This window comes from Papaver somniferum, chromosome 8, assembly GCF_003573695.1.
Source record: "Papaver somniferum cultivar HN1 chromosome 8, ASM357369v1, whole genome shotgun sequence".
Lineage (NCBI taxonomy): Eukaryota > Viridiplantae > Streptophyta > Magnoliopsida > Ranunculales > Papaveraceae > Papaver > Papaver somniferum.
The window spans coordinates 128843536-128915624 of NC_039365.1; positions in this window are offsets into that span (position 1 = coordinate 128843536).

The following is a 72089-nucleotide window of genomic DNA, read 5'->3' on the forward strand; positions in this document are numbered from 1 at the left end:
TCAATCATGATTCAGAGGTATTTTATATTGCTAAGTTGAAAACACCATGATCCCATGAAGTGTGACAGTTGTTGGAATCAGAAAGTGGGGAAGTGGGAAATCATGTCAAAACCAGTTGCTCGGAGACTTGGTTAACTTTCCACCCACTACTTTGCTGACTCTTCCAACTGATTGCACGACTTGTTCACATTCTCGTCGTGCGTATGAACACACGTGTCGTAGACCGCAAGACCAAAACCCTAGTTAATATCCCCCCATGTGACATGATTGATGTCTCGTGATTGTGGAGTCAGTTGCTGACTTTATGGGACGATGAGTCCATGTATTGCCGAGTTGAACATGATTTTCAAATATTTTGAAACTCATGAATTAAATGTCTGCTGAGACGAGGCATTATTATGTTGATAACCTAAGACAAGCAAGTGTTGCTGAATTGTTGAATACTGATAGTTAAACCAATATTCTTTAATCTGAGCAAATGTTGCTGGTTTGTGCAAATATTGCCGGTTTGAGCAAATATTGCTCGTTTGATGAATTGTTGGTAGAATGACCAAATAAAATATTAATTTAAGATACTAACTGCTGGGTCGAGTATAATAAATAAAATTGTTGATCATGGGATCAACATAAAATTATCAATATTTAAATCTGCTCAGAATCACGTTTTTGCAGAGCTCTGGACTCAAAAACCCTAATTTTAATTAAATTGATGATTTATTGAAAATCAACCGCACAGAGCGAAGGGACCGGCTACCTGGGATGATAAGTTCACCATGTAATGCCCAGATGCTCGAATTAGCAAAATACCAAAGTCTCTTGGGGACCAGTTGGTGAAAGAATGATTAAATGCAGGTTTAATCATTTATTGAAATAATGCTCGTGTGAGCGTCAGATAATAAAACCTAGTCATGAAAAGATGAGGGTCCAACCAAGAGGTCATGATACCGGCTCTTGGTGGCCGTGGGACCAATTGATGGTCGTTTGAGCAAACCCTCAATTGTTTGAAAAGAGTTTGAACCTAATATGAGCAATTGAGCAAATTAGGTTAAAATCATCAAAATGTGTGGGTCCGGTTGTTTTAAAGCCTTAAGGCCACCCTTGGTCGGTCAAGGGGATGTGCCCGTGTCACCATAGTGTCTGTGTCTCATTCCTGAGAGTTTCAATATTTTCCGATGCGCGTTTGAGCAACATTTTGAGAAAATATGCAGAATTCAGGGTTTTGCTGAAACTAGGAAAAATACATGAGAATGATGAAAAATAATAAATAAAACAGGGAAATGCAAGGCGTGGGACCGGCCACGGCTAGGGCATGGCCGCCTGACAAGCAGGGTTCCACACATTTTCCCCAGTTTTATGTAATTTTATGTATTTTCTCTGAATTGAGGGACCATGAAACTAGAGAGTTTTATGAAATTAGGGAACTTCCATGAGATGAGAGAAATAAAATAGGTAATGATGGAGTGTGGGACCGGCAATGGCCAAGGGCATGGCCGGCCGGCCAACGGGCACGGTCCCAGGGCACTCTTCCCAATTTTATGTAATTTTCATGATTTTAGGGAATTTTCATAAAATCAAAGAGATTTGTTGAAACCAAGGTATTTTGTTGAAATCATGGAGTTTTCATGGAATGGGGAAAACAAAACAAGTAATAATAATAAAATAAGAGGCTTGTGGGACCGGCTAGAGCCCGGTCCCACGGTTTCCTTAATTTTACAATAATTTTCATGGGTTTAGGGAAAATTCATGATATGGGGGAATTTTCATGGGATGAGGGAAATAATAAAATAATAAGGAACCGTGAGGTGTGGGACCGTCCACGGCCAGGGGATGGCCGGACGGCTAGTGGGCTTGGTCCCGTGACACCTTTCCTAATTTTATTATTTCTTTGACATAAGGAAATATCATGAGATTAGGGAATTTCCTTGAAACTAAGGAGATTTTCTCAAATGAAAGGATTTTCATGAGATCAGAGAAAAATAATAAAATATGATAAAATATAAAATTAGGCGCGGGATTGGTCACGGCATGACTGGCCGGCTGGTGAGCCCAGTCCCCTGGCGTCTTTCCAAATACTTTATTATTATTATTTTTCTTCCTATTTTGCATAGGTTCATCATTCCTTCGTGTTCTGAAATGCTCGTTCGCGCATTCAGATGCTGGTCTATGCATTATTGCTAAACACACTTGCACCATTTTAGTCAGGGATTATTCAGTGCTCAGATTCCTGTACGTTGGATATCTATTACTAACCCATGGAATTCTGCTGGGAAAACCATAAATTGAAGTAACGAAACATTCGAAGAATCGTAGAATATAGTTGAATATTCAACTACGATTAGAGATAATTAATTGATGGCTCTATACTAGCAGGGCTTCCTATCTAGGAGCATTAATTATCTGAGAGTTGAGTAATTTGGACTTGCTGGAGTGTCATATTTCTCCTGCATAGTCAGGTAAAACCTGGTTGCATCCTGAAGACGTTGTTGCTCTATACTAGAAGGCATGCTTTCTAGGAGCCGTCCAATCTTTCGATTATATACAGAAATAATTACTAAAATTGCTTAGTATTCATGAGATGTGTTGTGGCCTCAGCTGGGAGACTACACATCTACATATACTCTGAGAGACAGCCTTCTCAGTCAGAGGTTTTATGGCATGAGCTTTCATGCTTTATTGAGAGACATGAGTCTCAATACTCATCCGATTGCCGGATCCGGAGTATGTATAATTATGGTTTTACGATTTTTCCCTTGTCAAAAATCCACCATCTGCATTAAGTCCCCTGCTTAGTGAGGTACAGTCATGTTCCTCAGTCAGCATTGAATGGTGATTTTCCAGGTACTGATAAAAATAAGTAATTGAACTTAAAAGATAAGATATTACCGGATTTCGACTGAATGAGCAAACCATGGTTTGAGAAAAACCCCAGTGGCATAATAGAGCGTCATCCAGAGAGCATAAATTGGTATAGAACCACTGATTTGATGACGGGTCCTTGGTCGTTTTAGGATTCACGGGTCCGGGCCCAAGAAAAGAAATCCTTGTTTTAGGAACAGACGCTCGTTCGTTTGTTACTTTAAGGAACAAACAAAATAGACCTCAGTCTTATGATATAAAATTTTGTCTATGAGCTTTCACGAAAACCAAAATTTTATTTTTTAAAATATGTGAGATTTCACAAGTGGAATAAACTCTCGTTTCAAAGGTGGATGCTCGTACGAGAGAAAAGTTTTTTTTTTTTTTAATAGATGTGCGTCTGTTAGTAATAAAATTTTGTTTATGAGCTTTCATGAAATTTTTTTATCTTCGAGCTTTCAGAAATCTTTGAAAATATACTCTCGCTTCAAAGACAGATGCTCGTGCGAGGGAGAAAAATATATAGATATATTTTTCAAATTTACCTGAGTTTCACGTTAAATATTTATATATTTTGTAAAATCATGTTTTGATTTTGAACAATTGTTGAAAGTATACCATGATGCATGGTGAAATAATGTCTGTATGTGAGTTTTCACAATTGTATAATGGACGTCTGTCTAGTTTTTGAAAAACCAGTGGATGTTAAAATTCACGTGGGTTGTTCACGGTTTTATGAAAATCAAGTCATGATTTTGAATAATGAATTTTGCTCGTATTTGCAGGTTTGAGGGAAAGAGCAAGTTTTCGAAATTCTGACGTTATATTCACTACAACTAGTGAAATTGTAAATAGGTAAGAGTTGGAGTGTTACCATTTTGTTACGCGTTTGTTATTGGTATATCCATGACTCCATGTCTTTCGCCTAAGATCGTGGTGACTTCTGGTTAGAACCACTCTTCTGCCCCTTCCGGGAACGCTTCGTAAATATCAAGTCAAATATGAATACTTCTGCAGATGTTCATGCCGAAGTGAATCAACTTTTCAGAGACGCTGGAAAGCTGGTACTTTGTATGTCTCTCGATCATCTGGGAGTCGTCCTTTATCAGTAGAAGCACCACCGACTTCAGCAAATGAGACTATCGGCTGGAGATGAAGTCAGGATTTGCGTTGATGGTGTAGATCTTGATTCAGATGTGGATGAACGATGAAATTTCGTCATAATTCGTCATCAGAAAATTCAGAAGTCGGTCTTTCAGTAAAAACGCTGTAGAATCTTCGTTTGATGTCGGATTTCCACGGTCTACCCATGTTTTTTCATCCTCAAAAGATTTCCAAGCTTTATCAAAGACTAATTTCGAGTTTTGAGCATGTTTAGGGCCTGAAAAAGGCGAAACAGTAAACTTCCAGGAGACTTTTAGAACTTTTTCAGACTGTACGTTGCCCAATATTTCGGCCACATCTCCTTGATCTTTTCTTAAATTTCTGTAAATTTTGGATATGTTGTAGAGGATATCAATACGAAGAGAATGGTATATGACCCATACCTAGATTCTTCACCAATTGCTCCCAGCTTGTCGGTTTGTACAGGACAATGTAAAATCATCTCAGACGAGTTTGTTGTAAAACACCCCTGTTGTGTATTTAGACCATTTGATTATGTCTTGAACACTTGATGAAGGATTTAAATACCATTTATTGATTTGAAATCTTAACCCCTTGGTTGATACATGAGCATGGTGCTTGCAGTGCCATCATGCTTCTATCAGTCGTAGAAACATCACTTCTGAAACCCTGGTCACGAGACCATAGCTGAGGTTGATATCGAGAGGGGATGATGTAATGACCATGGTTTCATGTCCCGGTGGTAGCATTACTTTTATGATGAATGATTAGCACATGAGATTCTGGTGCCACGGGTCTTGGACTGTGAAACTGATCGTCATGATCAGCGGACCGTCAGTCCCCAGTATATTGTTGAATCTCTCCTTTTCATTTTCTCTTCTTCTGGCAAGACTTGGATAGAGGACCCAAGTAGAAAAATTTATGTAAAGACCAAGGTGGTCGAAGTTGGAGGTACCTTGATGAAGTACTTGGTGGAAAGGCCTGGTGGACACCGATCGACTATGGAAGTTATGAATCCCGTCTAAGAATTGTTGCTTGCATGTAGAAACCTCATACGATGTCGGAGTTCGAAGTTTGACCCCAACATTTGAAGCTAAGAGGCTGAGTTATCACATGAGGAAAGAATCACTAAATTTGGAGTTGTAGAGGTCAGCCAACGAAGGATGCACATTTGTAATCCCGTACAAATTTTTCAGATTTCGTAGACCTGACGGTATAGGCCATATATTTCAGCTCGTATGTACGATTAATGCGCCCTTTTGGTATGTTGTATCAGAGACATAGAGGAACATCTTTTGTTAAGGAAGTATTGCCCCATTCCCCATCCATTGGTACGTTTTGTAAACCCATGGGCTGAAGTATGTTGTATCTCATTTGTAGAGGTGATGAGATCATCTTGTAGAAGACTTTGGATTGTTCCCGTCCGTCGTGCAATCTTTGGAAATACTTTCATCTGAACATGTTTTCATGTCTACATATTGATATGAATAATTAGTGCTTGGAGAAGCCCGCTTCATTGAGTAACACTTCAGAGAATGGTTAGTTGACGAAGCCCTGTCATGAGGATGTTGCTCCTGAGACCATTGTTGATGCTCAGATCACTATTGATCTTTCTCCAGACATTCTTGTTGATGCTGATACCATGGATGGAGTTCCTACAGATATCCTTGTTGATGAAGATACTATGGTCGGAGTTTCTCCAGAGACCAAAAAGGCTAGAACCATGATTGTCGACATAGTCTTGCTCCTCCATCCAGTGAGCCACTAAGTGGCTTGGTCAGGGAATTGATGTTGTTGCGGTAGATAGAAGCAGCGTTCTTCATTCATTAAGATCAATTCCCCAGTGTGTTGAAGGAGTTTGTTCCATCCATGGATAAATGATGTTGCATCTGCTTTAGAAGCCTTATCATGGGATAATGAAGACTTATCGATTGTAGTTCAGTTACACTTTGATAGTGATGGTGTTGAATCAGTGTATCATCTTCGAGATATTTGTGCTGAATCTAGAGGCGCCATTATAGAATGTGTACTCTTTGATTGGGAGTACAATTTGAAGACTTATTAGATACTTGAGCGTTGAAGCGTCATATCCCTTAAGCATCGAATGTCTTAGGTTTGATCTTCTTGGCCCTGAGTATATGGACACTCCTGCAAGGCTATGGAGAATCGCCCAAAATATTTTTGACATGCTTGGACATCGTCTCAGTGAGATGTTTGATTCAGAGAGTCGCAATATTTAACCACTTGGTAAGATATTAATGTGGTGAAGCTATCCACTCATAACGTCTTGCAGAGTTGCTAGCAGAATTGACTCCCCATGCTAGGATATCATGTGAGGAAGTAAACGACATAAAATGTAAGGAATGAGACTTGCCTGAGTGCGTAACCTCTTGATAAATATCTATGCATCTTTTGAAGGTTCTTGCTTCAACCCCGTCAAAGTTCGAAATTTATCCAAGTGCTCTGATGATGGAATGTCCGTCAAGTCTTCTGGATCAGAATTTTCTTCGTTGGAGAGATATGCAACCAAAGACGCTTTGTCAGCATCCATCTTTTCAGCATGGATCCACGCTCGTCTAAAGAACATGTCATATGCTGGATCTTCCTGATTATGTGAAACTTGGTTTCTGTCTAGGTTGAACTTATGTTCCTTTGAGAGTGATGTAGCCATCAGTGTTTCTGAGCATTCCTTCAAGGTCTCTGATAGAGATAGGATCACGAGTAACTTCTTGTCGAATGATGCATGTGGCTCTGAGAGTTTTCAGTGGAATGATGTTGATGCTGGCGTCAACATCGATCAACATTCTTCCGAATTCATTTCCTTTGAGATGGACTGTGGTAAGCAGTTCCCGGTCGTGCATCTCCTTGTCTATGGATGAAGGTTCAAGGAGTATTTTTGGAATGGAAAAACTTTGACATAATGTAATTCGGTGCTGTGAGAATGTCTTTCCTTTGTGCCTTAGACAGATAGAGCAATTTCACAGACATGCTCGATCAACGATTGAACTGCTTCTTTGACTGGTTGTTCGGAGATGAAGGAAGTCCTGAATGGAAGAGGGTTCCTTTGTACTCATTCAGTCCCCAAGTTAAGTTCCCCTGATTCGACCTTTTAGTTGAATATGCGCTTCAAGACCCTGCAGTCGCTGGTGGGATGATTGACGATCCTATGGAAACGGCAGTAGCGAAAGTTCTCCATTTCCTCTTCAGTTGGTTCTTTTCTGACATATGGCAGCTTGATTGCACCGTCTTAGATCCAAGCATCCATCAATTCAATGACCTCTTCAATGGAGAGAGGGAAGTCAGGTTCAGCTGGATCTGCATTTTGAGTTGGAGCTTGTGCATCCTGGGTTTGATTACCCTTTCTTGGTGCCTTTGGGGGAGCTGAAGATGCAGGCTTGCGATGCTGTTCGGATTTCCGTTTGCTCACTTCTGCAACAATATTTGTGGAAGGCTGGATGTTGTACTTCTTGTTGGTCAGACACCTGCTACCTCGAGTCTCTCACGGTTCCCCAGCTTCGTAGCTTTTGTTCTTTCCAATAAAGCGGGTGAAGTAGTTGCCGATATCTTCGCCGCTTCATGAAGTTCTGAGAAGGTATGGAAACGAAGATTATCCAATAAATCTCTGTAGACCTGGATCATGCCGTTGATACACAGATCTACCAGTTGTTGCTCTGTGACGTTTGGGTCATGACAGTCCAGGGCCTGGACTCTGAATCTTTTCACGTAGTCATTGGGATGTTCATTGCTCCTCTGAAACATTCTTCCAAGATCAGAAATAGTGATTTTCTCTGACACAAATAAGTACTTTCTGTAGAAAGCGTTAATCATTTCTCTCCAATTGTTGAAAGTTCCTGGTGTGATGTTGTTGTACCAGGTTGTAGATGGGAAAAAAACGGTTTGCTGGTTTTCTAGGAAAGTGGAGAGTCGAGCGTGCTGTCGAGACTCCTCAACCGAGCGAACTGATGAACCTCACACAGATGCACCGCTGCAAAGGGGGTGCTTAGATTCGGGAAATCAATCTGTATGACTCCTGCCTAAACCAAAAAAATGGCGTTCCAAAGTCAATTCGGTCGCAAAGTGGGAGATTGGTTGATCTGTAGGAGGGAAGCTAGGAGTTGTATGGGATCAGTGATGATCAAGGATTGTGGGTGTGTTGAAGGTTTCTGCAATATTGCTGAACTGCTGAAGTTGAGTTATGTGAATAAGTTTATATCGAGTTATTGATGGATAATGATGATAATCGATGATTGATGATATCCTGATATCCTCGATTTAAACTTACGTTTTTGCAAGAATGATGTACCACTGATCACTGTAAGTGTGATGGTTTCTTGAGTGAAATAGTGGGAAAGTGGGAGATCGTGGTAAAGTCAGTTCCATGTCGTGCAGAGACTTGACTGATCGTGCACCCACTACTTTGCTAACTCCTTCAACCGTTTACACGACTTACGCACATTTCTCGTTGTGGATGAATCCACGTGTCGTAGACCGAAAGACCAAAACCCTAAGTGATATCCCCCCATCTGTGACGTGATTGATATTTCACGAATCGTGGAGTCTGTAAGGAAGACATGTATTAGTTAGTCAGTTGTTGACTGATTTAGACTGTGAGTCTAGTTTTGTTGAATCGAGCATAAGTGGTGAATGCTCAGTGATTCATGGATTGAACATGTAGTTCTCTGAGATGTCAATGAATTGCTGACTAGAGCGAATGAGCAAGTATTGCTCAATTCGACGAATTTGATAATTTTGGCATGCATCTGAGCAAGTGTTGCTCAATTCAACAAACTACTGATGAATTACTGAACATTGATGGTTGGATCAATATTCGAGCAACTGAGCAAGTATTGCTCAATTCAACGAATTATTTACTGGTGTCGTGACCCAATAAAATATTAATCAAAAATATTGGTGAATTACCGAATATTATTACTTTGGATGTTGATTGCTGAATCAACATTATTTTGTGTTTGAACTTGCTAGGAATGGTGATTCGTAGAGTGTTTGTTCGAAACCCTAATTTTTATCAATCCTTCATCAATTGGTGAATTGCTGAAAATTTGTCATGAGTGAGGAGGGACCGACCACATGGGATGATGAGCGTCCATGGGTTCCCAGTGCTCGAGCGAGCACGCACCAGGGTTCTCAGTTTGAGAGTTGGTGAAAGAACGATGATTAAATGCAGGTTTCATCATTTATTGAAATATTGCTGGATTCAACATTAGGTGATAAAACCTAGGTATGAGAGATGAGGACCGACCAAGAGAGCATGGGACCGAATCTTGTGGTCACGGGACCAGTTGTTGGTCATTTGGAGAATCCCCAGTTGGTTGGAGAGAGTTCGGGCCCAGTATGAGCAATTGAGCAAATTAGGTCAGAATTATGAAAACCTGTGAGACCGGCTTTGTGCAAGACCTAAGAATGACTCTGGTCGGTCATGAAGGCATGCACATGTTGCCGTGGTGTCCGAGTTTCCATACTGAGAGTTTCAGTATTTTCTGATGCGCGTTCGAGCAACATAGTGAATTTTCAGAAGAGTTTCATCTTGACTGAGAATTCTCGATTTTTGTTGGAATGAGCATGTATGCTCAATTCATCAATATTTTGAGAATATTAAAATAAAAGTGTTTTAATATTTAAAATTATCGTGAGAGGCTAGCCAGTCGTATGACTATGTTGGCTTTTGGTTTTTCGTGATTTGAGCAATATTCGAGAAAATATGGAGAAATCATGAATTTTTCTCAAACCCCAGGAGTTTCATGAATTAAGGAAAATAATAATTGTGAAAGATTAGGGATTGCAAGGTGTGGGACCGTCCATGGCTAAGGCATGGACGGCCGGCTAGGTTACCCGGTCCTGGACACCTTTCCTTATTTTATTATTTTTCATGAATCCGTAAAGTTATGGAGAATCCTTGAATTTATGGAGAATCCACGAGTTTTTGTTGAAACGGAGGAGTTTCGTGAGATTAGGGAATAATAATTATAAAAATCTAAGGATTGTGAGGTGTGGGACCGGCCACGGCTTAGGTATGGCCGGCCGGTTAGGTTGCTCGGTCCCGCACACCTCTCCTTATTTTATAATAATATTATTTCGTGAATCCACCAAGTTATGGAGAATTCACGAGTTTTGCAAAAACAAGGAAAGTTGCTAAAACCAAGGAGTTTTTGTGAGTTCACGAAATAACAAAAATAAGGAAAATAATGGGAGAGGCATGGACCGACCATGGCTAGGGCACGGCCGGCTGGTGGGCCCGGCCCTGGGCGTCTCTTATTATTTTATTAATATTTATTGTTTCTCCTGTTTTGCGAAGGATTCCTCGTTATTTCATATTTTTGGACACTCGTTCGTGCATCCGGGTGCTCAGTCGTGCATTATTGTTGAGTACACTCGCACCATTTTTGTGGGCTTACTCAGTGATGGTCCAGATGCCCGATTGCTGAGTATCTATTACTAATATATGAATTCAGTGGAGAATAATCCATGAAACTGAGTAATAAAATGAATATTTATTCATTATTAATTCGCAGGATCAGCTATGGATTCGACTACGAATTCAGAATACTAAAACAAGCATTACCATCCTATGGGATCGTGGATTCGACCATAGAATCGGATTAATTAAGATTATCTATTACCATTTCATGAGATCAGTGGATTCGATCATGAAATCGGAGTAATGACATAGCACAGTTGTTTTATTGCCATTCCATGGGATCAAGCCGTGGATTCGACCATGGAATATGAGCAATTGTTATTGCCATTCCATGGGATCAGGCCGTGGATTCGAGCATGGAATATGAGCAATTATTATTGCCATTCCATGGGATCATGCCGTGGATTCGACCATGGAATAGGAGCAATAATATATTATTCTGGGAATTCAGTAGTGAATGTCACGGCAGGATTAATCTATTGCAGAAAAGATATTAGCCAGTTAAAGCGGCACATCTATTCTGAATGGTGCATAGTCAGGGAGCCATGATGTTGTTTACGACCTGAAGGCGTGAGTTCTCTCAATCTACGGAGAACCGCCTGAATCTATGCATAGTCTCTCCACATAATCAGGGAACGGTGAGTGTCATCGACGTCCTGAAAGCATCCACCGCCCAACTATTCTTCTATGTGGAGGTCGGTCTCTCTCATGCAGTCAGGGAACAGTGATTATCACCGACGTCCTGAAGGCGTTAAGCTCTCAATCTACGGAGAACCGCCCAAATACTTTATTCTGCATAGAAGTCACGACGAAATTCCAGGGATCGAACGCTCAGCTGGTGGAGGCTTTTCGAAAACATATTCATCATGGCTTCGTAAAATATGAATCGTTGCATGCCTGAAAGCCGTGTCAAAAACATGCCTCATGATTTTACGGTTTTTTCCCTTTGTTGAAAATCCACTATCTACACAGGTATATGCTCTGCCTTTCAAGAATTTTGAAAATTATTTGAGGTGAACAACATGGTTATATTCATGTTCACCCAAGGCTTCCAGGAACCGAGAAACATGCTCCCCAGCATTTTCCTGTTCCGTCATACAAAGTGAAGGTTGGAGAGATATAACCTTTTGGAAGAGGAATCCTTTGTGTAGCAGCAGGGTATGGAGGCTGGTGACGATGGACATGTGATGTCTTGTCTTTTCCATGGTTCTCCAAAAGGCGTTCCAAATCTTCCCGAGTAATGAAATTTGATGATTCCTTCGTTGATGGATCGTCTACAGCTTTGCGGACTTCGCTGTCATCTACTGTATGAATTGGAACTACTTCTGGATCAGCATCTAAGGATGTTTCCTTTTCTTTTCCTTTTCCTTGAGTCTTCTCTGACATCTTGTCAGTGACAATCTTGAGATAATTGAATAAATATTTTTGTGTTACATCCATGTCAGTTTGATTCTTTGCAAGAGTCTCTTGCACCTTGATGAGATCAGCCATGGTAGGTGGTGGATTCCTCCTGACTTCTTCAAGGTGTCGGCCGAACAAGGGATGACCTTCCATGTTAGCGTGAGGAGGAATAACATTACCACCATCAGTAATAGAGGCCGGAATGGTTTCCGGGATATCCTCATTGTTATTGTTGCTAGTGCTAGCATCATTTATGTTGGAACCTGTAACTAACCCAGACCTAAGACCAGCCATCTTTGTGAGAATGTGAGATTGCAACCGAGAGATTAATCTCCCACTGTGGTCGCCAATCTGTAGATGGGGAAAAAAACGATTTGTTGGTTTTTAAGAATTGAGGAGACGTCCGTGTGGAGACTCCTTGAACCGAGCGAAATGTTGAACCTCACACAGATGCACTGCAAGAAGGGAGTGCTTTAAGTTCGAGAGATCAATCTGTAGGACTCCGGCCTAAACCAAGAACAATGACCGTTTCAGAGTCAATTCGGTCACAACAGAGGATGGGTTGATCTATAGGAGGGAAGCTGAGAATATGTGAGATCAATGGTGATCTGATATTGTAGGTGTGTTGTGAATTCAGCGTAAGTATGCTCTGAATGATTGAATTTTACTCAGTTGAGAGTGATTGCTCAGACGATGAGTTCGTGTATACGAAAGATTGTCTGTATGAACTTGCCGAGAAATTCCTTGTCCTTTTCAATCATGATTCAGAGGTATTTTATATTGCTAAGTTGAAAAGACCATGATCCCATGAAGTGTAACAGTTGCTGGAATCAGAGAGTGGGGAAGTGGGAAATCATGTCAAAACCAGTTGCTCATCATGCGGAGACTTGGTTAACTTTCCACCTATACTTTGCTGACTCTTCCAACTGATTGCACGACTTGCTCACATTCTCGTCGTGTGTATGAACACACGTGTCGTAGACCGCCAGACCAAAACCCTAGTTAATATCCCCCCATGTGACATGATTGATGTCTCGTGATTGTGGAGTTAGTTGCTGATTTTATGGGACGATGAGTCCATGTATTGCCGAGTTGAACATGATTTGCAAATGTTCTGAAACTCATGAATTAAATGTCTGCTGAGACGAGGCATTATTATGTTGATAACCTAAGACGATCAAGTGTTGCTGAATTTTTGAATATTGTTGAACCAATATTCTTTAATCTGAGCAAATATTTCTAGTCCGAGCAAATATTTCCGGTTTGAGCAAATATTGCTCGTTTGATGAATTGCTGGTAGCAGAACCAAATAAAATATTAATTTAAGATACTGATTGATGGGTCGAGTATAATAAATAAAAGTGTTGATCATGGGATGAACATAAAATTATCAGTATTTAAATCTGCTCAGAATCACGATTTTGCAGAGCTCTGGATTCAAAAACCCTAATTTTAATTAAATTGATGATTTATTGAAAATCAACCGCACAGAGCGAAGGGACCGGCTACCTGGGATGATAAGTCCACCATGTAACGCCAGATGCTCGAATGAGCAAAATACCAAAGTCTCTTGGGGACCAGTTGGTGAAAGAATGATTAAATGCAGGTTTAATCATTTATTGAAATAATGCTCGTGTGAGCGTCCGATAATAAAACCTAGTCATAAAAAGATGAGGGACCGACCAAGAGGTCATGAGACCGGCTCTTGGTGTCTGTGGGACCAATTGATGGTCGTTTGAGCAAACCCTCAATTGTTTGAAAAGAGTTTGAACCTTACATGAGCAATTGAGCAAATTAGGTTAAAATCATTAAAACGTGTGGGACCGGCTGTTTTCAATCCTTAAGGCCACCCTTGGTCGGTCAAGGGGATGTGCTTGTGTCACCATACTGTCCATGTATCATTCCTGAGAGTTTCAATATTTTCCGATGCGCGTTTGAGCAACATTTTGAGAAAATATGCAGAATTCAGGGTTTTGCTGAAACTAGGAAAAATACATGAGATGATGAAAAATAATAAATATAACATGGAATTGCAAGGCGTGGGACCGGCCATGGCTAGGGCATGGCCGGATGACAAGCACAATCCCACACATTTTTCCCAGTTTTATGTAATTTTATGTATTTTCTCTGAATTGAGGGAAATTCCATGAAACTAGAGAGTTTTATGAAATTAGGGAACTTCCATGAGATGAGAGAAATAAAATAATAATAATAAAATAGGGAATGATGGAGTGTGGGATCGGCAATGGCCAAGGGCATGGCCGGCCGGCAGGGCACTCTTCCCAATTTTATGTAATTTTCATGAATTTAGGGAATTTTCATAAAATCAAAGAGATTTGTTGAAACCAAGGTATTTTGTTGAAATCAGAGAGTTTTCATGGAATGAGGAAAACAAAACAAGTAATAATAATAAAATAAGGGGCGTGTGGGACCGGCTAGGGCATGACCGGCCGGCTAGATCTCGTTCCCACGGTTTCCCTAATTTTACAATAATTTTCATGGGTTTAGGAAAAATTCATGAAATTAGGGAATTTTCATGAGATGAGGGAAATAATAAAATAATAAGGAACCGTGAGGTGTGGGACCGGCCACGGCCAGGGCATAGCCGGACGGCTAGTGGTCTTGGTCCCGCGACACCTTTCCTAATTTTATTATTTCTTTGACATAAGAAAATATCATGAGATTAGGGAATTTCCTTGAAACGAAGGATATTTGCTCAAATAAAATGATTTTCATGAGATCACAGAAAAATAATAAAATATGATAAAACATAAAATTGGGCGCGTGACTGGTCACGGCATGTCTGGCCGGCTGGTGAGCCCAGTCCCCTGGCGTCTTTCCAAATATTTTATTATTATTATTTTTCTTCCTATTTTGCATAGGTTCATCATTCCTTCGTGTTCTGAAATGCTCGTTCGTGCATTCAGATGCTGGTCTGTGCATTATTGCTAAACACACTTGCACCATTTTAGTCAGGGCTTATTCGATGATCAGATGCCTGTATGTTGAATATCTATTACTAACCCATGGAATTCTGCTGGGAAAACCATAAATTGAAGTAACGAAACATTCGAAGAATCGTAGAATATAGTTGAATATTCAGCTACGATTAGAGATAATTAATTGATGGCTATATACTAGAAGGGCTTCCTATCTCGGAGCATTAATTATCTGAGAGTTGAGTAATATGAACTTGCTGGAGTGTCATATTTCTCCTGCATAGTCAGGGAAAACCTGGTTGCATCCTGAAGACGTTGTTGCTCTATACTAGCAGGCATGCTTTCTAGGAGCCGTCCAATCTTTCGCTTCTTTACAGAAATAATTACTGATATTGTTCAGTATTCATGAGATGTGACGTGGCCTCAGCTTGGAGACTACACATCTACATATACTCTGAGAGACAGCCTTCTCAGTCGGAGGTTTTATGGCATGAGCTTTCATGCTTTATTGAGAAACATGAGTCTCAATACTCATCCAATTGCCGGATCCGGAGTATGTATAATTATGATTTTACGATTTTTTCCTTGTCGAAAATCCACTATCTACATAGATAATACAGTTATGCTTTTCCTGCTACATACTCTTGACTGTTATTTAATTAAAATAAAATAATACTGAAAAAGCAGCACACTGAGACATTTGATATTTAAATTTTTAAACCAAATGGTGTAAACATGTATTCCCTGGTGATAAGGTGCCAATATACACATATGAGATATAGCTCATGAGAGCCGATGCGTGGCAAGATTGGTTAAATTGGCAAGATGAAAAATCTATATGTGTGACTAGATGAGTCACGCTTTCTAAATGTTTTACTGGGCATAAGAGTTTCTACTTAAAGCTAACCTATTCATCTGTCAATTCCGGAGAGACAGAACATCCATGAAAGGGAATCATAAAGACCATATTGTATAGGGATGCATTGCAGCAATGAAAGATAGCATGCCAAAGCTAAGCAGTGAAAGATAGCATGCTATATGTTTTAATGAACTAGCTATATGAGGTGCTCCGCGTATGTTCCATGGTATACATGGTCATGCTTCATGGTGGGATCGTAATCAGGGGTCCGGCAGGCAATAATCATGTTATAATATTAAGATCCTAGTTAGCAATTCGGGATTCGGCAAACGTACGGAACGGCAAACGTACGAGTATTATACGGTTTTGTAAAATCCAGATTCGGTCCAAAATTCGGTCAACGGGACGTGATTCGTCAGTAATTCGGAACGGCATACGTACGTGTATAATTCGATTTATAAATGTGAGTTCGGCTCTGAAAATTCGGTATCTATATATAACAAATAATTTGTATTTATAAGGTCATAGACCAATTTTTATGCATATATGTGAGTTATTTAAAGAAAAAATAAACTTAATATGATGATATTAATAATATATACAACATTAGTTATCCAAGAGGACGTCGTATGGTGGTTTAGATGCTTGGTTAGTGAGTTTGAGATCTCTCTCACCTTCACCTTCAAATCTCTTCAGTCGTTTTTGTTTCATAAAAATTACAACACGTCTAATATTCGGTCGTATATGCTCGGAAGGCAGTAAAGCCCAAAAAGTGGAGTCTTTGAAAAGTAAAAGCTAAAGAATTTATGGCGAATTAAGCGGACGTATCATTCGGAATACGTAAAATTCGTGAACGGTTCGCGAATAATCCGGGAATGCCACATAATACGCGACTTGGGTTCGGAGTTGCAAACGTACGCGAATAAGACGGTAAAATTCGTGATACGGAAAAATTCGCGAATAATTCGCGAATCATTCGCGAACTTACTAACTAGGATTAAGATACATTAAAGACAAGGCGGGGAGTTGTCACGTGATAAATAAGATCATGAATTACGAGTGGTGGAGAAAGAAATTTAGCAGATACGAAAGACCTGTACTAGGAGAGAAAAACAAAAAATCCTGGAATTTGGATTCCGAGGATTCCCTAAAGCAATTTATTGAGCAAAGCTAATACAAACCCAAGTTATGCCAGATTGAAGCTATATTTTGATAGAGAGATAAAGGGGGTACCGTTTCTATGACATTTGACGAGAAGATTACGAGAACAAGAGACGAGTTGTAGCAGCCGCTTATGGAAGAGCTGGTGAAGCGCTTTCTTCTCTTGGAGCCAGACAACAGTGGAGGGATAGCACTTGGTGCGGTCGAGCGATGCAATGGCTTTTCATTCCACTTCTTGTATCTTGAGGATTGTAGACCGAAAAGGTAGAATTATCTGCCTCAAGACTTCGCACCATGATACTCGCAAAGATTATGAAATTCACACATACATATCAAAGAAATTTCATGTGTTCTCAGTCATAGATAACTTAATTAACAGGATGGGTTGGAGATACAGATAAAGATCAAGTAATGCTTATCCTTCAAACAGTCTAGGTGCCTCAGCTCGTGTTCACATTCCGGATTGAGATGAGGTGGTGATTGACAGTCGAACTTTTTGATGAAAATTTGTTTCCGGCGCTTGCGTTTGGCTGATTACAAGGGATTTTCGAGGCTACCCTGAGCTAAGTAAGCGCCAGTCCTATCAAAAATGCTCTGGTATACATATTCAGTCTTTGCAGAGAGCTGGTAAAGTTCTTTTCTTCTTCTCGGAGCAGAGATATCCCTCGATATTGGCTTTCTTCTCTCAAAGCCAAACTGGTGGTATGGTAGACATGAGAAGCGTTGATTATGTCATCACTGGTTGGGCTGGTAGCAGCTATGAACAAAGGGCACAGTTGTTTCTGTCATTAGTGGAGCAATCGGCGGCACAACCATACATTAAGGGTCTGAAAGAGGAAGAGATGTAGCCCTGGTACAGTTGAGCGGTGCTAATGATGTCAGGTTGTAAAATTTTACGCATGGAGCCATGAAGATGCCTTGACCGAAAGGTGCAAAATCATCTTCCTTAAGCCTCTGCGTCGTGATACCCACATGGACTATGAAATTCACATATATACATATCAAAGAAATTTCATGTGTTTTTAGTGACAGATGGTTTTATGTAAAATGCATTTATCAATCAGAATTTATAGATAGAGAGACAAGTAGAGATCAAATAATACTTATCTTTCGAATACTCCAGCTCGTGTTCATATTGAATATGGTCATGAACTTATGGCGGAAGCTCCAATGATTATGTACCCAGAGAATAAGAGATTAACACCCAGTAGCGCTGATGTAGCCGAGCGTCATTTAGACAGTCAAGTAGTGCAGTTAGACAAAGACGCGGGCGGACAAGAGGGGGGAGACGTTCGTACTGTGAGATGGAAACAGAAACCGAAGAGCCCATGAAAATGCTTTTTGGATTGGTTATGTTGGCGAGCGCTTTGGAAGTGTGGTTTGAGAATGGCTTCTAATTTCAAGACCCCGTCAAGGGAAGCGGATGAGACTTCGAAGCAATGAGTAGTAAGCGACTGTTAGGTTTGCTGATGCAGGGAGCTAGCCCGCGAACTCCGTTTGGAAATGCTTAAGCATCTCGGACAAGTATCACCCATCATTCCCGTTCTTGAGGAATCCCTTTCCAGTGACAGTGCTGGTGTAGTTGGTTATAATCGGCAGTCACACAAGCTTTTCAATGAACACTGGATTCTGCCGCTTGTGTGGTTGGTTACAGGTAAACCTCGCTCGAGACTGAATTCCTGGTATCTCTAGCACTTTTGTGAGATAAGGCAGGTGCCTTGAGAGCTCTGTTCTAGTGTTTCATGCTGGAGGTATGCTACGTTAAGATTTGAGAAAGGAAGAGAGGCGACGGTGGTGGAGTCAATGTTGATAGGAGGTGCGCATTTCAAAATTCTTAGAGATAATCTGAAGTAATTTAATGTAGTTAAAAGAAAAATGAATTAATTTTTTTCTGGATTCTCTCAAGCTCAATTAATCAATAATTACAATCATGGTTAAGAAAAGGAGGAACTTATCTTTATAATTTTCTTTCACCCGGGAGAAACGAGGTCTCGATCGTCTTTCTGTGTGTTGATTCTCGATCGGGGAAGGTGCACTTATGTTCTTTGGGGTAGTCGGAGAACCAGGATGGAACAGAGCTGGCATAGTGAAGCGCTTGTAATCGATTTCATCTCCGGAGATGTTGGTGTAGATTGATGTAATCGGAGGAGGATGAAGCGTTTGCTAGTGCGACTCGGCGTAGGTGAGCGGAAAGAATAAAGCTTCTCGGAGGATTAGAAGATAAGACGCGGAAGTAAGCGCTGATTTGATGAAGCGGCACTGCTCATGGGTTAAGCGAATAGAGAATTGTACAAACAGCTGGTGTTTGAACACTGAAAGCTCTTTTCCGTGGAATTTGTACAAAAACTTTGTGTGCAGACATCAATTCCTCACTGCTCCGGCTCTTCTATGCTAAATTGAGACTAAATGCTCTGAATTTGTCTTCGATGAAAGATCACCCAGGTTGATCTTGGTGTAGATTCTCCGTATTCAAGGCGGTAATGGTTGCAACTTCTCTTGTGGATTCTTCGGATGATGAGTGGTGATGACATGTTGCTAAGATTTGGTCGTTGTGGCGGAGCTGTGAAAAATTTTGTGAATTGCTTAGATGCGGATGAGAAGTCGGAGAAGAATGGAAACTCCGGATAGAGTCTGAAGTTGAGCTGATGAAATTTTTTTGTGAATTGCTTAGCTCCGGATAGCGTCCGAAGTTTAGCTGCGGATGATGGACACGCGTGCCATTGTCATCTGTCGAGAGGGATGACGCAGCTTGTCATTGTGATAGCGCCTAATGATGATAGACGCGGAGAGCAAAGAAAGACACAGGATGAGAGAGATTAAAAAGTCGTTGAGAGGATAAAGGGTTGTAAACGGATAATGAAAATGAGAGGTGAGATATTGTGATATCTTGGGCGGACGGGTCTTGCTGGGAGAGAGACTAAACTTTTCCCACTGTGGTCGCAATGTTGATAGGATAAAAGTGGGGAAGAGAAGCAAGTCCATCCCCCTTAGAGATGAAGAGAGAGAATGGGTCAGTTCAGAATGAATTCCTAAATATCCTTTCTCCCCTTTTATAATAATCCCTCCTCCTCCTCTTATGGATAAGCACCCATAAGATCAATATATTACGAAACTACCACCTCATTTCCTTTAAGTTATTAGTAAACCCTAAGAGGCTTTCTTTCTTCCTTGGACCAAAGCCCAACTAGACTAACATGCTCTTTTATGGGCAAGAGCTATCCCAACCTTGTGGGTTAGGTCTAATCCCCAAGTCTCTCTATCCTAGAAGGAATCCCTAATAGGTTAAGGGGACTCCTTTTCTAATGATAATTATTTTCATGTATCAACAGAGTGCTTACCACAGTCCATCTCAGAGGAAATGAATACGGAAGAATGTTGATCGATGCTGACACCGCCATCAACATCGTTCCACTAAAAACCCTCGGAGCTACAAGCATCACTTGACAAGAAGATACTCATGATCCCATCTAAATCAGAGACCTTGAAGGAACGCTCGGAAATACTTATGGCTACATCACTCTCAAAATGAACATAAGTTCAACCTGAACAGAAACCAAGTTTCACATAATCAGGAAGATCCAGAATATGACATGTTCTTCAGACGAGCGTGGATCCATGCTGAAAAGATGGGTACTGACAAAGCGCCCTTGGTTGCACATCTCTCCAACAAAGAAAGTTCTGATCCAGAAGATTTGACGGACATTTCAGCATCAGAGCACTTGGAGGAATTTCGAATTTTGACGAGGTTAAAGCAAGAACCTGCAAAAGATGCATGTACATTCATCAAAAGGTACCGCACTCAGGCAAGTATCATTCCTTCCATGTCTATGTCATTCATTTCCTCACATGCCATCCTAGCACGGTGACTCAATTCTGCTAGCAATTCTGCTAGCAATTCTACTATTGCAAGACATTATGAATGGTAGCTTCATCGTATTATTATTTTACTAAGTGGTTGAATCTGACACCTCTCTGGATCGAGCATCTCACCGAGACATTCATTACTGAGAGGATGTACGAAGCATGGAAAAAAACACTTTGGGAATTTCTCCATAGCCTTGCAGGAGTGTCCATGTGTGCCACAAAATTAGAAATCTCTGATTTCTGCACAAGTGTTGAATCCCATTACCGCAACGAAATGAATGTTGAATCGACTCAAGATACTCATGGCTGAGACGATCAAACCTAAGACATTTGATGCTTAAGGTATATCATGCTTCAATGCTCAAGCATTTAAGAAGCCTTCAAATTGTACTCCAAATCAAAGAGTACAACTTCGATAATGAGGAATCTTGCTTCATCACAAATATCTCGACGATGACATACTGATTCCACACCAGCACGATCAAATTGTAACTGAACTACAATCGATAAGTCTTCATTATCCCATGATAAGTCTTCTGAAGCAGATGCAACATCATTTATCCATGGATGGCACAAACTCCTTCAACACACTGGGGAATTGATATTATTGGAGAAATCGATTCTATTTCAATAAATGTTATCCACGTAAAAATTTATTGTAACCTGATGTGATTCCATGAAGTTTATCAACGGGATCTATCTACATAACAAGCCATTCACGACTGAGGAACTTCCTCTCTTCACCAATCACATCCAGAATGAAGACTGTTGCTACTATCTACCGCAACAACATCGATTCACTAACGAAGCCAGTTCACAGTAAAGTCATACTCTTCAGAAGAATTTGGGTTGAACTCCCAGTAAACCTTCATCTTAGGGATGCTCAACCCACCAACTAGTTCATCAATGTAAAGGCTCACTGGATGGAGGAGCAAAGACTATGTCGATAATCATGGTTCTGTCCTTTTCGGTCTCTGGAGCAACTCTGACCATAGTATTAGCATTAACGAGGATATTTGGAGGAACTCTGTCCATGGTCTCAACATCAACAAGAATGTCAGGAGAAAATTCAATCGTGATCTCAGCATCAACAACGGTCTCAGGAGCAACATCCTCATGACATGGCTTCATCAACTAACCATTCTCTGAAGCATTGCTCGATGAATCGTACTTAGCCAAGCATTAGTGATTCGTATCAAGATGTGTAGACATGAAAATATGTTCACATGAAAGTCTTCACAAAGCTTGCATGACTGGTGGGCACAAGCCAAAGACTTCTACAAGATGTTCTCATCACCTCTACAAATGAGATACAACACACTTCAGTCCATGGGTTTAAAAAGAACGTACCAATGAGCGAGGAATGGGACAATGCTTCCTCAAATAAAGATGTTCGTCTATGTCTCTTCTACAACATACCAAAAGAGCGCATCACTCGGACATACGATCTGGAAGATATGGCCTTTACCGTCAGGTCTATGAAATCTGAAAATTTTGTACGGGATTACAAATTACAAATGTGCATGCTTCGTTGGATGACCTCGATGACTTCAAATTGTGTGATTATTTTCTCATGTGATAACTCAGTATCTTAGATTCAAAATTTGGGGTCAAGCATCAAATTCCGACGCCGTATGAGGTTCCTACAGCTTCCATAGCATACAACATGCAAGTAGCAATTCTTAGACGGGATTCATAACTTCCACAGTCGATCGGTGTCCACCAGGTCTTTCCACTAAGTCCTTCATCAAGGTACCTACAACTTCGACCACCTAGGTCTTTACATCAATTTTTCTATCTGGGTCCTCTATCTAGGTCTTACCAGAAGAAGGGAAAACGAAAAGGCGAAATTTAACAAAATACTGGGGACTGACGGTCCACTGATCATGGCGATCAGTTTCACAGTCCAAGACCCGTGGCACCAGACTCTCATGTGCTGATCATTCATCATAAAATGAATGCTACCACCGGGACATGAAACCATGGTCATTACATCAACCCATCTTAAGATCAACCTCAGTTATGGTCCCGTGACTAGGGTTTCAGAAGTGATGTTTCTACGAATAACATAAACAATATAGCACTGCAAGAACCATGCTCGTGTATCAATCAAGAAGGGGTCCTGATCTAAAATGAATCAATGAATTTAAAATCCTTCACCAATCGTTCAAGACACAAGCGAATGGTCTAAGACACAACATGAGTGTTTTACAACAAGCTCGTCTGAGATGATTTTACACTTCCCTGTATAATACGATGAACTGAGAGCAACTGGTAAGGAATCCAAGGTTGATTCATATACCATTCTCTTCGTATGGATGGTATCTACAACATATCAAAATTTCATAACAATTGGATAAACGAGTAAAGAGATGTGGCGAAAACATTGGACTACATGCCAGCTGAAAAATTTCTGGAAGTCTCCTGGAAGTTTACTATTTCGCCTATTTCGGCCCCTACACATGCTCAAAACTCAAAAAGCTTCTTTAAAAATCTTGGAAATTTCCTGAACATGAAAAAACATGGGTAGATCGCGAAAATCCAACATCGGACGGAGATTCTACATCATTTTTACTGAAGGACTGAAGTCTGGATTTTTCTGGTGACGTATTTCGGCAAAATTTCTCATATATTCGTATGGATTCTCATTAATTCATTCACACGTCACCAATTTCATACTTCTATGAAGAAATTACAGAAGGAATACTTACTTGAGGGGTCTCTAAGTCGTTCGAAGGATTAATGTTGCTGAAGTCACCATTAATAGCATTATTACCTCTATTCGGTTCTGGGTTTTGAAGATTCTGCATCTCCTCATTTCTCAAGGAAGAATGTTCTTCATCAATATTTTGTTTATCCATGGTAATCTCCTCACGGATGCATCAACAACAATTATTATTATTTCATTTAAGGGGATGCCACGGTCGCCTGCACGAAAGAGATACTGACTTCTTCATTGGTGTTGGATTCCTGGATTGTTTTCCCGGAAACAAGTTGAAGACCGTCAATGATCGATGGAGCAAAAATTCTGAAATTAACAAATATTTGTTTGAGATCCTAATTGCACGGACAAGAAAAGTCATGGTACAGGGAACGCTAACAACTCACCAAAGAAACAGCCGGGGACTTTACAGTGTTCGGATATTTCAATCTCGGTCGAGCGGAGACCATCTCAACAGTAGAAGGTTCTTTTGAGGGAGTCCGAGCATCTATTACAAAGTCATAAAGGCACCCGGAGTTTCATACGTGGCTCGGTTAGAGCAAGGAAACATATATTCACGACCATTCAGGTACGCGTAATCCAAATGAGCCTAAAGTTGTTCAACTGATGGTTTATTCCTTCGAATGTCCAAAACACATTGGTCAAAGCCCATCTGCCATGCTGCTCTGTCAATGTTATACTCTTCCACGAAGAACTCTCCATGTATTACTCATACTAAGTAACCAAGAGTACAACTCAGTATGAAGGATCTCTCACCATCACTCAGAGGTCCCAGAAGTACCATTTCTTGAAGTTTCATCCATAGAGATGTCATCTCTGGAAACATCATCTCTGTAAGTGTCATCATGGGAGTAAGTCATTCTTGCAAAGTGGTTGTGACAGATGCATAACATTTCTACTTTAGCATATCGTTCTTGCAAAGTAGGATTCAACAAAACAACGAATCATAGAATAAAGATGCTCACAACAGCATCTACAAAAATGGTAACTTTCAACTCTTACATGTTTACGATTCCACTAACATTAGTGATTGTGATACAAGAGTTAATGCTTCAAAATTTGCTTGTCTCCTCGAACCTGCAAAGACGAGCAAAATTTTTATTCAAAAACCAAGACTTGATTTTTCATTGCGTGAACATTCACTACAATTATGAAAACTCAAATACAAACATTATTTCACCATGAATAATTGCCTACTTTCAACAGTTGTTCAAAATCAAAACATTGATTTAAAAAAAATATATTTTAACGTGAAACTCACATGAATTTGAAATATATATTTGCTCCCTCGCGCGAGCATACGTCTTTGAAATAAGAGTATATTTTCAAAATTCATGAAAGCTTATAGACAAAAATTCTATTACTAACAGACGCACGTCTATTCAAAAAAAAAAAAAATTCTCTCGTACGAGCATCCATCTTTGAAACGAGAGTTTATTCTATTTTGTTAAATCTCACATATTTAAAATAAATAATAAAAAATTTGGTTTTCGTGAAATCTCATAGACAAAATTTTTATCATTAGACTCAGGTCTATTTTTGTTTGTTTCTTAAACTAACGAATGAACAAAGGAACGTCTGTGTCTAAAACAATGATTTTTTTTTTAGACTCGGGCCCGTAAACGCTAAACCGACCAAAAGTGGACGTCTGACCGTCCAAATTAACAGTGCTTCATCTCTCCGTGATCACGGGATGACACTCTATCATATTATCAGGGTACTCACCTGAGCATTTGCTCGTACATGACACCATTAGAGCAAATCGACGATTCTGAAATTACCTTTGTACGACCGAGTTTAACTGCTTATCTCTTCGACTAGAAAATCACCATTTAATGCTTACTGCGGAACATGACTGTCCCTCACCAAGCAGGGGACTTAATGTTGATGGTGGATTTTCGATAAAGGTCAAAATCGTAAAATCATGATACCGCGTGTTTCTGACCCGCCTTCAAGAACGCATGCGATGATTCATATTTTGCGATCCGTGAAACGTTTCACGATCTCTGACTGAGTGAGCGTTCCTCTCAGAGCCATGATGAACATGTTTCTCGAAAGGCCTCCCCGGCTGAGCGTATGATGTTGCACATTTCATCATGCCCTCTATGTAGAATAACATGATTTGGCGGTCATATGTACATAATTGTTTGTCAGAGGCCTTAACGCCTTCAGGACGTCGACGATACTTGTTGTTCCCTGAATACATAGAGAGACCCACCTCTACATAGAATAATGATTGGGTGGTTCTCTAGACATAATTGTTTGTTAGAAGGCTTAACGCCTTCAGGACGTCGGCGATACTCGTTGTTCCCTGACTATGTAGAAAGACCATGTATAGATTCGGGCGGCTCTCTAGACACAATTGTTTGCTGGAGGGCTAAACGCCTTCAGGATATCGACGTTGCACGTTTTTTCCTGACTATGCACTCTTCAGAACGAGTATGATGCTTCAACTATCTCATATCTCTTCTGCAATAGATTAATTTTACTGTGATATTCACCGACTGAAATTCCTAGAAAATAATCTATTTTATCTCATTACTCTGTTCCATGGCTATTCCCGGCTGATTCCATGGATTAGTAATAGATAACCATTTTATGTCATTACTCCGTTTCCTGAATCCTCCGACTGGATTCATGGATTATTAATAGATACTCAATTCATTGTATTACTCCGTTTCATGAATCATTCTTTGCTGAATTTCATGAATTAGTAATAATTACTCAACAATCGAGCATCTGGACTGTCACTAGTAAGCCCAAAGAAAATGGTGCAAGTGTACTCAACAATAATGCATGAACGAGCACCCAAATGCACGAACGAGCATTTGAAAGTATGGACAAACGAGGAATCCTACACAAAATAGGAGAGAGAAAATAAAATAAAATAAATATAAAAAAGGCGCCTAGGGACCGGGCCCACCGGCCGGTCCCCCATGCCTCTTCCTTTATTCTTTCTTATTTTGTTATTTCATGAACTCATGAAGACTCCTTCATTCGAGCAACTTTCCTTGTTTGAGCAAAACTCACGCTTTCTCCATATTTTCACGGTTTCATGAAAAATAATAAAAATAGGGAAGGTGTCGTGGGATCGGGCTACCTAGCCGGCCTGTCATACCCTAGTTGTGTCCGGTCCCACACCTTGCAATCCCTTGTTATCATAATTATTATTTCCCTCATTTAATGAAACTCCTCTGTTTGAGCGAAAATCATGGTTTCTTCATATTTTCTCAAATATTGCTCAAACCATGAAAAAGCCAAAAAATCAAATTGACACATGACGACTAGGCTATTCACGAAAATATTAAAATATTATTATTATTTTAATATTCTCAAAATACTGATCAAACGAGCAAGGTTTTACTTGCTCATTCGAGCAAAATCAGGAATTTCAGTCAAAGATCAAACTCTTCTGAAAATCCAAAAAATTGCTCAAACGCACACCAGAAAATACCAAAACTCTCAGGACTGAGAGACAGATATTATGGTGACACGGGAATTCCTCCTTGACCGACCAAGGCAGGCCCTAAGGCTTGCAAGGATCTGGTCCCACACATCTTTATAATTCTAACCTAATTTGCTCAATTGCTCATATTGGATCCAAACTCTTTCCAACCAACTTGGAATTTTCTCAATCGACCTTCAACTGGTCCCACACCACCAAGGTCCGGTTCTATGCTCCCTTGACCGGTCCCTCACTTTTCTATAATTAGGTTTTATCACCTAATGCTCAGACGAACACTATTCTAATAAGTGATTAAACCAGCATTTAATCATCCTTTCACCAACCAGTCAACAAAGGACTCTGGTGCACGCTCATTCGAGCACTTGGGAACCACATGGTCGTCCATCATTCCATGTGGTCGGTCCCTCCTTCACTCAGTGACCTATTTTCAGCAATTCATCAATTACGAACAATTGATAAAAAATTAGGGTTTCGAACAAACGCTCCACAAATCATAATTCTGAGCAAGTTCAAACACTAATAACTTTTTTGTTGATCCAGCAATCAACATCTAGATTAATTATCAATATTCGGTCCACCTACCAATATTTTAATTAATATTTTATTTGGTTATGCTACCAATAATTCATCGAATGAGCAATACTTGCTTAGTTGCTCGAATATTGATCCAACTATCAATATTCAGTAATTTGTGAGAAATACTTGCTCAATTGCTCGAATATTGATCCAACTATCAATATTCAGTAATTCATTAAATTGAGCAATAGTTGCTCAGTTGTTCGAATATTGATCCAACTATCAATATTCAGTAATGCATCGAATTGAGCAATACTTGCTCAGTTGATCGAATATTGATCCAACTATAAATATTCCGCCAATATTGATTCACTCAATATTCAACAATTCATCGAATTTATAATATTTGCTCAGACGAGCAATATCAACACAAGAACTATACATCTGACATGTTCAATCCACGAATCACTGAGCATTCGTCACTCATGCTCAATTCAACAAAACTTAGACTCACTGTCTAATCAAGTTAACTACTGACTAATCAAATACACGTCTGCTTTGCAGACTCCACGTTCGTGAGACATCAATCACATCACATGGGGGATATTAATTAGGGTTCTGGTCTGGCAGCCTACGGCACGTGTGTTCATTCACGATGTGATATGTGAGTAAGTCGTGCAAACGGTTGAAGGAGTTAGCAAAGTAGTGGGTGGATGATTGATCAAGTCTCCACACAACATTGAACTGACTTTACCACGATCTCCCACTTCTCTATTTCTTTCACTCAAGAAACCGTCATACTTACTGGGATCAATGTGCTTACTATTCTGACAATATAAACAAGTTCTAGAATCAATGACTAAGAACGACATCTGTCTACAGAACAATATCTCAATCGAAACTTATTCACAGAACTCAGCACTCACCACTCAGCAGTTCATCAATTTGCAGAAACCCACAACACATCCATAATCCTGGATCATCATTGATCCCACACAATTCTCAGCTTCCCTCCTACAGATCAACCCATCCCCCTCTTTGTGACCGAATTGACTCTGGAACGACCATTGACTTGGTTTAGGCCGGAGTCCTACATATTGATCTCTCGAACTCAAAGAACTCACGTGCAGTGCATCTGTTTGAGGTTAAGCAGTTTGCTCGGTTGAGGAGTCTCGTCTGCACGGTCGTCTCTTCACTTTCCTGAAAAACCAGCAAATCATTTTTTCCCATCTAAAAAACCAAATAAATCAACTTGCATAATTATTTACCTCAACCGGAAGTAGTTGAAACAAACATAAACATTATAGTACCGCAATTGCACTGAAATTTCGTAAGCCTAAACAATTGATACCAAACCATAAAGAAAGATAACAATAGTTTTTATTAACCGGAAACAATTGAATCACACACACATCCATACACAAATAATGGAATAAACATCAATTGTGCCGAAATTTTGTTAAGAAAAAGCAATAAATATATGCAATAAAATCAGGCTTTTCTTAAATAGGAAAACGATTAACTAACAAATTCGTTGCCTCAAGTTCCGCATCCTCTTCACCCTTTCTTTGCATCTTTCCGGGGAGGAATATCACTGTGTTGTCATCCTCTTGCAGGACAAAAGAACAACAACAAAGACCAACCTTCACCAGAGAAAGGTTAAAAATCGGTTTTAACTAATGTGATGCAAAAGTTGAAACCCCAAAACACATATGCTTTTATGCTAAACCAAACGATTCAACATATTGTGAACTTTTCACGTATTAGTTTCAATCGGAACCCCTTATGATCCTTTGATAAATCCTACCAACATGGGCTAGAATTTAATCCTGCTAAACCAAAAAGTCACCCAAACCATAAGGGTTCACACCATATGAGATCGAATATTAAGGTTATGAAAACCAAAATCAAACATCCCATATACATATAGCAATAAAATAAAGCATTCAAGCACAGGCTATGCAGTCGAAAACTATCACAAGAACAATTATAAAATAATAATTTTATTCATAATAATAGATAGTTTTATTCATAATAGAACTTATACAATTATTGAAACAAATCAAAAATGTCTATTTTCCTTGACTAATCCTTCATCTCAATGCTAGAGGAAGGTAGATTATTACTTTCAGTCTTCATCTTGTGAAATTCTTCAAGTAGATAACCTTGTTGTTTGACCAGAATTTCTTGCAGTTGAGAAATTTTCGTGAAGGATTCTGCAAAAACATGTGATTCGGTCTTTGATTGAACATAGAAGTGTGTCAATGCTTCAATACACTGATATTTCTTAAGCGTATTATCTCTTTCCTTCTTGCTAAGCCAATCTCTCTTTTTGATTTTTCTCTTTGATTTCTCTATATCAAGAGAAGATGCAGACTTATTCTTAGAGTGATCTTTCTGATCTAGCATCTATTCAAGAGAAGACATTGGATCCAGACCCATAGTCGGAAAAGGAATGACCAAAGAAGGAGAAGGATCTTTTTATAATTTTCATACTTCTGAAAATATAATATTCCTATAAATACGAATATCTCAAATATTTTCAATTACTAGATTTTATTCTCATAATCTACATATAAGTGCCTTGATCTTTCTTCTTCCTCACTAAATTTGGCACACTAGGTGAGGAAAGAATGCTAATACCGATAGGTGGTATTAGTATGAGATTTTCTCTCATTATGGAATTTTGAAAAACCAGAGTGTCCTTGATCTAGTATCGTATGAGAAAGTCTTTTTTTTTTTTTACCTCCAACTAGAGAAGTATCTTGAGATTGACTTGGGTTTCCTATGCAACTTTTAGCAATTCTGTTTTTGAGACAGTTTTTGCACCTTGTCTTATTTTTTCCTTTACCATTAGATGATTTAATAACATCGGAAGACATGTCCATTTTTAAAATGGGTAAATCACTAATAGAGAAGGAAGGAATAAGATTGACAACTAATGCAATATTAGTTGTTTCCTCTTCTTCAGAATCATATGAATCAGAGGTCTCATCTAGAGTTACAGCCAGAGCCTTGCTTCCAGTGTATTTCTTAAGATTGGGACAGTCTTTACCAATATGAACAAATCCTTTACACTTAAAGTAGTGAGGCTGATATTCATCATATTCTTCCTGATCCTTTTTGACAGCAACTCGATCATGTGGACGAGAAGATCGATGAGTATCCTTTATGAATCTCTTATTTCTTTTCTTTAAGATATCTCGAAACTGTCTAGTAATCAATGATAATGATTTTTCAATTTCATCATCAGAATTTTCTGCAATCTGTTCATCTGAATCATCCATCTGTCTATTTCTCCCCATTGGAGCTTTTGGAATTTTTGCATCTTTAAAAGCAATTCTTTTAGTTTGAATAGACTGTGATTCATGATCAAAGATCTTTAACTTTCCAATGAGTATTCTTCGTGAGAGTGTTGAAACATAATTTGCTTCTACGATTGCATGCTTCTTAGAATCGTATCTATATGGCAACGATCTGAGAATTTTGCACACTATATATTTTTCAGAAATAGTCTTTACAAGAGATAAAGAATCATTAATTATCTCAGAGAGTTTAATATGAAACTCTTCAAAAGTGTTGTTGCCATCCAATCGAAGGTTTTCCCAATTGGACATAAGTGTTTGAAGTCTAGCTTCTTTCTCTGATGTGTTTCCTTCGAATACGATCTGAAGATTATCCCAGCTTCTTTCGAAGTTTGACATGTTGATACATGATGTTGTAGATCACGACTTACAGCATGTATAATAGAATTCAAACCATATGAATTCTTCTTAGCAAAATCCTTTTCTTCGATTGAAAAATCCACTAAGCGTTTAGACTCACGTTCCGAATTTTCTACAAAGTGATATGAGTTTGAAAAAAGGCTCTTCTGTTTATCCCAATAAACTCCTTTGTCAGGTTCTTAGATCAATCTATTCGACAGCTACCAAAGCAATTGTCTAGACTATGCAATCAATACTATTAATCACAAAGAAATTAATTGATGCCGATCTACTCAACTAATCAATCAAGGTTATCACAAAGATAAACGATTATAGTTGGATCCCCAGCCGATCAAGTTTTGTGCACACCAAAGATTATTAACTCAAATAAGAAATCTTCTTTGTCTTCAAATCTTCTTAGATCTTCAATAAACACCTGCACACAAACAACTTGAATCTCTTGTGATCAATCACACACATAACGGAGTTTGTTAATGATGGATTATCACAAGATGTCTTTAGATCTACAAATAGTTCTAAAGATCCTCGTCGATACTTCGATCTAGTTTGAGTGAATCTTATATCAGAAGAGAAGATTCTCAAGCATAAACAAACTAGGTGCAATCAAAGTTCAACAACTGTTAGTCAATCAAATCAATCGAAAACTAATAATAAACTACAATTATCTAGTTTCCCACCAACGGTACTTGTAGAGATTCCCAATCCCAAAGAAGTCTTTAAAACGAGCGGTCGTATGAGATTTTGCCTAATTAGGGTACTTTCATCTCCGAATAGACGACTCCACCAGTAATAACACAACTAGGTATTTTTGCTGGCTCTGAGGATTAGTTTGATCGAAATGCAAACTTCAATATTTATAGACCATGGAAGTTTGGACACCAAGGAATTTCCAAAACTGAATATTCTCAAAGATATGCAATAAAGCCAAAAATGATTTTCATAATTCCTGAAAATGCACTGTCCAAATATTGACCGAAATCTCAGTAGAAAATATCCAATTAGTAAATGCACATTACCAATTTTTATTTTCTAAAGATATGCATTTAATTGCTGGAAATTAAAGGCATATAAAAACGAAAAACCTTAATTAAAAGATTCTCAATTTATTTCGATCTGGGATTCTCCTTTAGTTATTAAGGAATATCTTTGAATAATAAAATATAAGAATTACTGCACATGTTCAAAGTATGTTGACATCTTTACTTTGTAAATCCAATCTTGGAACCGATTTGCTACACTTCCAAACGAGTTTAGAATTGGTTCATCTGACTTCCAAGAACTATGTGATTGATTATCCTATCAAATCACCATTAATGGGTTTCACGGTTTTACCAAAACACAAAGCTTCGGTTCTACCTCCATGTGGGTACTAGGATCGGTCACACTAGCTTCCAAAAATTGGTTGACTAGGTACTAGGATCTGTTACCACATAATTATGGTATTTTACTTGTGATCGGTTGCACAAGTCATAGGATCGGTTAGCAATTACTTAGACTTGTTATACCTCTTACAAGGATCGATTCCACATACTTGTGATCGGTTACACCTATTACTAGGATCGGTTCCCCAATGTCTAGAGTTGGTCATACCAATTACAATACATCGATCATACCATCTCAGGTGATTACTTAAGATCGGTTTCACTAATAAAAGTCATACCAATACAAAAGTCAGGAATTGTGAATAGTTTTACCAAGATACATAAACAAGTTGTGAGAGGTTATACTAAATACACATATTGGTAATCCAAAGATTTGCAATGAATAACAATACCAATAAGCCTAGCGATTTCTCTTTCGATTCACAAAACAAGTTTATGAATTATACTTACTTTAAAAGAATGTAAAACATTGTTTCCTAGGACGAATTCTTCACCCATACCCATACATAATCACAATAGCATTCATACAATTATGTCGATGTCTTATATACGAAGTTCAAAAAATAGACGTTATACTTCGTATTGTAATTCCTTAATACTATGTCTAACTAGAGTATAACCATTCACAACTTTGCATTTATGTTTTCAATATGCACGACTTGAAAGATATATTAGGAATGAAACAGTTCAAGTCAAATATTACTAACCTCAAGAGGAAGGATGATGTCGTCGATGTTGAAAATACGGGGGTCTAACAACCGTACCCAACAATTCGTTTGGCAATATGAGAGGACTTACTCCAATACACTTTCTAGAGAATCAACTAGACAGACAGACTCAATATAGAATAAAGTATATAAATGGGGTTAATATCTCTAACTCTTAATTCAATCCGCAATCAATAAAGAGAAATCTGCGAGCCCGATTGAATATAAGAGGAGTTACTTGAACGGTGCCAAAGACCAATGTTCAAGTGTCAATCAATGTAAATCAACAACCAAAGGTTGGATGTTCAATTATATAACAAAATATAATGCGGAAAAGAAATAACACAGACACCAGAATTTTTTTAACAAGGAAACCGCAAATGCAGAAAAACCTCGGGACCTTGTCCAGATTGAACACCACAATGTATTAAGGCGCTACAGACTCTAGCCTGCTACCAACTAACTTCGGACTGGACTGTAGTTGAACCATAATCAATATCACACTGATTCAAGGTACAGTTGCGCTCCTTACGTCTCTGATCCCAGAAGGATACTACGCACTTGATTTCCTTAGTTGATCTCACCCACAACTAAGAGTTGCTACGACCCAAAGTCTAAGACTTGATAGACAAATCTGTCTCATACAGAAAAGTGTATAGGATTGAATAAATCTGTCTCCCACAGAAATACCAAAGAGTTTTTGTTTCGTATTTTGATAAATCAAGGTGAACAGGAACCAATTGATAAACCGGACTTATATTCCCGAAGAACAGCCTAGTATTATCAATCACCTCACAATAATCTTAATCGACTAGCGAAACAAGATATTGTGGAATCACAAACAATGAGACGAGGGTGTTTGTAACTACTTTTCTATCTTTCCTACCGGAGATAAAAATCTCAAGCCAATCTTACGTGAAAGGGCGGGGGTACCAAAATATACCTCAATCTAAAACTTTTCCTACCTATAAGTCCTTTCTCCGAAAGTGATTGTCTATGGACTGAGTCGAGACAATACAACTAATCGTTTCACACTTCGTGTGATCGTCTATGGATACGAGATCGAGACAATACAACAACGAAGTATGTTTACTTGATACAAAGGTTCGGACTTAACCAAACACAATAGGATTTCTTATCAAGTAAATAGGAATTAACGTTTGTGTAATTTACTTTAATTATAATAAAACAATTATAATGCGGAAAATAAAAGTAAATGACATAGCAAGATTTTGCTGACGAGGAAAACCTGCAAATGCAGAAAAACCCTGGGACCTAGTCCATAATTGAATACTCTCAGGATTAAGCCGCTACACAAAATTACACTAACTTCGTATAGTTGAGACCAAGTAACTAACCCTATAGTTCACCTAGTTCCGTCTGTATTCCCACGCCTCCAACTTATAAATAAGTCACGTACTTGGATCAATACCTTTGGTTCGTATTCCAAACAGTAAAGGAACAAGAAATCTGTTTGGTATCAACTCTATTCAACCAAATGATATGAGTCGGACAAAGGTTCTTCCGTTTATTTCAACATAAACTCCTTCGCCAGGTCTAGCTCTATCTTATGTTCAATCACCCAAAGGTAATTGATTAAGATTAAGCCAACAACACCTTTAATCCGAAGAACAGTGTTGATGCCGATCTACTCAATTAATCAATCCAATCTACCACAAGGATAAACCGATTATTAATTGGATCCTCTTTTACCGAAACAAGTATTGTGCACACCAAAGATTGTAAAACCCAAGTCAGATCTTCAATATCTTCTTTGTCTTCAAATCTTCTTAAATATTCAATAAAAACCTGCACACAATCACGTGAATCTCTTGTGATCAATTCACGCACAGAACGAAGTATGTTAACAATGTATTATCACAAGATCGTCTTTAGAACTAACAACAGTATAAAGATCCCTGTCGAAACTCTGAACTAGTTTGAGTGAATCTTATATCAGAAGAGAAGATTCTCAAGAATAAACAAACTAGGTGCAATCATATTTCAACCACCGTTAGTCAATCAAATCAATCGAAAACAAAGATAAACCACAATTATCTAGTTTCCCACCAACGGGTCGCGCTAAAGCTTCTCAATCCCAAAGAAGACTTTAAACTGAGCGGCCGTAAGAGATTTCACCTAATTAGATTACTCACCTCTCGGATAGGAGGTTACAACAGTAAAAACAACAAAAGAGTAAATCTGTTGTTACGAAGGATTAGTTTGCTAGAAAGGAAAACTTCGTCTATTTATAGACAAGGAAGTTTGGGCACCAAGGAATTTCCAAAACCGAAAATATTCTCAAGATATTCATTAAAGCACAAATTTGGTTTCCATAATTCCTGGAAATGCTCTGTCCAAAAATAACGATCGAAATCTCTCGGAAAATCTAATTAGTAAATGCGCATTACTAATTCTGTAATTTTCCTAAAAAATGAAATTAATAACCTTAATTAAAAGATTCTTAACTTAGTTATGTTTCGATCCTGGGATTCTCTTCCCTTAGCCGTTAAGGAATATCTTTGAACAATTATAGAAATAAACATTCACAGCACGTGTTCAAAGTTTGTCGACATCTTTACTTTGTAAGTTCTCTTTCACACTTACAACCTTGAAACCGATTTTCCACACTTCCAAACAAGTTTAGAATTGGTTCATCTGACTTTCAAGAACTATGTGATTGATTAAACCAACATTCAATCACAATCATGGGTTTAACAGTTTTACCAAAATAAGTTTCGGTTCTACCTCCATGTGAGTACTACGGATAGTCACACTAGCTTCCCAAAGATTCGGTTGACTAGGTACTAGGATCGGTTCCCCACATATATATGGTATCTAACTTATATGTGTTGCACATGTCCATAGGATCGTTTCCTCTTTCTGCTATAAACCTTGCTGCACCCCATACAAGGATCGGTTCCCCTTGATGTACTGCACCCCTTACAAGGATCGGTTCCCTTTCCCTTACTAGGATCGGTTCCCTTTCCCCAATATCAGACATAATCCGATCATACCACAGGTGATTACTTAAGATTGGTTTTACTAATAAAAGTTATACCAATACATAAGTCAGGACTTTGTGAATAGTTCAACCAAGAACACAACAAGTTGTGAGCGGTTATACTCTGTCACACATATTGGTTGTTCATAAGATATGAAATGAGTAACAAAACCAATAACTCTTGGAAATTTCCTTTTCGGTTCACAAACAAGTTTATGAACTTACTTCCTTAGAACACATGTAAACATTGTTCCCTATGATGAAATCCTCACTTCATATTCGTACATAATCACAATAGCATTCAAATGATTATGGAGATGTATTATCTACAAAGTTTAATGGTTAAGAAATAAACCTCGTATTGTATTCCTTAATACCATGTCTATATAGATTTCATATATGCTTCGCAGTTATGTTTTCAATATGCACGACTTGAAAGATACGTTAGGGAATGAAACAGTTAAAGTCAAATATCACTAACCTCAAGTGGAAGGATGATTGTGTCGTTGTAGCTCCTTGCTTCTTCACATCTTCAATACTTCGCAATACTTGTAATGTCGCATATCCTGATACTTTCAAGCTAACCTATACGAAGTTTAACTCTAGTACATGATCAAGCGACTCTTAACATGAGTTTTGATTTACTAAAATATGAAAACCAAACTTGACATACCAACTCTTGGTGGGTTCAACAGAGCAATGCTCTAACAATCTCCCCCTTTGTTAATGTTAGTGACAAAACTCTTACATCATATGGATAAACAAATTACAAGAATTCATTACACTCCGCTTGATTCCCGATTCAACAACACAGTAAAACTGCTTACATTCAATCCTTGAAAATGCCGATGTTGACATTATAATAACAAAGCAAATACTCCCCCTAAGGAAGATAGGTAGATATTATATCTACACGTCTTTGTTATACCAATCTATATGACATGTTACTCCCCCTTAGTCTGTGCTTTCACTCTTTCGTTAGATAAAACATTCAAGTACCAATGTTCTTTTCCCTAGCAATGCCAATCAATATAAAATCAATACCAGCACCAACTGTTTATTCCATATATTTCTCCCCCTTTTTGTCACAAAAATGACAAAGAAACGAAAAAATAAAGGACAACACAAAAAGAATCTTACAAATCTCAGAATAGACTTGCAAACCTGTAGAGTTATGCACGAGGGTTCCACACATCATGTTCTGATAACCACTATCAAAACTGAAACTACAAGTAGTCTTATTTTGATATGTTACCAAGGAAACAATTTCCCGAAACAATTTTCCCATTTATTTTAGCAAACCAAAAACAACTAATCACATTAGTCTCTTTGCTAAACCGATTGTTCAAAAACAACCGCTTAATTCGATAAGACCAAAAGAAAGATAAACTTCATTTTTCTCATCAGGTTCTAATTATCCATAAACTTAGAGCTTTCAATTTTAAACAAGCCAAACACTAGGTTAGTTAACTAGCATTTCCTTGTGTAGGCATTTGATTAGACTTGAATAACCGAAACCTCACTTTGATAAGATAAACTAAGATCAGAATTAACTTAGTTTCTTATCCGGAATCGAAATGGACTAAACAACTAATCACGTACACATATTATTTCGTTAAGCCATAAATAATTTATACAAACCAAAATAAATCAACTTGCATAATTATTCACCTTAAACGGAAGCAATTGAAACAACATAGAAATTAAAAGCACCGCAATTGCACCGTAATTTTGTAAGCCTAAACAATTGATACCATACAAAAGCAAGATAACAATAGTTTTTCTTAACCAGAACCAATTGAATCACATACACATCAATTGTAACGAAATTTTGTAAGCCTAAACGATTGATACCACACAATAAAGCAAGATAACAATAATTTTCTTAACAGGAAACAATTGAAACACACATCCACACACACATCATGGAATAAATATCAATTGAACCTAAATTTTGTTAAGCAAAAGCAACAAATATATATAATTGTTTATGGGTGAAAACTATTTCTGCTGGTTTTGGTAATTTTGGGTGTGTGTGAATGAGAAATGAATCTAAACCCTAAACAAATTCACTGCACGGGAGTGCTTTCTGATTGAGAAATCAATCTATAAAATTCTGGCATAAACCAAGAAATGGTCGTTCCAGACTTGCTTCTGTCACAAAGTGAAGGAGATGGGGTTTATCTTAGGGAGGGAAGCGAAGAATGTGTTGAGATTGTGAAGGTGTTGGATGTTTATGACTTGTATCAGAATGTTGAACTGGCTTTCACAATGAAATCTATCAGTTTTGGGTGTTTTCTGGATACTGTGACAACACTTGGTTTCTCCGTGTTATTTGGAAATAGGTGAAGGACCTATTTATACAAGTCATTGAGCGCAACCCTCATCCCATAGGAATTGGAGGAGGTGAAGTGATGGAGTAGTGGGGTCGTGTATGAGTGGTGATTGTCACACGATCACATCTTTGCCCACTTCCCTCATCATCTTAACCGTCCATGCCTCCTGACACGTTCTAGTAAATTGACGTATTGCACACCGCACGCTGTAAACCGCCAGAACAATACCCAAGTAAGTATCCCCCAGTTTGTGACATGTTTGATGTCTCGAGTGAGTGGGTCTAGTCGTGGGACCCGCCGCGGGAAATAGCATGATGCATGCAATGCATTGAAAACAATCAATATGTATGAAGAATCGCTGTTTTAAAGCTTAATGGAGTAAGTCGCGGATTAAGCGTCTTAAAATAGCAGCATGTTCAAACATCTTCAAGGGATCGTTCGAAGGCCGCATGCACGGGCCATCCCTTGGCCGATCACTCCCTATGGTAGAGTGACAGACGGTGATCACCAAGGTGCCTCATTGGCTTTTTAACTCATAGCCTAGGCTGTCTGACCAAGCTGGCAAAGTTGGACGTACGAGATGATCTACGGCACATATTTGCGACCGTTGATGGATTTTTAGGGTTTTTAAAGAAGTGCGCAAACATCACTCTTTAGCTTGACCGAAATCAAGCATGGACAACGTTTTTGGTGGGACCGACCGGGCATGCATGTATACGGCCTGCCAGTGTGCATGTCTGTACCACTTTGTCTCATAAAGTGCGATATCGGCCACTCAATTTGACCGGAAAAGATGAGTGGCCGTGATCGGTTTACGATAGAAATCCATTGCCACAAAGGATTTGGAAGACGCGTGACATGCCACCTTTGGGCTCGCGTTTCGAGGCGCTCAGCCATGGTTGGCCCAGACCGGTCGGTCACACGCATAGGTGGGATCACGGTGATCAAGTCTACATCCTTGGGATCTTTTGAGTCTACATCTACACCCCGTTTAGGCAGGCGAAGATGGATGAACGAGATCGAACTATGACAGATATGTATTGTCGCAAACCCTAATTAGGGTTTTTAATAGTCACGCACACATGACTTTGGCCAAACGGTTTGGCAGGCTATGCTCCTCCTTTGGAGAGGTCGATCTTGTGGGTCCCACGTTGGGTTGATGGTGAACATATGTGCACCTCCCTGATGGTCCTAGGTGCGCTCTAATCCATCCAAATATGTCGGCGAAGTTGGATGGTTGTGATAGATCCACGACCCTTTAAGCATCACGCCAGCCTCACTTCGAGCAAGCGTTTTCTGCTCTATTGCTAGGTCGTGAGAGATTCGATCGGGTAGGTGAGGAGTGGGCCCGTCAAATTACATATTAGCACTTCACCGATCAATTACGGAACGATCCAAGCCGTCCAACTAGGCTGGCGAAGTTGGACGGTCGCGATGTTTTTTGAAACTATCTTTGCTAATGCGAGCCACTCCAAGGCAAAACGAACCAGCTCAACCACCCTACTTCAGAGATGGCATTCGATGGGTGTTTGGGAGTACATCATGTGTTCGACTGGCCAGGGAAAAAATGGGCCCGCTGGTGGTCACTACGGTGATCGCCTGCTCCTGCTAGGGTTCGTCTAGGATGGTTAAATCATGTGGTCAACTTGCGTGGCCGTGATCGTTTCTGAGACTGATACGGACAGTCAAGATTTCTTTAGGGAATTGAACATGCTCAATAGGGCTAATATAAGCACGCCAATGCGAGATTCTCTTTGTTAAATAATGGTGTAGCCTGTACGGGTATTTCATGCATGTCTCGAAATTGGCACTTGGAGATTCATGCTACTCTGCTGAGAGTGAACACTCAGTCGTCATGTCATGCTAATAATGAGAGTTCGGCGAGGAACAACATAGGAAATACTAGGCAAATCATGCATTAATTAATAATGCTAAAATTCACAGAATATTTGGGATTGTTGCTACATGCACTATTTTGGGTGAATTTTGTGTATTTATCGAATTGCTTCAAATAAATAAAGCAAGAGGATTTCTGCGCTCATCGCTTATCAAATGACTTTATCCTTTGCAGGATGTCAGTATATTAAAATTGTTTGTACAATTCTAGCCCTGAACTAAAATCTGCCATCAACATTAAGTCCCCTGCATAGCACACAATGGTTGCATTATTGTGGGTTAGGCATGAGATGGTGACAAATAAAGATAAAACTTATGAGACAAAGTTAGATGTTACCAGGAGAGATGGGTCATCCTGTCCTTGGATCATGTCACGTTCAAGAGGCGTCCAGGTAAGTGTTCCCCTAGCATGATGTCGGTTTATGTCATAATCCCTGAGTCTGATGCGGACGAGCCCTATCATGGGGAATATCCTTAAAAGGATGCTTTTCTGAAAAGATGTTGAAGCATCTCCCAAATACAACGTTGATGTAGCTTCCGGAAGGCGAAGCGGCTGCTGGAGGGAGCGTTGAAGCGTTTCTGCTGGAGCTTCTTCTAGAGAGAGCGTTGAAGCAGCTTCTTCTTCAGTTTAATTTTCCCTTGCGAATAACATGCTCCTTGATTGGATATCTCTCTTGTGTTGAAGAAGTCCTTGACTGACGTCGAAGGAATTTCATGCTGAGCCTCAGTCCCCAAGCGTAGTCTATGTGGCTCTATCTTGTATGCCCGACGGGTTTACCATAATAAAGGTATCACCATCCATCCTTCGTACTAGTAATCTTATTACTTATCCATGGGTAAAAATATATGCAGAAGTTTAGATTACCTTTGTACGTAGTGGTTGTTGATATGGTGAAGCTCTGGATGGTATCGATCAACGAGCAACAACGGTTCTTGGCAGCAGATGTGATCAGAAGAGACTGGCAGGGGATGCGTGGTGGCAACTTGCACGAACTTGGAACTCTTCATAAAATGGTAAATATAGTCTCGTTATTAGAGGGAGAAGCTGGAACCGATGGCTTTCTTGATGTTTCTTCATGGAATAGAGAAGATGGAGACAGTTCCCTGCCCACGAGTATCCACTGAGCTTTCAACTTGATAGATGTTGTCACGCTAGGTTCATGAGGCCGTATTTACGTCTGCTCTCTTGAGTATACCCTCGTCTTTGGAAATCTTGGAATCATAATGATAGCGTTCTTGCATATCTCTAAATTCACCATCTTTGAGATGGGAGTGCTAAGCAGTGCCCAGTCATACTCCTTTGCAATTATCATCATTGGAGCGTGTCTTTGAGGATTAGGGAAGTTACTTCATGCGAATGACTTAACTAATATGTTCTGCAAGTATGATGAAGCTCTTGACATGGAGAAACTGTATGTACCTCTTAAGTCCCAAGTGCAATCTCCTTTGGTAACGCAACTACTTCTTCTACGGGAGACGAAATTCTGAAAGTGTCTTTCATTGATGTAGTTACCGTCGATCCAGATATGGAATATCTTGGACGTTGTTTCATCATTGTGGAAGTCATGCATATGGTACTGGAGTTGGAGTTGACGATTTTGGACACGCAGGATGTTTTATCTGGGTGGTTTTCCTCTTACTGCTTCAGCGAAACTGCTTACAGAAGGCTGAAGGTTGTATTGCATGTTGGTGAGATGTATGCTTCCACGAACATCGTGAGGCTCTTCATTACTGGCAGGCTTGCTGTTTCTAGCAGGGAAGAAACTGTAGCATTTAGCAGCTTCACGGAGTTCATAGGATGTCTGAAAGCGCAGGTTTTTCAACAAAGCACGATTGACAGGTACCGCCTTATTGATGCACAATTACACCACTTGTTGTTCGGTCACATTTGGATCGTGACCCTCCAGTGCCTGAATTCGGGACTTCTTGACATAATCATTTGGATGTTCGCTGAAGCATTCCTCTTAATTATGACAGAGTGATTCGTCCAAGCTGCGGATTCTTTCTCGGCATGATGATGCGGACATCGCTATCTTCTTGGGGATGCTTCCTTAAGGTGTCGGTTCCAGTAGATCTGAAGGTGTCCCGGACCCGCTCTCGTCCGGGCTGACATGATAGGAGAACCCTTTATGATGATTTAGAGACGACAATATTCGTTGAACCTTCCGAAACACTTCCTGTTGTAGTGCGGTCCAGACGAAACTTGCTCCTTCTTCAGCAAGGGGGTGAATGAAGCAACGAGCTGGGCTAAACCAGGTATAAAACGTCGAATATATTTCACCTTACCCATGAAGATTTGTATATACTTCACCATTCGTGGAGGCGGCATCGTGAGGATAGCTTGGGTCTTGGATGGGTCCACCTTGATCCCCTCAGCAGTCACCTGGAATCCCATAAATTTGCCTGAGGAAACACCGAAAGCGCACCTCAAAGGGTTCATCTTCAATTTGGCACCTTTCGAACACTTACCGTAGGACTCCTCTGTGGGCCGCACGAGCTTTTGATTTGACTACTATATCATCCACGTAGTCTTCAACTTGCTTATGCATCATGTCGTGGAAGATTACCGTCATAGCGCGTTGATATCGTTGCACCACATTATTTAAACAATATGGCATTACAGTATAATAAAAATTTCCGAGAGGAGTTCGAAAAGCTGTCTTACTCGCGTCATGCTCATACATCCTTATCTGATTGTACCCGCTATATCCGTGCATGAAGGAGAACATGTCGTGTCCGCTGGTGGCATCTACCGACATGTCAATGTTAGGTAGGGGAAAATCGTCTTTGGGGCAGCATCTGTTCAAGTCTCTGAAATCCACACAGTACCTAATTTGTCCGTTCATCTTTTTTACCGGAACCACATTAGCCAACCAGGTCGGATGATGGATGGGTTTAATGAAGCCAACAACTAGCAACTTATGTATCTCAGTCTTTATTTGCTCTTCCACCTCGTTCCTGAATTTCCTCGGGGACTGTTTGATCGGCTTGGATCCAGGTATGACATGTAGATGATGGGTGACAAATTTTTTATCTAAACCGTGCATTTCTTCATACGTCCAAGCGAATATGTCCTGGTATTCTTTGAGAAGTTGCACGATCTTCGTGCGTTCATCCGTGGATAAAGTTAAGTTGATGGAGATAGGCCTGGGAGATTCTTCATTCCCGATATTAACGATTTCGAGTTCATCAGTCGTGAAGTTGGTGCCGTCTTGCAACTATCGTGGAGCATCTAGCACCTCTTCCTGTGGCTTGTCGTTGTTGCAGCATTCCACTAGGCGGAGAGACTGGGAAACATCCCCCCTTATTAATTTCTAACAAGGGCGTCGATATACAGTTTTCCATTTCTGATCACAGCTCGCCATAAAAGTTCGCTCCCTCTTAGTTTAAACGTGGGTCGTGGCTTCACCACATGAAGAAGAACGCCTTGTCAGCAAAGATGTATCGTGGGGCTTAGCCCTCAATGATGCAAGTCGGTCCTCCTCTTGGATTGACGCCCACGTGGGGAGTGGTATGCAATGAACTTTGTCTGCTTCTTCCCGCGGAGATTCTCTTGGTTCAAATAATTCCACTCCACATATCGGTGCGTAAGGAGACAACGATACATGAATACGAACGACTTCTTTATTCAGCATAGTCTTCAGGCACTGGTGATACGTTGAAGGGACAATCCTATTGTCATGAAGCCACGGTCTCCCGAGTATCATATGGTAGTATGGCTCCTTTTCTATGACTTCGAATTTCACCTTTGACTGAACGGGCCCTACAGATAAATTCAGATTGACATACCCGTACGTGTCGGTTTGGTTTCCTTCAAAGTCTGTCATCGTGGTAGGCCGCCGTACGATCTTTCCTTGGCGAACCTTGGCCGTCCTGAGAGTCTTGAGAGTAATCACATTTGAAGACACTCCCGTATCGATGAGAGCCATCTTGAACTCCAAGTCCTTGATGCGTGCAGTAACATGTTGGGGCCGGTTGTGACATTCCTCCACCACCATGTCTTCTTCTGTAAACGTAACATTATTCACAGACATATCTGATGTTTTTGAAGCTTCTGGGCGCAAAGGAGTTAAATGCACGTCCATGGCTATCTGGTTGATTGAAGCAAATGTCTCCGCCCGCTGGTTCTTCGAAAGATGAAAAAGTTCGCATAAACTTTCCACTAGATAAGACGCTTCCTGATCCACCGGCCTCTGGTTCATAGTGAAGTTATTGAATTGAGGGGGATTGTTGCAAGGATCAGTCCCCAGTGTAGAAATATCTGTGACAGGAGAACCGCTCATATCTGATGTCATCTTGATGAGGAAATCGAGTATGACATTTATCGCTTCTTTGATCAGGTCCATGTTCTTCGTATGAACCTCCTGCACCTGTGCTAATTCGATCAATGTCAGGATTCTTCCGGTTACACCATCAGATACATTGTTGGGTGTAGATGGTGGATTTTCAACAAAGGTCAAAACCGTAAAATCATGATACTGCATGTTTCTGACACGGCTTCAGAGATCCATGTGACGATTCGTTTTTTACGAAGTATGATGCATATGTCGCTCGAAAGGCCTCTCCGGAGTGTTCGACACCGGGTAGTTCATCATAGCCTCTATGTAGAATAACGTAATTTGGAGATTCTCCGTAAGATTGAGAGCTTAACGCCTTCAGGATACCGGTGACACTCACTGTTCCCTGACTACATAGAGGAATTTTCCTCTACATAGAAGAACAATTGGGAGGTTCTCCGTAAGATTGATAACAATAACGTCTTCAGGATGGTGATACTCACTGTTCCTGACTATGTAGAGAGACCCGTGTATAGACGCGGGAGGTTCTCCATACATGAAATGTTGAGAGGGATAAACGTATTCGGGACATTAACAACACTCGATGATTTACTGACTATACGCAAGAGATTAAATTCTAGGTCATATTCACCAATGAATTCCTAGAAGATAATCCATCTTATCTCATTTCTCTTATTTCATGATTGAAATGGTAATAGATAAATGTATTACTCTGATTTCATGATCGAATCCACGGCTGATCTCATGAAATGGTAATAGATGTTACTCCGATTTCATGGTCGAATACACGGCTGATCTCATGAAATGATAATATCACCACTTATTTTATTACTCTGATTTCATGGTCAAATCTGCGATTCCATGAGATGGTGATGAAATTATCATTTTATTATTCTGAATCCATAGTCAGTTCCGCTGCTGATTTTATGGATTGATGATAAAATAACTACTCATCTTATTACTCAGTTTCATGAATTATTCTCCACTGAATTTCATAAATCAGTAATAAATACCCAACAACCGGCATCTGGACCATCACTGAGTAAGCCCCACAAAAATGGTGCGAGTGTACTCGACAATGATGCACGACTGAGCACCCAGATGCACGAACGAGTGTCCAAAAAATATGAAATAATGAGGAAACCTTCGCAAAACAGGAAAAAATAATGAATATTAATAAAATAATAAGTGGCGCCCAAGGCCAGACCCGCCCGCCAGCCGGCCGGCCGTCCGTGCCCTAGACATGGTCGGCCCGTGCCTCTCCATTATTTTCCTTATTTTTTTGTTATTTCGTGAACTCACGAAAACTCCTTGGTTTTTGCAAGTTTCCTTGTTTTTGCAAAACTCGTGAATTCTCCATAACTTGGTGGATTCACGAAATAATATTATTATAAAATAAGGAGAGGTGTGCGGGACCGGGCAACCTAACCGGCCGGCCGTGCCTAAGCCGTGGCCGGTCCGACACCTCACAATCCTTAGCCTTTTATAATTATTATTCCCTAATCTCACGAAACTCCTCCGTTTCAACAAAAACTCGTGGATTCTCTATAACTTCAAGGATTCTCCATAACATCAAGGATTCATGAAAAATAATAAAATAGGGAAAGGTATGCGGGACCGGGAAACCTAGCCGGCAAGCCATGCCCTAGCCATGGTCGGTCCCACACCTTGCAATCCCTAATCTTGCATAATTATTATTTTCCTCAATTCATGAAACTCCTAGGTTTGAGCAAAATTCATGATTTCTCCATATTTTCTCAAATATTGCTCAAATCACGAAAAACCAAAAGCCAACATAGTCGCACGACTGGCTAGCCTCTCACGGCAATTTTAAATATTAAAACACTTTTATTTTAATATTTTCAAAATATTGATGAATTGAGCATACATGCTCATTCCAACAAAAATCGAGAATTCTCAGTCAAGATGAAACTCTTCTAAAAATTCACTATGTTGCTCGAACGCGCATCAGAAAATACTAAAACTCTCAGTGTGGAAACACGGACACCACGGAAACACGTGCATGCCTCTATGACCGACCATAGTCATTCCTAGGGATTGCACAAAGCCGGTCCCACATGTTTTCATAATTCTGACCTAATTTGTTCAATTGCTCATATTGTGCCCGAATTCTCTCCAACCAACTGTAGAATCCTTCAAATGACCAACAATTGGTCTCGTAACCACTAAGATCATGCCTAGGTTTGTCACCTAGTGCTGAATCTAGCAATATTTCAATAAATGATGAAACCTGCATTTAATCATCGTTCTTTCAACAACTCTTAAAATAAGAACCCTAGTGCGTGCTCACTCGAGCACTGGGCATCACATGGACGCTCATCATCCCATGTGGTCGGTCCCTCTTCACTCATGACCAATTTTCATCAATTCACCAATTGTTGAAGGATTGATCAAAAAATTAGGGTTTCGATCAAACGCTCCACGAATCACCATTCTGAGCAAGTTCAAACACAAAATTATGTTGATTCAGCAATCAACATACAAATTAATAATATTCGGTAATTCACCAATATTTTTGATTAATATTTTATTGGGTCACGACAGCAGTAAATAATTCTTTGAATTGAGCAATACTTGCTCAGTTGCTCGAATATTGATCCAACCATCAATATTCGGTAATTCATCAGTAGTTTGTCGAATTGAGCAACACTTGCTCAATTGTACGTCAAATTATCAATATTCAGTGTTTTGGTGAATTGAGCAAAACTTGCTCAGTTGCACACCAAAATTATCAAATTCGTCGAATTGAGCAATACTTGCTCAGTTGCTCGACAAACTCTCAATATTCGGCAATTTGTCGAGTTAAGCAATACGTGCTCAGTCTCTAGTCAGTAATTCATTGACATCTCAGAGAACTACATGTTCAATCCATGAATCGCCGAGCATTCACCACTTATGCTCGATTCAACAAAATTAGACTCACAGTCTAAATCAGTCAACAACTGACCAACTAATACACGTCTTCCTTGCAGACTCTACGATTCGTAAAATCTCAATCACGTCACAAATGGGGGATATCACTCAGGGTTTTGGTCTGACGGTCTACGACACGTGGATTCATCCACAATGAGAAATGTGTGTAAGTCGTGTAAACGGTGGAAGGAGTTAGCAAAGTAGTGGGTGCAAGATCAGTCAAGTCTCCGCACGACATGGAACTGACTTTACCACGATCTCCTACTTTCCCACTCTTTCACTCAAGAAACCGTCACACTTACAGGGATCAGTGGTACATCATTCTTGCAATATAAATAAGTCTAAATCGAGGACATCAGGGAGGATCAATCGAATATCATCAATCATCCATTATCATCATTATCCGTCAACAACCCGATATAAACTTATTCACAGAACTCAACTTCAGTAGTTCATCAATATTGAAGAAACCTTCAACACACCCACAATCCTTGATCATCACTGATCCCACACAACTCTCAGCTTCCCTCCTACAGATCAACCTATCTCCCTCTTTGCGACCGAATTGACTCTGGAACTGCCATTGTTTTGGTTTAGGCCGGAGTCATACAGATTGATTTCCCGAATCTAAGAACCCCTTTTGCAGCGATGTATCTGTGTGAGGATTAACATTTTGCCCGGCTGAGGAGTCTCGACAGCACGCTCGACTCTTAACTTTCCCAAAAACCGGCGGATCGCTTTTCCCCATCTATAGATTGGCGACCAACGTGGGAGATTAATCTCTCGGTTGAAATTTCACATTTTCACAAAATGGTTTATCTTAGGTCAGGTTCAGTTACAAATCCTAACGCAAACATCGCTAGCACTAGCAACAACGGTGGTATTCCAGAAACCATTCATGCTTCCAACAATGGTGGTGACATTACTCCTCCTCGAACCAACGTGGAAAACCATCTTCTCTTCGGTCGGTCTCCCGAGAAAATCAGAAAAAATCCGCCCACCATAGGTGATCTTATGAAGGTGCAAGAGACTCTTTCCAAAAATCAGATTGACATGGCTGCAACACAGAAATAGCTATGCAATTATCTCAAAACTCTCATTGACAAGATATCATACAAACCTCAGGAGAAAGGAAAAGACAAGGAAACGTCTCCAACTGTTGATCCCGAAATTAATCCAGTCCCTGAGAATGATGAAACCCGCAAAGCTGCAGAACCTGAACCTGCCAGTTTCATCACCCGTGAAGACTTGGAACGTTTTATGGAGAATCGAGAAAAAGGACATGCACCGTTCGTGCACCGTCACCAACCTCCATATCCCGTTGCTACACAAAAAATTCCTCTGCCAAAAGGTTATACTTCTCCAACGTTCACACTCTACAACGGAACGGGGAATGCCCGAGAACACGTCTCTAGATTCTTGGAAGCATTAGGAGAGCATGAACACAACCATGTTGTCCGCTTGAAAGAGTTTTCAAAATCCCTGACGGGTCGAGCGTATACTTGGTATAACAACATTACACCAGGGAGCATATTTGATTGAGGAGAAATGATCAATGCTTTCTACCGGAAGTACTTCTTTGTCTCTGAGAAAATTACTCTTTCGGACTTGGGAAGGATGGCTCAGAAAGCTGCCGAAAATCCGAGTGATTATGTGAAGAAGTTCAGGATTCAATCTTTGGACTGTCATGATCCAAACGTTACTGAAAAACAACTGGTGGACTTGTGCATCAATGGAATGATCCCAGTTTACATGGCTTTGCTGGAGAATCTTCGCTTTCATACCTTTTCAGAACTTCATGAAGCAGCCAAGCGATTAGCGACTACTGCTCTCGCCTTGCTAGAAAGAACTAAAACTTTCAAAGCAGAGGAATCGAAAGACAATCGAAGCAGCAATTCCCGGCGTCCATAAATGTTGTTGAAAGTAGCAAGAGAAAATTCGAGGCACAACAACATAAGAATGCTTCTTCAACGTCTCACCTTCCGAAAGCTCCAAGGAAGGAAAACCAGACTAGAAATGCACGACCACCGAATCAACAGGATGATCAGGAAGTACCTGACTTCTCTTTTCCCATTGAAGAAGTGATCGAACTACTAGAAGTATGGGTCCAAGATGGTGCAACCAAACTACCTCATGTCAAGAAGGAACCAACTTCGGAACAAATGGAAAACGCACGTTACTACCATTTCCATAGGTACGTCAGTCATCCAACAAATGATTGTAGAAATTTGAAACGCATATTCAAAGAGAAGGTCGACTCAAGAAAACTGAGGACTGAAGGAGTGCACAGAAATCCTCTCCCAATCAGAACATTCGCACCCTCTGAGCAGCCGGTCAAGGAAGCGGTTCAATCCTTAATTGTGCACGTATGCGAGTTGTTGTACCTGTCAAAGGCCGATAGAGATGATATGTTTGCTGCGCTGAACCATATTGTGTCTGGAAAGCGGCTAGCAATCCAGCAGACGCTCCCTGGACCTCCAGTAATAGACAACGAGATATACGACTGGGGACTTCTCACCATGGTGCATCTCAAGGAAAATGAGTTCAAATGAGCATTAGTTGACGTTGGCACTTCTGTTAACATCATCCCTTTGAAAACCCTCAGAGCTGCTGGCATCACTCGACAAGAAGCGACTCATGCTCCTATTTCAGTCAGAGACCACGAAGGAATCTCCAGGGAGGCTTACGGTTACATCATTCTCAACATAAGAAACGATTCAACCTGGACAGAAACTAAATTCTTCATAATTAAGGAGGATCCGGGATATGACATGATTCTTGGGCGAGCATGGATTCATGATGAAAGAATTGATGCGGTATCTTCATCCTCAGTTGCACAATTCTCCATCGAAGAAAGTTCTGACTCGGAAGATGATCAACCTTTCGAGCATTAGGAGAAGGTCCAAACCTTAACATGACTCACACAAAAGCCCGTGGAAAGCACACATGAATTTATCAGGAGATTCCGCACGCAGGCAAGTTTTATTCCCCCTCATAATTCCATATTAGCAACTTTAAAATATGCTACCTTTATCCGGGGACTCAATCATACTCATGACCAAGACATCATCAAATGCTATGAGTGGGTAGTCTCGCCTCAGCAGTACTACACTAAATGGTTGGAATCTCTATGAACTGAGGACCCCATTGTAAGGTTCATCGCTGAAGATCTGGCTCAGTTCCACAAGCATTATCCAACATACTCTCCTCTACGTGAATGTCCACATGTGCCGTAAAATTGGAAAGCTCCACCAACGTGGAATCCATGAGGAATTCCAAACCATCAAAAGATATTCAAAGCACGTACAACCAAGCATAACAAATTTCATTAAGGAGATTTATTTCTCAAAGCAGTCAAACTCAAAGAGCGTTTAAGGAGGAAGCCTAACTGGGAAGGTCCTTTCATGATCACCAAATCCGTGGTCAGCGGGTACTACAAGTTGATCGACATGGATGATAAAGCCATTGTACCAGTAATTCGTGAGAAATGGATCAAAGCTTTTGAAGCCTAAGACATTGACATTTGAGGTATTGGAGTTCAAGACGTGAACGTCCAAAACATATGGATTTGGCATTTAGGATTTTCTTTCATTGTATTTTCAATCCCTCTAAAACGTTTGCAATACTTGCATTCAGTATTTGAATTCAGCAATTTATCAAAGTTCTTTTACTTTAAAAAAAAATCCCTATCAAGTCCAAAAGAAAATCGTCAATCATTTACCTATCCAAAACCAATCAAAAACCAAAACCGAAATCTAGAAGCCTCACATCTCTCGGAAGTTCAATGTTCATGAGATTATGAAAAGGAAATTACAGGAAGCCATCGAAATATGATTTCTGCTTCTCAGCATTCTCCAAGACTTGCAAAGCCGCTCTCTCCAACTCCAGCTTTTTGGTCAGCACAACAATCTTGGTCATTTTCTGCATTACAGCATTACTAGTAAAAGGGATGTTCTTCACTACTGCATCCTTGATAATGTTGATCTTCTGACGAAGCCACTTCAAGTTAAAGCCAAGTCTCTCAGAATTCTCCAAGTTGTACTCCCAATCAAAGAGTACATCTCGAGTAACAGTACTTTTGGCCCTGGTTCGTATGTCATCTATAACATAGAATATGTTTCCCAATTGCATTGTCAATAAGTAGCTACGATCAGGATCCCTGGCAACAACAATATGACCATGCATTTTCCACAACTTCTCATACATGTTGGCATACCCAGTAGGAACGCTGAATCCACCAACATACACATGATACGGGAGTTGAGAACCAAATGGAGGCTCACAAACAATCCCTGCATTGGGATATTCGTGTATTACTACACGATTCTCAACTATTGGAGCATCCTCCATTGTCATTACAACATCTTCTTCTGGGACAGTCTCTTCTGTTCTTTGCTCGGTTTCAATAGCAACTGGAGTCTCAGTTTCCTCTACGGATTCAACAATGATATTCTCATAACCTGGAGGTGGAGAGTTGGTGATGTTACTGCTTTGATTCACCACATTGCTTGAATCTTCAACATTGGTTCCGTTATTCTCAACTTCGGTATTTGGTACCTAATACGAAGATTACATGAGATTAGAGCAGGAAAATCAAAGGCAACCATAAAATTCAGAATGTAAATGAACTAACATCATCTAAGTTCCTTATTTCGCACCCAAAACATGAGCAAATGGTCTAGAATCCATGAAACGCGTTTTCAAACAAGCTCATCTGAAGAGATTCTACACTTTCCTGTATTAAACGACGAACTGGGATCAAGTGGTAAATAATTTGAGGTTGGGTCATATACCATTCTCTTCGTATGTAAGTTCTCTACAACGTGTCAAAATTTCATAATGATCGGATGAACTAGCAAGGAGATGTGGCCAAAACATTGAACGACATGCAATCTGGAAAAGTTCCGAAAATCTCCTGGAAGTTTACGGTTTCGCCCTTTTCGGGCCCTAAACATGCTCAAAAATCGAAAAGCTTCAATGTTTAAGCTCGGAAATTTCCTGGGATTGAAGATACATATTCAGACATCGAAAATCCGACTCCAAACGAGGATTCTACGGTGTTTTTACTAAAAGCTGAAGTCTGAAATTTCCTAGTGGCGTATTTCGGCAAAATTACTCGTATACTCGCATGTACTTTCACTCATTCATTCATAAATCATAAATATCATATATCTATGAAGAGGTCACAGGAGGTATACTTACTAGGGGAGTCTCTAAACCATTTGAAGGCTTGGCAGTGTTGGAATCTCCGTTGGCAACTCCGTTATCTTCATTCGGTTCGAGATTTCGGGAACTCTCCATATCTCCATGACTCAAAGAAGAGTGTGCTTCATCAACATGAGTCTCATCTACAATGATTTCCTCCTGGATACATCAACAACGATCATCATTAATTCATCCAAAGGCGTGTTACACTGATTAGCTTGAGGAGGGAATACTTACGTCAACTTCCTCGTCAGTGTTGTATCCCTGAATTATTCGAGTAGGAGCAAAACGAAGACCATCAATAACAGATGGAGAAAAATTCTTAAATGAATTAACAATCTTCTTTTAAGATCCTGATCACAGGGACGAGAAAGTCGCAACAATGAAGAAAAGTATTAACAACTCACTAAAGAAGCGGCAGGAGACTGTATATCGTTCGGGATCATCCTATGAGATGTCTTGCTCCTGCCTTCTCCTCCTTGAGGACTTTCTTGAAGGTTTGGAGAGTTTACATCAACTCAAAATCTCACAGCACGGCCGTCCTACCATGGAGTCCACAATACAATTAAGAAGCGTGATTGGCGTACTTTGGCTAAAATCATGAAAAAGGTACTCACCTGTGTCGCATTTGGAGACGTCTTCCTTTTGTCGCCACTAGAAAGATATCTCAGCCTGGGTCGATCAGAGATCATGTCAGAGGAAGGAAACTCTCGAACTGGGGACTTGACGTCCATTGCAAACTCATACACATGCTCAAGTTGCGTAGCCAGAAATCTATGTAACCCGGAGTCACGAAATTAGCACGATCAGAGTATGGGAATAAATACTCACTTCCCTCCACATGAGTGTAGTCCAGATTAGTCTTCAAATACTCAATTGATGGTTTGTTCATTCGGTGATCCGGAATACGCTGATCAGTACCCATTTGTCGAGCCGCTCTATCAATATTGTATTCTTCTACCCGGAATTCTCTATTCATTACTGATATCAAGAAACTAGGAGTACAACTCAAGACAAAAGATCTCTCTCCTTCACTCAGACCAGCACCAGTACTCAACGTGATGTTCTCGTCAGTAGTATTGAAAGTGATCAACTGTGAGAAAAGAGAAGGAACCGACACCCAGGGGCGAAAATTGAACTCGGACTCAATGTCCAAAACCTCATTAATGCATATCTTATATTGTGGTTTCTTTCTAGACTAGCACATGATCCTGGCGTTATTCTTCTCAAGGAAGGAGTGACGAGTGTCGACCTTAGGGCCTTGCAAAATGCTGTGGGGAATTGGGGCGTAACTCTCGAGATGCTCCCACATCAAGGCTTGAAGGAACATGGTATTGTCATACGTCTCGACTTTCATGAAGCCATCAGAAATACTGGAGTCCATAACTAGAGAGTCTAAATTGGCGAACAACGAACCCAAAAATAGACTGCCAATGGGAATTTTCTCACCTTTTTCCATCTTTATGGCAAAGCGAATCACAAACGGCTTCAGCAAGTGTCCAGAATCTTCAAAGATATCCCTGGAAAGCCACAGGCATAAGAAAGCAGCAATTGTTAAAGCGCCGTCACCCGGTTCTTCAGTAATTCTATCTCTCGGCCACCAGTGTGATAACCATTGATCGAAGCAGGATGCGGGTGACTCATTGAATTCGTGCATCTTGGCCTCTAATATGTTAGATATCTCCTTCTCCTCTGACGAAAGATCTTCAGGGAAATTACCAGTAATTGGAAGGTGCAACAAAGCAACTACATCTTCTAAAATAATGATGAATTCTCCCCATCTGCATATAAATGTGTGAGTAGGAGCACACCAACGGGCGAGCAAGGATACCATACCTGGTATATCATGGTTGATGATTAAATATCCAGCAGCTTGAATGGCTCGTGTTACCTGGGAACTATGCAATATGGTCCTAACACAGCTATGACCCAGCATGTGTCTTGCCCATCCAGAGAAATGCATCAGGGGATTTCGTGAAAGCTTGAAATCCACATGAGAAGCCGAAAAGTGTTTTCCTTTCAAAAAAAACCGGATTACTGCTTGAGGAGATACCAATTTATGCTGAGTAGTGCTCCTGGGATTTATTAACAACTGAAACGAGGAGCCTAAGGGACGCTTTTCAGGTCTATATAGATACGTAAAGAACTTATCCTCGGCAGTTGGAATGTTCTTAGTCTTGGGACTTCCCTCTTTCTCCTTGGAAATCTCAGAATCATCATTTTTGGAGGAACCATCACCTCTAGAAGAGGCGTCTGTGGAAACATCCTCTCTCGAAGAAGCATCATCTTCAGAAGCGCTACGGGACTGAGCCATTTTCGCAAAGTTGTTGTGACGTCCATACACAAATTTCATCAACAGAATCGAAGCAACAAGACAATTATATGCTCATATCGACGTCTACAAAAATGGTAATCCTCAACTCTTACCTATTTACGATTTCACGAACTTAGTGATAACAGCGTAAAACCCCAAAACTTGCTCGTTCTTTCAAACCTGCAAAGTCGAGCATAAAACATATTATTCAAGAGTCAACACTGACTTTTCGAGAAACTATGAATAATTCGCATAACTTTTCATGTGAACATTCGCTGGTCTTTACGTGTACATACACTATAAAATCACTAAACTCACACATACACTATGAATTCATCGACTCATGAATTATTTGCTTTTAAAGAATTTTCATAAATCAAAACTTGATTTATATTCAATAAAACGTGAACAAGCCACTACCTTAAAAAAAATCGTGAGTTAATAACTCACGTAAATATATATAAAAAAAAACCTTTTTGCTCAATCGAGCATCCGTCTATGAAACGAGAGTCTTTTCTATTTTTGCAAAAGTCTACATATTTCAAACAAAATTTCGAAAGTTCTCAAACAAATTTTCATCATGAACTCCAGGTCTTTTCGAAATTCCTTTAACCCTAAGGATCGTTATTTATTACTTTTACGAACAAACCTACATTCCTAAAAGTATTTGCAAAGCTCATGCTTCGAAAAACAAACTTGGGTTTTCATGAAACTTAATAAACAAAACTTTTACTAATGTAACTAGACCATGTCTATTCAAAAGTTTATGAATATCTTTCATGTTAGGGATTTTTGCTCGTTCCTTCTGCTAACGAACAAACGGGCATATACATACGTTTTCTAAAAATCCTTCATAAATCCTACGCATGCATGCAACCATGGGGTTTTTGGTTTTGTGAACAACTCATCAATCATAAAACCTACAGCAAAAAAAAATAAAAAATCGGACTTACCTGGTCGGCACCGGTCGGAGCTTGGCCGGACGGCAAACGACGATGATCGGCGGCGACTAAAATCCGGCAGAAAATGTTTTCTTCCCTGCTGCAACTCGCGTGAGAATGGTGAAGAGAGGGAGGTGCTTGGTCGACCAAAATAAAGAATTTTAGGGCTTCTCCCCTTTTATATCAAATTTATTTCCAAACCTAATAAAAACATGGGTTTCCTTTTTTGGGCTTGGGCCCATATATCCTAAACCGACCATAACTAGGCTTCTCAACACTCAAATCAGCAGTGTCTCATCTCTCCACGCTCACGGAATGACACTCTATCTTACTATCAGGGTTCTCATCTGTGCATTTGCACGTACATGACATCATTGGGGTAAATCGAGGATTCTGAAACTACCTTTGTAGACTAAGTTCAACCACTGATCTCGTCGACTGAAAATCACCATTTAATGCATACTGTGGGACATGACTGTTCCTCAATAAGAAGGGGACTTAATGTAGATGGTGGATTTTCAACAAAGGTCAAAACCGTAAAATCATGGTACTGCATGTTTCAGACACGGCTTCAGAGATCCATGTGACGATTCGTGTTTTTACGAAGTATGATGCATATGTCGCTCGAAAGGCCTCTCTGGAGCGTTCGACACCGGGCATTTCATCATAGCCTTTGTGTAGAATAACTTAATAAGGCGGTTCTCCGTAAGATTGAGAGCTTAACGCCTTCAGGATACCGGTGACACTCATTGTTCCCTGACTACATAGAGGAATTTTCCTCTACATAGAAGAACAATTGGGCGGTTCTCCGTAAGATTGAGAACAATAACGTCTTCAGGACGGTGATACTCATTGTTCCTGACTATGTAGAGAGACCCGTGTATAGACTCGGGAGGTTCTCCATACATGAAATGTTGAGAGGGATAAACGTATTTGGGACATTAACAACACTCGCTGATTTACTGACTATACGCAAGAGATTAAATTCTAGGTCATATTCACCAATGAATTCCTAGAAGATAATCTATCTTATCTCATTACTCCTATTTCATGATCGAAATGGTAATAGATAAATGTATTACTCCGATTTCATGATCGAATCCACGAATGATCTCATGAAATGGTAATAGATGTTACTCCGATTTCATGGTCGAATCCACGGCTGATCTCATGAAATGGTAATATCACCACTTATTTTATTACTCCGATTTCATTGTCGAATCTGCGATTCCATGAGATGGTGATGAAATTATCATTTTATTATTCTGAATCAATAGTCCAATCCGCTGCTGATTTTATGGATTGATAATAAAATAACTACTCATCTTATTACTCAGTTTCATGAATTATTCTCCACTGAATTTCATAAATTAGTAATAAATACCCAACAACCGGGCATCTGGACCATCACTGAGTAAGCCCCACAAAAATGGTGCGAGTGTACTCGACAATGATGCACGACTGAGCAATCGGATGCACGAACGAGAGTCCAAAAAATATGAAATAATGAGGAATCTGGCGCAAAACAGGAGAAAACAATGAATATTAATAAAATATAAGAGGCTCCCAAGGCAGGGCCCGCCGGCCCGTGCCTCTCCATTATTTTCCTTATTTTTTTGTTATTTCGTGAACTCACGAAAACTCCTTGGTTTTTCCAACTTTCCTTGTTTTTTCAAAACTCGTGAAATTCTCCATAACTTGGTGGATTCACGAAATAATATTATTATAAAATAAGGAGAGGTGTGCGGGACCGGGCGACCTAACCGGCCGGCCATGCCTAAGCCGTGTCCGGTCCCACACCTCACAATCCTTAGCCTTTTATAATTATTATTCCCTAATCTCACGAAACTCCCCCGTTTCAACAAAAACTCGTGGATTCTCCATAACTTCAAGGATTCTCCATAACTTCAAGGATTCATGAAAAATAATAAAATAGGGAAAGGTGTGCGGGACCGGGAAACCTAGCCGTCCGGCCATGCCCAAGCCATGGTCGGTCCCACAACTTGCAATCCCTAATCTTGCATAATTATTATTTTCCTCAATTAATGAAACTCCTAGGTTTGAGCAAAATTCATGATTTCTCCATATTTTCTCAAATATTGCTCAAATCACGAAAAACCAAAAGCCAACATAGTCGCACGACTGGCTAGCCTCTCATGGCAATTTTAAATATTAAAACACTTTTATTTTAATATTTTCAAAATATTGATGAATTGAGTATACATGCTCATTCCAACAAAAATCGAGAATTCTCAGTCAAGATGAAACTCTTCTGAAAATTCACTATGTTGCTCGAACGCGCATCATAAAATACTAAAACTCTCAGTATGGAAACACGGACACCAAGGCAACACGTGCATGCCTCCATGACCGACCAGAGTCATTCCTAGGGCTTGCACAAAGCCGGTTCCACATGTTTTCATAATTCTGATCTAATTTGTTCAATTGCTCATACTGTGCCCGAACTCTCTCCAACCAACTTAAGAATCCTTCAAATGACCAACAACTAGTCTCGTGACCACCAAGAGCCGGTCACATGCTCTCTTGGTCTATCCTCATCTCTCATACCTAGGTTTGTCACCTAGTGCTGAATCCAGCAATATTTCAATAAATGATGAAACCTGCATTTTATCATCGTTCTTTCATCAACTCTTAAACTGAGAACCCTGGTGCGTGCTCACTCGAGCACTGGGCATCACGTGGACGCTCATCATCCCATGTGGTCGGTCCCTCTTCACTCATGACCAATTTTCAGCAATTCACCAATTGTTGAAGGATTGATCAAAAAATTAGGGTTTCGAACAAACGCTTCATGAATCACCATTCTGAGCAAGTTCAAACACAAAATTATATTGATTCAGCAATCAACATCCAAATTAATAATATTCGGTAATTCACCAATATTTTTGATTAATATTTTATTGGGTCACGACACCAGTAAATAATTCTTTGAATTGAGCAATACTTGCTCAGTTGCTCGAATATTGATCCAACCATCAATATTCGGTAATTCATCAGTAGTTTGTCGAATTGAGCAACACTTGCTCAATTGCACGTCAAATTATCAATATTCAGTGTTTTGGTGAATTGAGCAACACTTGCTCAGTTGCACACCAAAATTATCAAATTCGTCGAATTGAGAAATACTTGCTCAGTTGCTCGACAAACTCTCAATATTCGGCAATTTGTCGAGTTAAGCAATACTTGCTCAGTCTCTAGTCAGTAATTCATTGACATCTCAGAGAACTACATGTTCAATCCATGAATCGCCGAGCATTCACCACTAATGCTCGATTCAACAAAATTAGACTCACAGTCTAAATCAGTCAACAACTGACCAACTAATACACGTCTGCCTTGCAGACTCCACGATTCGTGAAATCTCAATCACGTCACAAATGGGGGATATCACTCAGGTATTTGGTCTGGAGGTCTACGGCGCGTGGATTCATACACAATGAGAAATGTGCGTAAGTCGTGTAAACGGTGGAAGGAGTTAGCAAAGTAGTGGGTGCACGATCAGTCAAGTCTCCGCACGACATGGAACTGACTTTACCACGATCTCCCACTTTCCCACTCTTTCACTCAAGAAACCGTCACACTTACAGGGATCAGTGGTACATCATTATTGCAATATAAATAAGTCTAAATCGAGGACATCAGGGAGGATCAATCGAATATCATCAATCATCGATTATCATCATTATCTGTCAACAACTCGATATAAACTTATTCACAGAACTCAACTTCAGTAGTTCAGCAATATTGCAGAAACCTCCAACACGCCCACAATCCTTGATCATCACTGATCCCACACAACTCTCAGTTTCCCTCCTACAGATCAACCTATCTCCCTCTTTGCGACCGAATTGACTCTGGAACGGCCATTGTCTTGGTTTAGGCCGGAGTCATACAGATTGATTTCCCAAATCTAAGCACCCCATTTGCAGCGGTGCATATGTGTGAGGATTAACATTTTGCCCGGCTGAGGAGTCTCGACAGCACGCTTGACTCTTCACTTTCCCAAAAACCGGCGGCTCGTTTTTCCCCATCTACAGCGGGAAGAGGGGTATCTCCATTGGAAGAACTTCGACCAAGATTTGAAGTTGTTGGGGAGTCCTAAGACCAACCATTTTGAAATCAACCAAACGGAATTGGGTATTGAAGAAATTGACTTCACAACCGAAAGATTAATCTCCCACTGTGGTCGCCAATTGTTTATGGGTGAAAACTATTTCGGCTGGTTTTGGTAATTTTGGGTGTGTGTGAATGAGAAATAAATCTAAACCCTAAAAAAATTCACTGAACGGGAGTGCTTTCTGATTCGAGAGATCAATCTATACAATTCTGGACTAAACCAAGAAATGGCCGTTCCAGACTTGCTTCGGTCACAAAGTAAAGAGATGGGGTTGATCTTAGGGAGGGAAGTGAAGAAGGTGTTGAGATTATAAAGGTGTTGGCTGTTTATGACTTGTATCAGAATATTGAACTGGATTGCACAATGAAAGCTATCAGTTCAGGGTGTTTTATGGATACTGTGACAACACTTGGTTTCTCCCTGTTATTTGGAAATAGGTGAAGGACCTATTTATACAAGTCATTGAGCGCAACCCTTATCTCATAGGAAGTGGAGGAGGTGAAGTGATGGAGTAGTGGGGTCGTGTATGAGTGGTGATTGTCACACGGCCACATCTTTGCCCACTTCCCTCATCATCTTAACCGTACATGCCTCCTGACACATTCTTGTAAATGGGCGTGTTGTATGTCGCACGTTGTAAACTGCCAGACTAATACCCCAGTAAGTATCCCCCAGTTTGTGACATGTTTGATGTCTCGAGTGAGTGGGTCGAGTCGTGGGACTCGCTGCAGGAAATAGCACTATGTATGTAATGCATTGAAAACAATCAATATGTATGAAGCATTTCTGTTTTAAATATTAATGGAGTAAGTCGTGGATTAAGCGTCTTAAAATAGCAGCATGTTCAAACATCTTCAAGGGATCGTTCGAAGGCCGCATGGGCGGGCCATCCCTTGGACGATCACTCCTTATGGTAGAGTGATGGACGGTGATCACCAAGGTGCCTCATTGGTTGTTTAACTCTTAGCCTAGGCGGTCTGACCAAGATGGCAAAGTTGGACGGACGAGATGATCTACGGCACATATTTGCGACCGTTGATTGATTTTTAGGGTTTTTAAAGAGGTGCGCAAACATCACTCTTTAGCTTGACCGAAATCAAGCATGTACAACATTTTTGGTGGGACCAATCGGGCATGCATGTAGGCGTCCTGCCGGTGTGCATGTCCGTACCACTTTGTCTCATGAAGGTGCGATCTAGGCCACTCAATTTGGCCGGCAAAAATGAGTGGTCGTGATCGGTTTGCGATAGAAATCCATTGCCGCAAAGGATTTGGAAGTCGCGTGACATGCCACCTTTAGGAGCGCGTTTCGAGGCGCTCAGCCACGGTTGGCCCAGACCGGTCGGTCACATGCATAGGTGGGCCCATGGTGATCAAATCTACATCCTTGGGATCTCTTGAGTCTATATATACACCCTCCGTTTAGGCAGGCGAAGATGGATGAACGAGATCGAACTACGACAGATATGTATTACCGCAAACCCTAATTAGGGTTTCTAATAGTCACGCACGCATGACTTTGTCCAAACGGTTTGGCAGGCTATGTTCCTCCTTTGGAGAGGTCGATCATGTGGGGCCCACATTGGGTTGACGGTGAACATATGTGCACCTCCCTGATGGTCATAGGTACGATATAAGCCATCCAAATATGTCTGCGAAGTTGGATGGTTGTGATCGATCCACTACCTTTTAAGCATCACGCCAGCCTCACTTCGAGCAAGCATTTTCAGCTCGATGGCTAGGTCGTGAGAGAGTCGATCGGGTAGGTGAGGAGTGGGCCTGCTAATTTGCATATTAGCACTTCACCGATCAATTGCGGAACGATCCAATCCGTCCAACTAGGCTGGAGAAGTTGGACGGTGGCGATGTTTTTTGAGACTGTCTTTGGCAGTCTTTGCTCATGCGAGCCACTCCATGGAAAAATGAACCAGCTCAACCACCCTAGTTCAGGGTTGGCGTTCGATGGGTGTTTTGGAGTACAGCATGTGTTCGACCGGCCAGGGAAAAAACGGCCCCGCTGGTGGTCACTACGGTGATCGCCTGCTCCTTTTAGGGTTCGTCTAGGCTGGTTAAATCATGTGGTCAACTTGCGTGGCCGTGATCGTTTCTAAGACTAATACGGACAATCCAGATTTCTTTTAGGGAATTGAACATGCTCGATCGGGCTAATATAAGCACGTCGATACGAGATTCTCTTTGTTAAAAAATGGTGTAGCATGTACGGGTATTTCATGCATGTATCGAAATTGGCCCTTTGAGATTCATGTTACTCTGCTGAGAGTGAACACTCAGTCGTCATGTCATGCTAAGAGTTCGGCGAGGAACAACATAGGAAATACTAGGCAAATCATACATTAATTAATAATGCAAAAAATTCACAGAATATTTGGGATTGTTGCTACATGCACCATTCTGGGTGAATTTTGTGTATTTATCGAATTGTTTCAAATAAATAAAGCGAGAGGATTTCTTCGCTTATCGCTTATCAAATGACTTTATCCTTTGCAGGATGTCAGTATATTAAAATTGGTTTTACATTTCTATCCCTGAACTAAAATCCGTCATCAACATTAAGTCCCCTGCCTAGCACATAATGGTTGCATTATTGTGGGGTAGGCATGAGATGGTGACAAATAAAGATAAAGCTTATGAGACAAAGTTAGATGTTACCAGGAGAGATGGGTCATCTTGTCCTTGGATCATGTCACGTTCAAGAGGCGTCCAGGTAAGCGTTCACCTATCATGATGTCGGTTTATGTCATAATCCCCGACTCTGATGCGGACGAGCCCTATCATGGGGAATATCCTTAAAAGGATGATTTTCTGAAAAGATGTTGAAGCATCTCCCAAACACAACGTTGATGTAGCTTCCGGAAGGCGAAGAGGCTGCTGGAGGGAGAATTGATTTCGAAAACAATTAACTAACAAGATTGTTACCTCAAATTTCGCATCCACTTCTCCAATATGATAGCATCTTTGTCCAGGTAGAATTGATTTAGAAATATCACCACGTTGTCATCCTTATGCATAAACAAAAGAATAACAACACACCTCAATCTTTACCAGAGAAAGGTTGAAAACCAGTTTTAACAATTGCAAGAATAAGTTGAAAACCGTCGAAACACATATGCTTTTATGCTAAACCAAAATCGATTCCACATATTGTGAATTTTTCACATACTGTTTCCATTAGGACCCATCATGATCCTTTGATAAAGCCTACCTACTAGGGCTAGAACTTAATCCCGCTAAATCAAAAAGTCACCCAAACCATAAGGGTCCACAATATATGAGATCGAATATTAAGGTGGTAAAACCGAAATCAAACATCCCATAAACATACATAGCAATAAGATAAAAGCAATTAAGCACAAGCTATGTAAACCGAAAACTATCACAAGAAAAATTACTAAACAAATAATTTTATTCATAATAAGATAGTTTTCTTCATAATAGACTTTATTGAAAGAAATCAAAAACTACTGTTTATTTTTCTAGAAGAGATTTAATCTTCTGTTACTTCCAGAGAAGTACATTCCTTAGGACCAGGTGCATGTGTAGCTCTTCTTTGATTTTTGATTCCTGATCCCAAAACTCTGATTCAAAATTCTGAATTCCTTTAAGAGTCTCTATATCTGTTCGAGCAGTAAAGACCAACTGTTTCCGAAAACAGTCAAGTTGTTTACCTATGCTTCCAAGTTGAGTAAGAAGCATCTTCTTGTAACAATTTGGTGAAATTCTTCCAACACCATCATAGTGGGTTTGTATCCCAGTCATTTGACTTATAGTTTTATTAGGCACAGCATTAATGCTCAATCTATCTTCAAAATCTTCTCCTCTGACTGATTCACAGATTTTTGTAATGATGCACAGAAAACCATGATTCCTCTTGATACTAGAAGATGAGATAGAATCTGATATCTTGATCATTTGACTGAAAATGATGCCGCAAAGATCTATTTGAGTATCCTTTTCGAGCAGAAGGAGGATAAATTCTGCAATTGTCTTATCCCAGACTGATTTATCTCTTGTACTTGCAAAAATGGTTGCTAAAGCAAGTTTACCAAAAACCCTAAGATGAAGGGGTATATCCTTTGCTGGTAGTCTATCATTTTCCCATGCAACCTTCTTTCCAATGAGACATGTTGAAATGGTATCGTGATCAATTTCAACTTCGGTAATCATGTGATTACTTTCCTCACTTTATTTAATAACATTATAGGTTGGATCGTACCAAACACATATTGTTAGATCTTTTCGTGTTTGCCTGCTGTGATACCAATTGAAAAGACGAGGGTACCCAAATATACCCCAAGATAAAAAATTTCCTACCTATAAGTCCTTTCTCCGAAAGTGATTTTCTATGGACTGAGTCGAGACAATACAGCTAATCGGTTCACACTTCGTGTGATTGTCTATGGATACTAGATCGATACAATAAAGTATGTTTACTTGACACAAAGGTTCGGACTTAACCAAACACAATAGGATTGCTTATCAAGTAAATAGGAATTAACGTTTATGTAATTTACTTTAATTATAATAAAAAAATTATAATGCGGAAAATAAAAGTAAATGACACAGCAAGATTTTGTTGACGAGGAAAACTGCAAAAGCAGAAAAACCCCGGGACCTAGTTCAGAATTGAATAGTCTCAGGATTAAGCCGCTACACAAAATTACACTAACTTCGTATAGTTGAGACCAAGTAACTAACCCTATAGTTCACCTAGTTCCGTCTGTATTCCCACGCCTCCAACTTATAAATAAGTCACGTACTTGGATCAATCCCTTTGGTTCGTATTCCAAACATTAAAGGAACAAGAAATCTGTTTGGTATCAACTCTATTCAACCAAGTGATATGAGTCGGGCAAAGGCTCTTCCGTTTATTTCAACATAAACTCCTTCGCCATGTCTAGATCTATCTTATGTTCAATCACCCAAAGGTAATCGATTAAGATTAAGCCAACAACACCTTTAATCCGAAGAACCGTGTTGATGCCGATCTACTCAATTAATCAATCCAATCTACCACAAGGATAAACCGATTATTAATTGGATCCTATTTTACCGAAACAAGTATTGTGCACACCAAAGATTGTAAAACCCAAGTCAGATCTTCAATATCTTATTTGTCTTCAAATCTTCTTAAATCTTCAATAAAAACCTGCACACAATCACGTGAATCTCTTGTGATCAATTCACGCATAGAACGAAGTATGTTAACAATGTATTATCACAAGATCGTCTTTAGAACTAACAACAGTCTAAAGATCCCTGTCGAAACTCTGAACTAGTTTGAGTGAATCTTATATCAGAAGAGAAGATTCTCAAGAATAAACAAACTAGGTGCAATCATATTTCAACCACCGTTAGTCAATCAAATCAATCGAAAACAAAGATAAACCACAATTATCTAGTTTCCCACCAACGGGTCGCGCTAGAGCTTCTCAATCCCAAAGAAGACTTTAAACTGAGCGGCCGTAAGAGATTTCACCTAATTAGATTACTCTCCTCTCGGATAGGAGGTTACAACAGTAACAACAACAAAAGAGTAAATCTGTTGTTACGAAGGATTAGTTTGCTAGAAAGGCAAACTTTGAGTATTTATAGACAAGGAAGTTTGGACACTAAGGAATTTCTAAAACCTAAAATATTCTCAAGATATTCATTAAAGCATAAATTCGGTTTTCATAATTCCTGGAAATGCTCTGTCCAAAAATAACGATCGAAATCTCTCGGAAAATATAATTAGTTAATGCACATTACTAATTCTGTAATTTCCCTACAAAATGGAATTAATAACCTTAATTAGAAGATTCTTAACTTACTTATGTTTCGATTCTGGGGTTCTCTTCCCTTAGCCTTTAAGGAATATCTTTGAACAATTATAAAAATAAACATTCACAGAATGTGTTCAAAGTTTGTCGACATCTTTACTTTGTAAGTTCTCTTTCACACTTACAACTTTAAAACCGATTTGCCACACTGCCAAAAAAGTTTAGAATTGGTTCATCTGACTTTCAAGAACTATGTGATTGATCAAACCAACATTCAATCACAATCATGGGTTTAATGGTTCTACCAAAGATTGCATGAACATTATAGCCATAGTTTTCAAAGATTGAATTCCTTATTAATAAATGTTTAAGTTCATGTACATAGTCGATTTTAAAAAGTAACCACTTAAGTATGCGTACGGGCATGCGTACTTAAGTAACCAGATTTGAGTTTGGTTTGGTTTTCAAACTCAGCATAAATTCACGGACGTGAACTTTCCGCCAGTATGCATACGGGTACGCGTACTTTAAGTAACCGGATGAGATTGGTTTGGTTTTTAAACTCAACAGAATTTCACGGACGTGAACTTCCGCCAATATGCGCACGGGTACGCATACTTACCCAGTCTCCTTCAACCATTTTGTATATACACAAGTATGCATACTTTTGGTTCCCGGTTTTGGACTTATACATTAATGTGCGAACGCAATATGCTTATATCCAAAGATGGTTACATGATTCTAAACTCTTTATTTCAATCATTGAAACATTCTTAGAGGATGACAATAGCCGTTTTCACACACTATTAGAATCAAAGCAATTTTCAAGATATTGAAATAATCATTATCGAAACATTCCAAGCCTACATCAAATGATTGTATCACACAAATCATGTAAGATGTTACTCGGAAATTTTCTCATGATATAAGATGAACTTGGCCAATATTTCGCTTAGCAATCTGTATGGACAAACTCCAGTATACTTTTAAGAGAATCAACTAGACAGTCAGACTCAATCTTAATAAAAGTATATCAAAGAGTTATATCTCACTTTCTCGATTCAATACTTACTCAAGCAAATAGAAATATGCGAGTCTAATTGAATACAAGAGAAATCACTTGAACGGTACCAAAGACCAATGTTCAAGTATCAATCAATTTCAATCAACAACCAAAGGTTGGATTTCCCAATTGATCGATTCAACGCACAACCTGTGATATTTCAATTATATAACCAAATATAATACGGAAAAGAAATAACACAGACACCAGAAGTTTTGTTAACGAGCAAACTGCAAATGCAGAAACACACATTGTATTAATCCGCTATTGACACTAGCCTACTACAAACTAACTTAGGTCCGGACTGTAGTTGAACCCCAATCAATCTCACGGTGATCCAAGGTACAGCTGCGCTCCTTACGTCTCTGATCCCAGCAGGATACTACGTACTTGATTCCCTTAGTTGATCTCACCCACAACCAAGAGTTGCTACGACCCAAAGTCGAACACTTTAATAAACAAATCTGTATCACACAAAAAAGTCTACGGTAATAGATAAATCTGTCTCCCACGGAAATACCTACGAGTTTTTGTTCTGTCTTTTGATAAATCAAGGTGAACATGAACCAATTGATAACCCGAACTTATATACCTAAATAACAGCCTAGAATTATCAATCACCTCACAATAATCTTAATCGACTAGCGAAAGAAGATATTACGGAATCACAAACAATGAGACGAAGATGTTGTGACTTCTTTTATATCTTTCCTATTGGAGAAATCAATCTCAAGCCAACCTTACGATTGTACTTAATACGATAGAAAAAACAAGATCAGATCACGCAACTACAGAGAAAATAGTTGGGTCTGGCTTCACAATCCCAATAAAGTCTTCAAGTCGTTAACCTATAGGGTCTCGATAGTAACCTAAGGTTAAAGGAGAATCGACTCTAGTTAATACAACTAGTATCACACAGAAGGTGTGGGGATTAGGTTTCCCAGTTGCTAGAGTTCTCCTTTATATTTTCTTTCAAATCAGGGTTCGCAATCTAAGTTACCTTGGTAACAAAGCATTCAATATTCACCGTTAGATGAAAACCTGCTTAGATTCAAGCTAATATCTTTCAACCGTTAGATAGAACTTAGCTTGTTACACACAGATGAAATGCACGTTTATTTAGGTTTGTGTAATCGTACCCAAACATGTACACTTAGTTGGTTCAACAGTAGTTAACCAAATGGTTAGCCATATGAGCACTTTCATGTCAACCATATTCATCTTCACCATAACTAGTTAAAATGACTCAAGAGAACTAGTTAGAGAGTTTTTCAATTGCTTAGATCTCATAGAAGTATATAAGACACAATCGAAGCAAAAACGATTTGATTCACTCGAATCTATTCATGAACTTTATAGCCACGGTTTGCAAGTATGCATTCCTTAGTTTATATAAGTTTAAGTTCACGAATAATCATTTTTAGAAACTAACCCACTTAAGTACGCATACTGTTACGCGGACTTAAGTACCCGGAATAAGTTTGTTTTCAGTTCACAAACTCCAGCAGAAATTCACGGGATGTGAACTTCCGATAGTGCGCGTACTGATACGCAGACTTCAATTTTGGTTTTCCTAAGCATTATACCTGATTATTAACACATCTTACTCAACAGGATTTTTATGAGTAAGTTTTCAATCCTTGTGATTAATTGACACAAGTATGAGCTCTAAGCTCATTAAATGAACTGTGTTTACATTTGGGTCTCTTTTTCCTTTCGAATCTAGGAAAGAATTCTTTTTGATGTGAGAAATTATCATAAAACTTATTGTCATCATAATACGAGAAAAGGTTTGAGTTCTTACCAGAAGAATTTTGACTGGAGGAAGTTGACAGTCTGTTGACGATTTCCTTATAACCTTCAATTATTACCTTTAGGTTATTTCTCATATCATCATTTTTGCTCCCTTCTTTTGAAACCTTGCTCACATCAAAAGTATCCATATCTCCCTTCTTGACAGAAGTGAATTTCGGATCTCTTCTTGGATGAATTTTGTTGAGACGTCTGTTCTTCTTCTGAGTATTCGAGGAACTCATTGAACTGACTTTACTGGTAGCATACTCAGTGTAAGTACGAAAACCAATTGGTTTAGACATACGAATGTCAGTTCAGTTACAACTTTGAGAATTAAGCCTAAGATGTGTTGAAATTGAACAATGGAATTTTTATTCAACCTAGAGTTTCTCTTTTGCATAACAGGCCCTTTTGAATCACATGAGAGACATACTTTCTGATCACGAGGGTGATTAGATAGTACAGACTTAACATCATCGTTTGATGATTTCTTCCTTCCATGTGATGTGAAACAACCTTGGTCATAGGAATCTATAGGAACATCTTTTCCGATAGGAAGATTTCCAGTTTTACTTCTGAACCTGGAACTCATTTAGTTTCAATAGAAGTAGATGGTATAGAGAACTTTTTGAAACATCCTTGAATCGAGAGTTTATTCAAGCGATGTTCAATTTCCAAAGCATCCTTTTCAAGGCGTGCCTCAAAGGATACGTGAAGACTGAACTTCCGCATTTTTGGAATTGCAGTCTCTTACTTCACCAAGAATAACCTCGACATGGTTTTTCAACCGAATAAATCTATCATCTTGGATTCTAACAAGATTTAGAATCGGTTCACGCTCTTCAGATGTTTCCCTTTTATTAATAGAGATAGACTCTTTTGAGGGGTAATCGGAATAACACATGTCAGTGTCTGTCTCGTCAGAATACTAGGTTCGTCTATATTCGAGATTGAAGAATCTTTCTCTTTAATAGATACAGTCGAGAAAGAACTTTTATTTCTGGTGATGCGTTTATCAGAGATAGTACTCTTGTCCATAGAGTCAGATCGCTATAAACACAGACTTGTAAGGTCTTTAAACATGTTTGCCTACTCTGATACCAATTGAAAAAGCGGGGGTCTAACAACCACACCCAATATTTCGCTTAGCAATTGGTATGGACAAACTCCAATACACTTTTAAGAGAATCAACTAGACAGTCAAACGTATATCAAAGAGTTATATCTCACTTTCTCGATTCAATACTTACTCAAGCAAATAGAAATCTGCGAGTCTAATTAAATACAAGAGAAATCACTTGAACGGTACCAAAGACCAATGTTCAAGTATCAATCAATTTCAATCAACAACCAAATGTTGGATTTCCAAATTGATCGATTCAACGCATAACCTGTGATATTTCAATTATAAAACCAAATATAATGCGGAAAAGAAATAACACAGACACCAGAAGTTTTGTTAACGAGGAAACTGCAAATGCAGAAAAACCCCGGGACCTAGTCTAGATTGAACACACTGTATTAAGCCGCTACAGACACTAGCCTACTACAAACTAACTTCGGTTTGGACTGTAGTTTAACCCCAATTAATCTCACACTAATCCAAAGTACAGTTGCTCTCCTTACGTCTCTGATACCAGCAGGATACTATGCATTTGATTTCCTTAGTTGATATCACCCACAACCAAGAGTTGCTACGACCCAAAGTCGAACACTTTAATAAACAAATCTGTATCACACATAAAAGTCTACGGTAATAGATAAATCTGTCTCCCACAGAAATACCTACGAGTTTTTGTTCCGTCTTTTGATAAATCAAGGTGAAAAGGAACCAATTGATAACACGGACTTATATCCCGAAGAACATCCTAGAATTATCAATCACCTCACAATAATCTTAATCGACTAGAGAAAGAAGATATTGCGGAATCACAAACGATGAGACGAAGATGTTTGTGACTTCTTTTATATCTTGCATATCGGAAAAGTATATCTCAATCCAATCTTACGATTGTACTTAATACGATAGAAACAACAATATCAGATCACGCAACTACAGAGAAAATAGTTGGGTCTGGCTTCACAATCCCAATGAAGCCTTCAAGTCGTTAACCTATAGAGTCTCGATAGAAACCTAAGGTTAAAGGAGAATTGACTCTAGCTAATACAAATAGTATCACACACAAGATGTGGGGATTAGGTTTCTCAGTTGCTAGAGTTTTCCTTTATATAGTCTTTCAAATCAGGGTTTGCAATCTAAGTTACAATACTCAGCGTTAGATGAAAACCTGATTAGATTCAAGCTAATATCTTTCAACAGTTAGTTCGAACTTATCTTGTTACACACAAATGAAATGCACCTTTATTTAGGTTTATGTAACCATACCCAAACATGTACACTTAGTTGGTTCAACAGAAGTTAACCAAATGGTTATCCATATGAGCACTTTCATATCAACCATATTTATCTTCACCATAACTAGTTAAAATGACTCAAAAGAACTAGTTAGAGAGTTGTTCAATTGCTTAGATCTCATAGAAGTATATAAGACACAATCGAAGCAAAAACGATTTGATTCACTCGAATCAATTCATGAACTTTATAGCCACGGTTTGCAAGTATGCATTCCTTAGTTTATATAAGTTTAAGTTCACGAATAATCGTTTTTAGAAACTAACCCACTTATGTAAGCATACTAGTACGCGGACTTAAGTACCCGGAATAAGTTTGTTTTCAGTTCACAAACTCCAGCAGAAATTCACGGGATGTGAACTTCCGATAGTGCGCATACTGGTACGCGGACTTCAGTTCCGGTTTTCCTGAGCAGCAAAGTACACATACTTTGGTTCAAGGAATAAGGACTTACACACGTATGATTTATCACACAATGTTTATATCCTTTCAAGGTTGTATTCTAAACTCTCATTTCAATCATTGAAACATTCTTAGAGGACGTTATATATTTTTTGTTCACAAGCTATTTTTCGTCAAAACAATTTTCAAGTAATTGAAACTAATATGACTTTCGTCACTAGTAAAGATGAACTTAGCCAAAGCGAAAGCTTACCAACACATATTTAGAGAAATAGATAAGCGAGATAAACTCGTCTCGAAATCGCAAATGTGTATAATCATAGTCTATATATCAATACGACTTTTGTCTCAAGATAGGAGATATAGTAGATAGACTTTTGACTGATAGATAAATTCAAGTCTCCACATACCT